Source organism: Dermacentor andersoni, chromosome 1 (genome assembly GCF_023375885.2).
Source record: "Dermacentor andersoni chromosome 1, qqDerAnde1_hic_scaffold, whole genome shotgun sequence".
NCBI lineage: Eukaryota > Metazoa > Arthropoda > Arachnida > Ixodida > Ixodidae > Dermacentor > Dermacentor andersoni.
In genome coordinates this window covers 298,923,025-298,995,113 of record NC_092814.1, presented here as the reverse complement: position 1 = coordinate 298,995,113, position 72,089 = coordinate 298,923,025, and the positions used below count along the sequence as shown (strand labels likewise).

General features: G+C 46.7%; 1 protein-coding gene across 1 annotated transcript; it reads left to right on the top strand.

Annotated features, from left to right (window-relative positions):
• Nucleotides 1-29,570: 29,570 nt before the first annotated feature.
• On the top strand, nucleotides 29,571-53,297 carry LOC129381044 (uncharacterized). Its single transcript, XM_055063509.1, has 3 exons — nucleotides 29,571-29,704; nucleotides 32,646-32,965; nucleotides 52,957-53,297. Exons 1-3 carry the CDS (start codon nucleotides 29,571-29,573, stop codon nucleotides 53,208-53,210), a joined length of 708 nt encoding a protein of 235 aa, XP_054919484.1. The 3' UTR covers nucleotides 53,211-53,297.
• Nucleotides 53,298-72,089: the final 18,792 nt, after the last annotated feature.

Here is a 72,089-nt window from a genome sequence, read left to right as displayed (position 1 = left end):
CGACACACAGGTGGCTCGCCATGTGAAGTGGCTTGGGTTGCCACTGTTTCAGACTGCATATGATAGCATAGGCTCTCGTTCGATGGTGGTAGCTCACTACCGGAGGGCTTCTATAAATCTTTTTCGGCGCCTAAATACACTATCCTAGATCGTCCTTGATCTTACCAGATCGACTCAGCTTCTGCGGTCATGTAGCTTGGTTCAGAAATCAGATATAGTCGTCATATTTTTGTTTCAACGTTGTCTTTTCCTTGTTAGAATCTCTCATTACTTGGTGCGCAAAATTTTTCATGTTGTGTACATTGTGGTAAATTGCACTTTGTACAAGGTTTATGGAAACAAACCTTATTTCTTTTCTGGACACTGCAGGACCCACTGTTGCTAACCGAAGACAGCAAGACACCATATACTTTGGCTTGTCAAAAGCGTTTGAAGTTTCTCATGGTTTTCTTATCCATAAAATCTTGAGTTACGGCGGTAGTTCTAGCCTATGCATGCTGAGTACTCATTGCCTTATGAATCAACTTTCGGTCTTCCGCAAGGGTCGATCTTAGGCCCATTATTTTTAAATATCTTTGTTAATAACCTTGAAGAATGCTTGCATTATTCGAGTGTCCTTTTATACGCTGACGATATTAAACTTCACTGTGAAATAGAATCACAGAAAGACTGTGAATGGACTGTGAATGGACTCTGAATGGACTGTGAACTGTGAAAAGGTCTGTGAACAGGAAGATGTGACTGCTGTTGCGGAGTGGTGTGTTTTCAACTTTTTTGTGCATTAATCCAACTAAGACACTTGTTTCATTTTATCGCAAAATGTACCCTTTACTATACGAATACTCTCTTGATAACGTTTCTTTGAAAAGAGCGAGTTGTACTCGCGACTTAGGAATATCGGTTGACTCCCGGTTAACTTTCGAAGAACATGTTTCAAGCATCCTTAATGCATCCTACAGGAAGTTAGGCCTCATATCAAGGATGACTAAAAAGTTTACAAATGTGAACGGCGTTAGTCTCTTGCTTGTATTTTACTTTTCTCCGCTCGAACTTCGAGTTTAGTTCTGTTGTATGGAACAGCATTAATTTGACCAATGTTGCAAACATTGAATCTGTTCAGCGACGTTTCATTCGTATCGATCCTGTACGATTGATTTCTTGGACACCGTGTATTTATGCCTATGAGCGTGTACTGCGCATGTTTAATATTAGCCCCCTACAAATAAGGCGGAAATACCATGATTACTTATACTTGTATGAACTAATTCATAACCACTTCTCCTGTTCGCGGTTACCGCTAAAATTAAATTATCGGGTTTTACGTGCCAATACCACCTTCTGATTATGAGACACGTCGTAGTGAAGCACTCCGGCAATTTCTACCACCTGGGGCTCTTTAACGTGCACCTAAATCTAAGTACTTGGGTGTTTTCGCATTTCGCCCCCATTGAAAGCGGCCGCCGTGGCCGGGATTCGATCCCGCGACCTCGTGCTTAGAAGCCCAACACCATATCCACTAAGCAAACACGGGGGCTGCGGTTACTAATAACTGTAGCGTTCTGCGTGCCTCGCCCTAACTTGCGTAATCCTAGCATTTTCTACGTGAATTCCTCTTGCATCTCTAACGCTATAACACGTCTTGTAACACGAAAAAAATGCCTTGCGTCGTAATCTTGATATATTCTGCTCTACTATTCACTCATTATCTGACTTCTGTCTTTGATTAATTCAATTTTTTGTTGCACTTTGTACACTGTTGTTTGATATATTGTGTATTTTTCGGTTTTATATTTTTTGTGTTACGCCAATATCAAGGCGCAAAGCTGGTCTTGGGTACTTTCAGGAAATAAATAAATAAATAAATAAATAAATAAATAAATAAATAAATAAAATGTTTGGGCATATTCTGGTTTTAATTTTATTTTATTATTGTTTGCAATCTGTTGATGTAAGCCGGCCTATCATATATATTGTTCACCTCAGCGAGGAAGAGTAGCTGGCTTCATTGATGATGCCAATATTTTCGAACACACGTTTAATAAAGAAAACGTTTCCTTCTTCTACTTCAATAAATGTGAACTACGAGAATTGTGACTACAGATAGGGCCTGGCATCGCAAGAAATAAGTGCAAGAACCAGTGAAAAAAAAGATAGGCAATAAAAAAACTAATGGCATTCCCCTATTACAGGCACGAAGGCAAAAATTTAGATGAGGATTTCTTTCCCAACTCTTGTAGAACAAGCTAGCGCTAGATGCACCAATATATTTGTCACCCTTAACTAGCAGGCCTCACCTGACACCACAATGAAAACGCCCTAACCCCATATTTTGCTCGCAATCACAAGGGCATGTGATAGCTTCCGAAGCAACCAACGGACGCGCGCGCGACGCCCGCATGTCTCCGGGATCGCGCGACCGGCGCGCGCGGCCAGGGCCAAGCCACACCAACGGAACCCAAAGCGGACTACCACTTCGCCGGTTCCGCTCTTAGCCAACGACGGGTTCACTTTGAAAATGATTGACAAATGCGTGACGGGATCATAATTTGCGGTGCCGCCCCACTGTCTCTGATGGCCTCTGACACAAGCAAATTTTTGACCAATCAGGTGAGGCCAAGTGAACGGTTCCCCTTCCGAACCGTTATAAGATTCGGCCCATAGTTTCTTCCTTTTCGTCTGATCTACGGACGCGACGTCACCATTATGCTTGACGTGGAGCTCGTACAAACTTCGTCTCAACTGACCACACCTGATACAGACGCTTTTGTTCATCGTGCCGAAGAATTACGGCAACGAATTCTATCTCGACAGAGTCAAGATGCTCGTCTATACAACATACGCCACCGAGACGTAACATACAACCCGGGAGATCTCGAATGCATTTAGACCCCTATACGTCAACGAGGACACATAAAAATTATTGCGCCGATACTTTGGACCCACATAGTTCTGCAGGGCCTAAGTCCTGTCACTACGGAGTTGTCCCAGTCAAAACATCGCACCACTCTCATAGACCACATTCCTCTGACATTGTTCACGTCACTAAACTCTTAGCCAAAGTACACCCTTTGGGGTGTATATCTGCCACACAATATTAATAATCATCTGCTTTGCTTGCGTTTGCTTTCTTGAAAACGCCGCGCCCGCTACCTCCCGTCGGCTATGCTACGTCGTGCTGATAACGCGCATGCCGTTCGTTACTGGGAAGTACCGGGCTCGTAGCGTTAAAGAAAGGAAATGCGCACAAGACAGATGACGTTTATCGTTGTGTGGCAAGATACGACCCAAAAGGTGTAATTTTGTTTTAGAGTGTAGGATGAAGACCTGTCACTCGAGCTGACTCCCATTCACAAACTTTGTGGTGCGGCCCCGGACCTCACGCCCGTTGTCTTTCTCATTTCCTTTATTTTTTCCTTGTGGTGTTTAACCCGTCCCCAATCTTTTTTATTTGGCCTAAATTTCTTGTAGTCGCAACGAGACGAAGTTTCTTCTTTTTTTTGGGGGGGGGGGGGGGGAGGGGTAATGCCACACGCTAGTAACGCTGGAAGCCGAGGATAAAGAAGTGTGTGTGGGTGCTGCTGCAGAAACGAACAGTAAACGACCGTTCGCTTGAAACTGACTGCTTGCCTTTTCCTCTTGCGACAATATGAAAATGAGAACATTAGAAAACAGCAGCGAACGCAGGAATGCGAAGTTAAAAAGCCACGACAAAACACGAGAAGCTTCGAGCATCTGATCCTCAGTGTAGTAGGCATATAAGTCATTTGCAGGAAAAATGATACAGTGGTTCCTTAGGTGGTACTTCTACAATAAAGTGAAGTTATAATACTCGTTTATGTTAACTAAAACAACGTGCGGGAGGCGGCGCGAAAAGGCAGCAGCCGTAGCCACGGTTTATTGCGTGTCGGGGGGTGGGTAGATCACCTTATCCGTTGGACATTAAAGTTTATTCTATCTATCTATCTATTTACGCCGGCCAGCCTTGGTGCCGCGGGATCTCGAGAGCCGCACACACCACGGCCGCTCAGGTCGAGCGCGCTAGCGAGTTGCTTCCTCGCGTTACCTTTACTTTGCTTCGCTTTACTCCGAGAGTGACTCACACCCACTATGAGCGAATGGCCAAGAAACTGGTGATTTAAGAAAAAGATTATCCGAGTCTGAATAGAATCACTGTTGCGAAATGTTGAATGGCTTAAGGTATGAATTCTGATAAATTTTAAGAATTTAATTCGTCCTGATTCAATTTAATACACAGCAGCAGTTGCCCGAGGATCCCCATGACAATGTCCCAGAGAAGAGGCTCCCAAAGATAGAATATCAGGAATCGTTAGATTCAATCCAGCACTGTGAAATTTTCCTTCTAAAGTGTGTTTTCTTAATGCGGAAGAACGGCAGCGCGACAGGAAGAAGTGTTCTATTGTTTCATCTTCAACAAAGCATGAGCACAAGGAGGTCGCCAGGCCAGATCGATGCAGATAATAGTTTATTGCAGTTATTCGACATCGGAATTTCGTCAACGGGGCTTCAACTTTTCTTTTTTTTATAGTAGAAGTTTCTGTTCCAAGAAAATAGCAGGTGTCGGTGATCACGTACGTATGTTAGTGATTGGTTCTAAGAATCGCGCATGAATGTCCATCTCCTGAATCTATCAGCAGTTAAGAAAGCAGGTACTGGAAAGATAATTCGACCACTAATGGCAACTCTCGCGAAGCTGTCTGCTAATTCATTGATAACTAATCCTTACTAGGCACCCATACCAGTCTAATTAGTGCGCGTCAATATGTGAGCCACCATTTGCAGTGAGAACTGAACATAAAGATAAAGAATCCGTTATTATTACAACTTCCGAGATTGATGAGTTCACTTTTCGTAGCGGATGTAACTGCCACAAACTCAGCTATAAATACTTGTACGTAGTCAGGATGTCTTAAAGAGAAGGACCAGTAAAAAGCGCAAGAGAAAAGTCCAATTCAAGATTTTTCGTCGAGATTCGATACAGCTGCCGCCACGACAGTGTTTACTTTTAGCTCCAATAAGTTATTTTGGAATAGCCCATTAATTATATTCTAAGAGAGGTGTTTTGCGCTGGTTTGCCTATATATCGTCAAAAATAATCTGGAGATTCTGTCTCTCACTGCCAATAGGAGAAATTTCACATAATCGTTCGTCTAAGGGACTAACAAGTGCCTGAACTAAGAGGACCTGAGGAGTGTGGAACCGAGACCAGGAAGATTGAAAAAAAAAAATATTGCAGGTTGAGACATAAAAATGAGTTGTAATTTTATGGGGAATTCATACATCTTTAGGAATGTTTGGCGCGTTAATAACCGAAATCTGCACAAAAGAGACGGTAAGTGAGTTAGTACATATAATACATTGTTCGCAACGAACTTTGGTAAACCAAGGTACAGGCTTAAAGCTTCCCGTGACAGAAGAACAAAGGAATGTAATTTATATGCGGGCTCGCCAGAATATAGAGCACATCCAATTTTCAAAATTGGCCGTACGTACACTTTATAAATCATCACAAGAGAGTCTCTCCGCATCGCCGATCGACTGTTGCAAAACCTTGTTAGCATTCGAACCGCTCGCACACCTTTTTTTATTTATTATACTTCTTTATCCGTTACGGCTGAGCGCTTTTCACCATCTAACGAATATTATCGCTCAGCGCGGGACGCGCCCGCATTCGTCGGAAGTTTCTCGAATGTTATCGATGGTTCTGTTGTCACCGAAACTTGCGTAATCTGATGCAGAACATCACAGGGATCAAGCCCAAGTCAGCAACCCTATTGGCTGCCCCAGTGTCCCCCCTTCCATGACCCACCCCTTCCACCAACCAACCACCACCAACCTTCCATGGATCATCGTCTGAAGACCCAGATACCTGGCTGGAGGCCTATGAAAGAATCGCGACTTTCAACAACTGGGATTCTGACGACAAGCTGCGGCATGTATATTTCATATTAGAAGACGCCGCCAGAACGTGGTTTGAGAACCGGGAGTCGACCCTGACCATATAGGACCTGTTCCGTAGCGGCTTTCAGCGGCCATTTACGAGAGTCGTGCGCAAGGAAGGGGACGAAGCTATGGTAGAAGCCCGAGTACAACTACCCAACGAGGCCATAGCGATCTTCACCGAGGAGATGACGCGCTTGTTCCGCCAAGCCGACCCGGATATGCCTGAGCAGAAGAAAACTCGGTTCTTGATGCGTGGGATAAAGCAAGAGCTCGTTGCCGGATTGATACGCAACCCGCCCAGGACTGTTGCTGAATAAATTTCCGAAGGAACAACCATTGAGAAGACGCTCGGTATGCGGGCAAGGCAATACAACCGCCGAAACTACAGCAGTGTTCAAGCACTCGGCAGTGACGACATGCGAGAGACCATCAGAGCAGTCGTTCGTGAGGAACTGCCGAAGCTCTTCCCAAGGTCGCAGCCTGAAGTGGCCTCAATCCCAGACATCTTCAAAGAAGAGGTTGAGCGATCACTTGTGGTAACTGAAGTGCAAACGCCATCGCCACAGCCTCAGCCGGAAGCGATGGCATACGCCGCCGCTGCCCGCAGCCAGATTTCCCCTCCGGACCCGTGCCAGGGCCCCATGACGCCGCGATTCCGTCGCCAGACACCACCACCACCGCCGCCGCCGACACCTCGCCGACCTGTCGGCAAGCGAAACGCCCCGAGAAAGACAGACATTTGGCGCGCCCCTGACCACTGTCTGCTCTGCTACCATTGTGGGGAAGCCGGCCATGTTTACCGCCGATGCCCCTGCCGCGATTTGGGACTGCGAGGCTTTGCCGTCTACTCCCAGCGTCTACATTCTGGGGAGAGCCCTCGTGACATCGCCGACTACCTCGCCGCCACTCAGTGTAGATCTCGACGACCGTACCGCTTGCCGTCACCAGGCCGCTCCTGTCGCCACAACAACGAACATACACTGGCCCAGCCCGGGGATGGTCTGCGAGCCCAAATCCGGAAGAATAAAAGCAGCAACCGATGGAAGTGCGGTTGCTGTTCGTCGAGCTGACGAAGATCCTTCGCCGCCTAAGAGGCCAAAAATACTATCTCCAAGATATATCAACGAGACGCCGCCATCCCGATGAAGTGTAGAAGCAAGGAATATGCCGACAAAAGACCTGACGACGCGGACGACAGCTGGAGCTGGAGAACAGCAGGGAGGACACCCAGCTGGAGGACACCGCGGAGAACAGCTGGAGGACACCTAATAGCGCCGACTGGAATCTGCACGGCAAGAATTACGGTTCAAGACCGGACCTAACCTGCCACCTTCGTTATCCTCTACCAGTCTTCACGACGTGTCATTCTCGGCATGAACTTCCTGAACCAACAGCGCGCAAACATCGACCTGAAGTCGAAGTCGATAACGCTGTTGGAAGATCAAGGGACACCGCCTGAGAGCTCCAGTAGTCATCCCGCCATGACTATGCTGGAACATAAGTTAGCATCCCGCCTTGCTTCAGCATTGCCATTTCCGTCGGTACCGAAATACCTGCAGAAGTAGAAGGCGTCACTGAGGATGATCAACGTCTAATTCTCGACCGCGAAAGCTGCGTCGCAAGAGGGATCGCTCGACTGCATGGAGGAAAAGCGAAAGTGATGCTGACCAACTTCAGCCAGGAGTTCAAGCACGTCAACAAGGGCACGATGATCGCATACATCGACGAAATTGAAGAAACCAGGAATGCGTTTGTTCTCTCCGATTCTTCAGTATATACCCCGACGGCAATAGTTCGAGAACCAGACTTCGATATAAATCCATGTCTCCCCGTGAGTAAGCAGCAACAGCTCAGAAATCCTCTCCAAGATAGAAAGACTGATTTTCGACGTCATCTAAGATTCGACGAACACCAGTTACAAAGCATCGCATAATAACCGAATAGTGTGCTCAACCATTCCGCCTGGGACCTTACCGAGTTTCGACGCGAGAACGTGAAGCTATAAAGCAACAGGTCGGCTGAACGCTGCGCGAAGACATCATACAGGCGTCGAAAAGCCTGAGGGCATCTGCTATAGTATTTGTGAGTAAAAACGACGGAACCCTGCGTTTCTGAGTCGATTATCGTCGACTGAATAAGATCACTGTTGTCACCGAAGCTTGTGCAATCTGATTGCATGTGCGATGCGAATTGTGTAGAACTTTCTGGAAAACACGCGGTTACCACCGATTATTCTGGAATCATCGATGACTCGTGTATAAAAGCCGACGTGCTTTACCGGCAGATCAGATTTTCGACGATCCCAGAGTGTATTCGCCGCTATCACCGTTCTTTGAGTGTAGTCCTTTTTTTTGAGGGCGCAGGTTCGCCCAAGAAAACGCGTTTCGTCATTCCCAGTTTTGCTGCTTTCTTCCCCGTCACTATTACGTGACAATACATTAAATGTGCGGGCGCCAACTGAACCGATTATCATATGTTATGCCCATGTATATTACCGAGTCCACCTGAGGTATATTCTGCAGGCGGTAGGTAAGGTTTATATGTATTAGATCCATTAAAGAAAAAACTATAATTGAGCCTTTTCTGACGTTAAGGGAGAGGCAAATATTTTGTAACCAGGCTTCTATGGCGTGCAGGTATGTTTGCCATTGACTATATGAAGAGTGGACGTCATTGTCTGATGCAAAGAACGCGATATCATCTACACATATACGTATGTGCGCACGTCATTATGCAATGTATAGAGCTTAGTAATATATTAAACAATAAAGGTGACGTGGCAGCTCATTGTGGAACCCCACGCGAGTCTCGACATCGATTTGACGAACATCCTTTCAGAGAACAATGAAATTCTCGGTCAGTTAGAAGTTCATTAAACCATTATATATTTTGGGAAATCAAGGTTTCTTAATCGATTCAATGAAACCCATTGTTCTACACTATCATTAGCTTTAGCTTTATCTAAAGTTACTAGAGCTGCAATTTGTCTTTGGCGTCGTGCTAATTTCATTCGGCTTTCTAGGTCCATATGAGCGTGCCAAATGGAACATTCAGTTCTAAAGCCAATTTGCAAAGGGCTGAGTGCATCTTCGTCCTCTACAGATTTACTGATTTCACAAGGCGAGCATTTAGAATCCTTTTTATTAATTTATTCAGTTTAGAAGTTAGAGCAATTGGTCGAACATTGTTAAGCGTGAACCCTTCACAATTATTTTTAAGAGTCGGAATCATTTTGGCAAGTTTCCAACTGGAACGTATCTACGAAAATTGAGTAGATAAGTTTACTACGTCTAAAATGACATTTTGGGAATCCTTGAATAAAATTTTAAAGATTTTTGCAGTTACTACGTCAGCACCTGGGGCGGAATGTGGCATACCGTCCACTGCCGTAGCCAGCTCCATCATAGTGATCTCAGTAAAATCATCTGACTGGATTCGTAGCTTGGGACATGGAGAGAACAGGGAAGTGAATCGATTTTCTAAACCCTTTGCGATTCCTTCTAACATATGCGTCATTTCTTCGCTAGTGAAAACCACCGAGTCATGGAGTCAACTTTCTGCTACTATGAAAATTGAAAAGTACATGCTAGTTTTTAAATTTGCATAGATAATCGAAAGATTTGCAATCGTAGTCATTTGCTTTAGAAATTGTAAGTTTAAATGCAGTTCTATAGAAGTTATAATCACTCAAAATTTTTTAACACTGGTTCTATAGCAGCTTTTTCAATGCTGCTTTCCTTATTTTATAATCGCGCGAGAAGTCGATATTCCACCAAGGGATGTAAGAGTAATCGAACTGCGAATTCCGACTGTTTGCTAGACTTCTCGAGAGGGCTGAACAAATAATCTTTGTTTTCTGTTTATTGGAAGCATCAGAAAGCGGTGTAACTACAGATCGCTTGGGCTTCTTAAAGGTACTGTAGTTTACAAAAGTTCGGATGTGCTCATCTGTGGTTGTAATATAGCGGGCTATTTTAAATAACAACAGAAGGTGATCCCTATTAGGAGGCACGATCAATAGTTGACCATGCAGACACGCATAAACTACGACTAGAGAATGTCAGATCGATTGCAGACTGATTTTGACTACGCACAAATGTAGTTGATGCAGAATTTACACATGAAAGCTTATTGTCTAATCACCAATTGCACAAGCGCCTCATAAATGTGTATCTGAACACCACGAAACATGATGTGAATTGAAATCCCCAGTAAGTAAAACATCGCGCCCACGGCAAGCTAAAATACTGTGAACAGAGCCAGTGTCCTGCACACCGGAAGGAAAGTAAGTATTTATGATATAAAATGGGAAACATACACGAAGAGTCATTTCTGCCGCCATAATTTCGCACTCAGTATCCATCAACTGAAATAAAATGTTAGCTTTATGACATATTTCAGCAGAAATAAATATTCCTCCACCCCCTCTTCTAGTCTAGTCGAAAAGATCTGTAATATCTTAAATGAAAATTTTTCTCCCTTGTCAAGCAAGCTTCCTGTTATATTATTATGCCTTGATTAAGTTGGTTAGTAAGAGAAAATGAATCTACAGAAGCTGATAATAGGGAGCGGCAGTCCCTATGAAGCACATTTATCAAAGCTACGGTGAAGGAGGTGCTGCCAACGAAAGGGGCTTCTTTGATACACTATCCTCCAAGGTAAAACTCGACTGGCATTTTTTTTTATTAATATGATATAATGAGATACTGACGCACAATTTAAGGCGCCCGCTACTCTTTATCTCTTGAATGGTTCAATCACACAACATACAGGGTTCAAGATTACATATCAAATAACCTTTTCCCACAACCACCAGGACTTATCACGCAACGTTTCCACAGGAAGACTATGACGTAAGAAACACATGGTACATACAATATACAAGCTTTGTAAATGTCTCCACAGTTATGTAGACTTCGAATGGGGTAATGAGGAAGAATCCTCACTGATAGTCGACATAGCTATTTTTTGAGCGTGAGCGTTGTGTTCTGCGTCTTTCCTTTCACAATATTGTTTAGTTTGGTTGTCAGAAGCAGAGTGAGTGGGAGGAGAACTATTAGATGCTGCGCCATCTCCGAGATAGTTGTCCCCCTCTTTTCATCGCCAGATTGTTGTCCCGAACCTAGAGCTGAGTTGCTACAGAGCATAGACCAGTAGCTTGAATTGGCGTGTTCATTTGCGAAGAAATAGCCTATGCGATGCTTTCATCAAGGTGCACCTTGATGTTCTGCCTTATGTTCGATCTTGTCTTTTACAATCGTACGATGGTATGGTATTCGGTCCTATCCAACACACTCTGATGTTTTGCACAAGAAGTGGTCACCATATTTCTTTAGCACTCCTATGGGAATGGTACACTCCTCCCAGCAACTCTATTCCAGACGGAAAGTATTCCAAACTCCGGACGTCAAAATGACGCGGCTATTTATGCGTATGGGGGCGGGAACCTGCGACGTTTTTCAATCTGCCCAATCAGCAGCCTCCATCTTTGCCGGAAGCATGTTTTACTTGTTTTTTACTTGTAAGGGGACCGCATAGCAACTAAAATTTAGATATAAACGCCTAATAAAAGAACAATTGTATGTCGCTGAGGGCAAAATTGTTTTATAATCTTCTGACGCAAAATAAGTTGAAGCGCGCTTGAAAATAAACACAAATATTTCCATTTTCGAGTAATAGCCACACATGCGTCGATTCCGCATCCAATCCATTTCGCTACGCACACGTAAGATGGCGGCTACGTGAAAACTGCTGATCGGTTCTGTGGGCCGCACTTGGTGTATTTTTTCCCGTAACGCTGCCCGATTAGTTGATATCTCGGCGTCCGAAATGTACATTCGCCCGAGAAGAATTTGTAAGCTGTGAACATCATGGAGACTGTGAAAGCGTAGTGCTCGGTGAGTGAACACATCATTCTTTCTTGTGCTTAATGGCTAAGCAGTAGCATCTGAATATCTGCGATGATCGCGTGGTGTTCACTTTCTTTTTTATTGACATAGGATACGCAAGAATCAATTAAGGTTGGAACGCAATACATCTCAACAGATAGCTGGAAAGTAAACGTTTTGTATCAACGATCGTACCTATTTCCGAATGTAGGTCCAGACTTAAATCGAAGGTGGTCTGTAACAGAGGCTCATTTTTTTTCTGCCACACACTGCTGCGCAGTGATAGATTCCCCCTGCGGGCTGTACAGAAACCTGCTGGATATAACTTGCACGAGAAAAGCTTTTTTGGTTACTAAATTCTGTTAACGTTAGCGTAACGTTTATGCCATGATAAAATAACACATTAATCAAATGTAACCGTTATGTTTTAACGGCATGGTGATATCTGCAACGGCACGATTTGCTGGTACTAATTCGCTTGCGGTCCGGCGAAAGTTGTGAGCAAGAAAAAAAAATGGCGGCTCGGGCGAAAAGCCCGCGAGTTTCGGCGGCACAGGCCCCCATGCTTATTGAGCAGCACCCGTATATGGCGAGAGGTGCCACAAGCCTCTCGCCGAGTATGAGCGCTGCTCAGAAAAAAAGCTCTCTGGGGAGAAGTAGCTGCGGCGCTGAACGCACTGGGGCAGGCAGTCAAGACAGCCAGGCGCGGGCGCCTGTATTGGGCGCGGCTCTGTTATGATTGCAACAGAACTGCTTGTTGGCCTAGTTTCTGCTTGCTAAAAGACATGTTTTTTGCCGCAATCGAACACTCACAAAAGGAAGACAGATGAAGACAACACGGGCGGCACTTCCAACTGATTTATTTTGGGCTGGAACGTGGAACGGAGTTTGTATTGTGAAATTCAATCCTTGGCGCCAGCCTGGTTTGTTAATCGCGGCGCGTGTGCTGTAAATTCGTAAAACGTGCTCTCTGAATATTTCGAAAGGCGTAAAATCCGACACCATAATTTTTTAAGGAGATGGAATCACTTGGGCACGTAGCATCATTCCATTCTAAAGACACAGGCATCGTCTACTTTCTCATCCTGCGTCTCGCGCTATGATTATAATTGCAGCGAATCTCTATCAACAAGCTTTAATGAATATGCTGCAGCACGTGTGCTGCGGCGTAGTCCCACGACAAGCGCAATACATACGTTGTTATGAGTGCATTCGTTTGTTTAATAACAAAACAGAGCGCTAGAATTTTGTATTCGTAGTGGCCAGCGTGAAGTCTAGAAGCGTACGGTGAGGGGCTAGTTGGTATGACATTATGCGAACAACGAAAAACTGCGCAAAAAAGAACAAGACAGAGAAAGAACCACACGACACAGGCGTAGACTAACAACTGGTTTAATGCTCCAACGCCACTTTCCTACCAACAACAGAATGCATGCGCACAAACCGCAAAGACCAATGCCGCTATCATGTAGTCAAGCCCAGAAACGCCAACTCCTTGCGGTACAAATGTATGGAAGCCTCACTAACACATTTATCCGGCCCTAATCTCGCGATTTCTAAAGCTTCGATTACTTCACGCTCTTTCTTATCACTTGCGCGTCCGACAATCTTAGTCCTGCCGAAAAGTGGAGTACAAACTTTGCTGTCATGCCTGCAGGCCTTGCAATGCTTAGGAAGATGCTGTCCTCTAGAATCATCTAGTGAATTGGCATGTTCTAATAATCTAATATTAATGCAGCGGCCTGTTTGTCCAACGTACACGTTGCCACAACTCAGCGGAATCTCATAAATGACATTCGCTCTACAAGGCACAAACTTGTTCCTGTGGTTAGTGCTGCACTCGATTTTCTTTTTCCTATCAGGTCTAGCTAAATTGCACAGACTGGACAGCTTACAAGGTGCCGAAAAGAGAACCTGTATGCCGAATTTACCCGCGACCCTCTTCAGGCCGTGCGAGACCCTGTGGACATAGGGCATAACTTCATACTTCCTCCTCTCCTGTGGATCCGCCCCACGAGGCTTTGAACTTGGTCGGAAGAACTTCAACAGGGACTCGGCTACTGCCCGAAGAAGGGCCAACGGAAAACCGGCCGACCGAAGGCGATCAGCTTGGGCATCAAAACTAGACTGAAGTAGGATGGTAGGTGAAGTAGGATGCTAGGTGAAGTAGGATGCTATCGGAACTATCCGCCAATCTCCTTTATATACGTGCGCTTCTGCTTTTTTCAGCACGTTAGCTTAAAGCCTGGCTCAAAACCCCAGAATAATAAAACCAACAAAACAGGAGCGAAAGTTATTGTTCCTTCACTGGAAATTAAAGCAATCATCCCAATCTGTTAAGCTAGTCATGTCCTGTAAGTCATACGGGACTGTCATACTGTTAAGCTAGTCATAACCTGTATTAGACCAATATAAGAACATGCTAAAAGGAGCCATTTCAAACCATATTAACTAACCAAATAAGAAAGTGCAAGAAGGTACAATCTAATATTGTATTCCCGAACGGATTCTATGAGCAAAATTTCATACCTCCTTGAATTACCTGCATGAAGTGAATGCTCCTAACAACGGAGGCTCATTCTTCTTTTTTTTATGCTGTTGAAAAGCTGTTTGAATATCAGTAGCATACTACATATTGTTCTGAGTGCACGTGTTAAGGTTTCTAAATATATTTAGGCTTTTATATGAACTTCATGAACGACAGTGGAATAAACCCCTGCTTACGCTTGCAATCTCAGAATTGAAAATTTTCGAGGACACTACACCAACGTTTTAAGATATAAGACAATAAAAGTATGCCTAAGTACAAGTACAGACTGAACACACTTGTCCACTTGTCTATACTCGTTGAGTCGCCGGCGGCGGACTGCGCCAGTGTCTGTAGCTGTTACCACGCAGTAACTGCTAGGTTCCACGTATATTTGGCCGATAGCATGAGCTTTTTTTGCAATCTATGGCAGTGAACTCGGCCGAAGTGTGATTCCATCTGTACGTGTATTGAGCCTTCGAGTGCATCTTATTATGCGCATGCATTTGTGTCATGTTCTGATGGTTGTACTTGCAGGGACGTAAGCATTTCTTGAAATATTGCACTGCAGTCTTTTATCCAACTTGGGTTGAAATGTACAAAATGTGGCCATCCAGTAATGGCCATGATAGCCACCAGTAGCCGCAAAAAAGTATGATGCAGATCGCATGCACTAGTTGAAACGTACACCCGGCCACAATATATTACGGACCATGACATTTGGGAAAAAGCTTTATATCTCCGCAACCTCACAACGCAACCAGATATTTGCATTTCGGCCCTCGAAAAGAGTATTCTAACAACATTGTCGTCTGCATTTTTACTGGGTACTGCTACAGGTTGCTCGGGAATTGAATATTTTCTGAGATTCCATGGTCCGTAAGCTTTTGTGGCCGGGTGTACATGAGGCGAAGCTTTCATGTAACGGTCGTATAGGCCCTGGACGGTTTTCGGTTTTGCTCATTGACGTAGCGCGCTAAATTTAGCGAGCAATAAAAGCATTGGCCGCGATATTGACTAGCAAGAGTGCGTTAAAATCTACGCCCGCAGATTTTCAGCACCTTTCTTCTGTACGTAAGAACAATTTTACAAGTGAATGTTGCCCTAAGTTAAACGAAAATGTTTATGTATTTCTCTTGAGGCGTAATGCGCATGTCTTTTATCTGAAAACTTAAATATAGACTTTCCGCCAGTGAGAGAAAGAGAAGCAACTTCATTTAGTTGCCTGCAGAACGACACCATGACGCGGGCCCTGAGGTCTTCTCAGCGGGTGGTCTCTACTAAACACCAGCGCGCGTTACTCCCGCGGTCGGTCGCCCTGAGGAGCAACGTTCCGTCGGTTTCGCTCGGCCTTTGTCTTTCAAGAGCCGCCGAGACCTGCTGGACGGCCCAGGTTTGGCTTTCATGGTCGTAGCATTCCGCCGCAGCCGCGAGTCACGGCGGAATCGTTGTACTTGTCGAAGCTTCGTCGGGGAACTTGGTGCAATCCCATAGGATGTGCGTCAGGGTGGCCCTCTCCCGCTGGCACACGCGGCACACATCACTCACATATAATTTGTGGTACAGATGTTTCATTAACACTGTGGTGGGTAAGGAACTAGTTTGCAATTGTCTGAACAGCACCGCCTCCGCTCGGTTTCCGCCAGTAACACAACTTAAAAACGCGTTTTGTGTTCCGGCGCAGCAGATTGATAAGACCCGTGACCGGAAGTTTCTTGTGGGCGCACTCTCGCTGCAGTTATCGAGCGAGTGAAACCGTCTACAAATCTAACTGCACTTTGTACAACTTTCCTTATTTTCACCAGATGCAACGCGCACTCCTGTGGAATGTTTGCTTATGCACCGCGAAGGTAGTAAGTTTAATGTCATGTAATGTAGTGTCATGAACTCGAGTCAGCTCACTAAGTCTTGGATCAAACTATGAGGCAGAGTTCGTGTGACCCTGGCTGAGTGGAATTTTGGTAAATATGAGTCGGAGCAAGTTCGGTTGAGTAAAATTTTGGGTGAGTCCGAGTTCGAATCCATGTGAGCAAGGCTGAGTAAAATTTTGGGGAGTCTGCAAAAATATGCCAGTAGATCACACCATGTAATAAATCAGTAAGCAGGTGCATCTTACAATCTAGTAAAAAGAATAAATGTATTGTGGCGCAATGTAGAATAACGCACGGAAGAAAAAGGAGGCGACAGAAAGAATGCCAGGTAGAATGCCTTGCGTTGTTTCTTCCGTCTCGTTTTTGTTCTGTATGTTATTTTACATTGCGCCACATTACCTATATTATCTATCACCTAGCAGCATACTAAAATAAAGATTCCGATACATAGATGTCATGCTGTCTTTGTATATCTCCAAAGTTGCATGATACCTTAATTATAGGGGCAGTAATGACCGGATATGGTTATTTGTATATTTATTTATTTATTTACAGAATACCTGCGTCGCCTCTAAGGCATTATCGCAGCGAAGGCAGTTGGAGAAAGATGTATTAAATCGTTCACAGGAATAAGTAAAGAATGTATAAAGAAAAGTAACATCAAGGTGGGAGCACAAAATAAGTGAACATTTTCAAGCGCAACAGAAAGTTATGCGAGTTTATATAGTAATAAGTGTATTGCGAACTTATCAGAAACCTTGCTTCTCACTTATTAGGCATGGCTTATGCCTTGTGGTACGTCTGCACAGTTGACTATCTGTGGACGTGCAATCACAGTACGCTCTTAAAATGATGCTATAATTCGCCGGAACGGATGCAACAGGCAAAGTTAACTACACGATTTTCGTTTGCTTTTGCTACTGGTTAGGAACGCAAGGTGCTTCACTCCTTTCTACATCGTTGATTGTATTGTACAGGAGTTGGAGAGAGAGAAGCAAGGAAAGGCAGGGAATGTTTACGGTGAGGTAGTGTCTTAGAGTACTTACAGTCATGTTACTAGCACCATAAACAAAAGAATTCAGTGCACTGAAGTAAGTGCCATATGTAATTACCTTTTAAAATGAGGGTTCATACAGGTGCAGTAAGGTTACCAAGTCTATAAGTTATAGAAAATTTATCGATTTCCGTGCAGGAAAAGAATTATACATTTATAGGGGCAGTAATGACCGGATATGGTTATTTGTATATTTATTTATTTATTTACAGAATACCTGCGTCGCCTCTAAGGCATTATCGCAGCGAAGGCAGTTGGAGAAAGATGTATTAAATCGTTCACAGGAATAAGTAAAGAATGTATAAAGAAAAGTAACATCAAGGTGGGAGCACAAAATAAGTGAACATTTTCAAGCGCAACAGAAAGTTATGCGAGTTTATATAGTAATAAGTGTATTGCGAACTTATCAGAAACCTTGCTTCTCACTTATTAGGCATGGCTTATGCCTTGTGGTACGTCTGAACAGTTGACTATCTGTGGACGTGCAATCACAGTACGCACTTAAAATGATGCTATAATTCGCCGGAACGGATGCAACAGGCAAAGTTAACTACACGATTTTCGTTTGCTTTTGCTACTGGTTAGGAACGCAAGGTGCTTCACTCCTTTCTACATCGTTGATTGTATTGTACAGGAGTTGGAGAGAGAGAAGCAAGGAAAGGCAGGGAATGTTTACGGTGAGGTAGTGTCTTAGAGTACTTACAGTCATGTTACTAGCACCATAAACAAAAGAATTCAGTGCACTGAAGTAAGTGCCATATGTAATTACCTTTTAAAATGAGGGTTCATACAGGTGCAGTAAGGTTACCAAGTCTATAAGATATAGAAAATTTATCGATTTCCGTGCAGGAAAAGAATTATACATAAAGAATGAGATAAAACTTTAAAGCATGGTCATCCTGCATTAACACTTCAAAAACTAATTGACGCTGTTTATTCATAGTCAAAGCATTAACTACGCTAGTGTAGAATACTCATTAGGATATATTGTTTGCACGATTGCTTTGCGAGCTTCGGATGCAATAGTGGCTTGCAGCGGAAGAAAACTTTAAAATGAGGCGTTTAATTTAACCGGAAAATACCCATGAAAGCCAACACGAACCGACTGCAACTGAATGGTGACGGGTATTGAGCAACGTTGAAACGTCGAATACTATGCTGTTATGTCGGCGCCATGGACACAGCATTTGATCGTAGCTGCAATCCGATGGCCATGTCTTGTCGTGTGTGACACCTCGTAGTATTTAAAACTAGCAGTGTGTGTAAATGAAGAAAAGGTAACCTGAAGCCCCCAAAGCCCAAAGACTCTAAAGCCAACGTGAAAGGCGCCCAAAGCCAACGTGAAAACAAAAAAAAAAAGTCGCTTGCTTAGCAACGTAGCGTGTTAGCAAACGAATAAAAATCACAGAACAGAATCTGACTTGAGAGTTTTAGAGCTCAGCGCTTGGGCGCGTATTCCTGCGGCGAGCGTCGGCGTAACCGAGCGAATGAGCACAGCGAAGGATGAAAGAACGAACGCGGAGCGCAACGTGAGATGAAAGAGGCCAAGAGGAAAGCGGAGGAGGAGAAGGCAGCGGAACCATGAGGAAAAAGGTAGAGGAGGAGGATATCGCGAAAGGGTGAGAGGGAAAGCGTAGAGCGGCAACGGTGGCTACGAGATGGCGCCAGAGTAGTGCGCGTCGCCTGGAAGGTCTGTCCGCGGCGGCTGCTGTGAATCGCGCCCACGCGTCATTACCCACGCGCACAACACACGCACAACACGCGCACAACACGCACCACACACGCACACACTTAAGTAATTATGAAGCAAAAATTGAGTTAAGCTCTCTCACGCTTTACTTGGGTTCCTTGTTTATTTGATACTATGGTTATGGAACTACAGAGCCATGGTTATCTTACTGTTAGCTAAAGCATCTGCCCATGTACGGGCTCGCATCAGTCACTAATCTGTGTACATGTACCATGGATGCCACCACTTCAAACCTGACCGGCTGATGCCACCTTTAGCTTCGACAACGCTGCATAGCTTTCAAGAGAGCAGATTTGCTCTTTCAGTGTGCGTGGACGTAAGTGGGAGCCAAGGGCCGCACTTCTGTGGGCGCTTGCTTGCGATGGTAAACCTGTATTCATTATGCAAACCCCGTTGAGCCAAGACGACTTCGTTTTGATGATGGTCGCCTGCCGCCACAGGGGTATACGATGAGCGGTATGTAAAAGAACGGACGATAATAAGTCGTCGCTCCCTGGAGGCCATGGCCCGGCTTTTAAAGCGAAGCTTTCTTTGCTTTTTCCTTAGACTTTCCCACTGCTGCTGCTGCTGCCGTCGAGCACGCTGCATTGGGCGGTGTATATACATGGAAGAAGCGTGGCAAAGAAAAGAGACGCGAGGAACTCGTTTGGACCACACCGCGTCGAATGTGCACAATGCCCTCCCGTGTCGTCGCTACTTTACCCTTTTGACAGCTGTAATTACCTGTGCCCCCGCGCAAGCGCTTACCTTTCTACCAACGTGCAAATCCAGAGGGATGCTTGAAAGAATGGAAGAGAGGACGGGGCAGGTAATGGGTAGAATAGACGTAGTGACGAAACAGCCTTGCCTCTTTTCGCTCCCAGTTCCCATACAAATAGAAGGGGCGGGGGGGGGATAGGGAAAAGGCAAGGAAAGGCTCGATAAACTTGAGTTCAAGGTACAGTAAGGTGCGTTTCTGCTATTTCTGAAAAAAAAAACCGCGCAAATATGTCTAGCGGATAACTTACGCAGGGCGTGCAGAAGACGCGCATTAATTAAAGCGCACTGCAGGGTCTAGGCGACACAACGGAAGCGGCCGCACGTGAAATGAACACTTCTGTGCCCGCCGGGATAGCTTTGCGGCTATGGCATTGCTCGAGGTCGTGGATTTGACCGAGGCAGCCGCATTTCGACGGGGGGGAAATAAAAAACGCTCATGCACTTTGATTTAGGTACACGTTAAAAAACACTACGGTGCCAAAATTAATCGGGAGTGTGCCACTAAGGCCTGCCTCCTAATCCGATTGTTGTTTTCGCACGTACAGCTCCATAAGCCAATTCAATTTTAATGCTTCTGCCACAATGCGATGTGCCATGTGGGGCAATGACAATGCTCAACTCTCTCCGAGGTTATGAAATATGGCGCACAACAACGCTTCAAGTAAACACCTCTCCCTTTGTGTTTTGTGTGCTACGCAGACTAACAGCAGTGGTGCACGCAAGGTAACGTTTGACATCAACTCACCACTCTTCTGTTGGACAAAACGTCGAAGAAATTGAACATTCTCTGTCACCATCACCGCTAATTCTCGTCAATCAAAGCACAGCACAGAAAGCTTCGCTTACATCGACTCCGACAGTGCGTGGGATCTGCATAATTTTTTATTTATTGATTCTTTTAATGTCACGAAGGCCAGGTGCATTTTCTTACAAGTGTTCCTTCCCGTTGTTATTGCTCGAGCGTCGCTGCACGTGAAGAGGGTATGAGTTACCACCATGGTGCACTGCTATGCTATGACCTGCTACACCAATAACCAAGGTCAGTTATGTTTTTTTATTCATTTTTTTACCGTTAGCCGAGGGTAGCAAGAAGCTTTCACGTTGTGTTTCAGAAAACACGCTCGTGTAAATTATTAATCGGTATGGAGCTTCGCCTAAATTGATCGCTGTAATTTGCGCGCGAAAGCATTGTCATTCTTTTCTATTTTTTTTAATAAGCCCCCCCCCCCCCCCCTCCCCCAACTACTGGATAGTCACGACGCGCTTGCAGAGTGTCTTGCATTGGTACGCTGCGCCCGTTCTCTATCACAATGAAATATTGTAGCGTCGTGCTTCTCTGGGAAAATGGCGCTGCAATGTTTTACTTCTAGTACGATATCGTCAAACCAATCCAACCCATCGTTCAAACAGTTGCAGCGGCCGCATCTCCAGTAGTGGGCCTTGCGCCCAATATACGGAGCTTTGGATTAGGGGTTCCGCACATTCCATCCCAGCTGCAGCTATGGGAAGATCACCAGTAGTGCGTGCTCCTGAGGAAGAAGCTGCCTACCGCGAGCGTCAGCGAGAGTTGGCTCGTGAACGGGCTCGTCATCGTATGGCCGACGCCGAGCTGCGCGCCAGAGATGCCGCGTTTGAACGGCAGCGCAAAGAAAAAAAAAACAGAGAACACTGGAAGAAGCGCAAAAAAATAAAAAGCGCTCCTAAACCATGCTCACCACACGAAGCACGCAAAAGCGAAACTGAGGTGAAATAAATGTGAAACTAAAGATTTACAATTATAGACTGCTTGTGAAGTTTGACTTGCATGGTCTAAAGTCGGTGTAACTAATCCAGCTTCGCTGTTCGACCATCTTCACGGACTGGAAGGGGCGGTGATTTTTTGTTTCTTTAGGTGAAACGTCTTTACAGAGCCTCAAAGGGGGTAGCTTGCTGAAGTCGATGTAACGAAAATATGTTATAGCGTTATCACTTACACCTTTGCAACCATAGTACCCACCTACCTTATTTGGGTATCGTCGTGTAGACGAAATAAGCCATTACTGGATCATGCATGCATTGCGTGCGCAGATGGTGCGGTTGTCGCGTCACGCGAGACGCCTTTGGAGCTAAATATTGTCTCACGCGCGACGTCCAGAGAGGCGTAGCGGGACAGTGCATTTGTCCATCGGAGCAGGAATAGTCGCGTTTGAAAGAGCTCACTATGCCATAGTAGGTATAAACAATCAAACTCAAAATTGATGCACATCAGCAGTTGTAAGGCCTACAAACTCGCAATGTGTTGCAAAATTTTCGCGCCTGCTCTGCTGTTCACGATATGTGACGTAAAGCTATGAAATTCATTCCTCGCCTGTCCTACTTGTGTTGTGCACAGGACATATACTCCTTTCTTGTGAATAGGTTTACAATAGGCATTGAAGGGGTTCTTTGAATAAACGTTTCCTTAGTGAAGCTTCTTGAACCGTATGTTTAATAGTAATACTTGTTGGGGGGCTAGTTGGTGCATGTTTCCAGAAGAGGGTTGTAGCGCCGAAAAAAGACAACACATAGTCCGGTCTCGCTTGCTATGTGTTGTCTTTTTTCGGCGCGACAACCCTCTTCTGGGAATGTTTAATAGTGTTTATTTTCTCTCACAGTGTCCTCTATCCTGTTCTTGCAGGTTTCGTTCTCCTTCACCATATTCGTTTGGAGCGGCCTAATCAGCTACTTCATGTTCACTTTCTGCGGAGCTACAATGGGCAGACTGGAAAAACTCATCTTTGAGGCTCAATGTGCAACAGAAGAAAAGGAACTGAAGGAAGAAGTTCGAAATGCCAACGGTGCTGAGGAGAAGATGTCGCAAGTGGTCCCGAAGTTACCAGATTCCAAAGGGGAGTTTGCACAATACAGCAGCGGCGAAGAGGCCTTCAGTGGCTTGCATAAAAATAAGGACAAGCCCACAAACTCTCGTCTAGAACATCAGTAAAAAAAGCCAATCATTTGTGACAAGCGTTTTAATTTCCCAAGTCACCGAAGTCTTTTTTATACTCGTTCTAGCAGCGAAAATTCTTTATTCTCCCATCGTCGGACCTAGAAAGGCCTTCAGATTATTGCCCTTGTTGATGTATTTTTAAGATCGGCATCCTGTAGTCTCTGTATGTGAAAGGTGGTGACGTCACTACACCAGTCAGGGCAGTTTTAACAATTTCATTGTTTATCGCAGGCAAAATAAACTATGACTATGAAGGTACACCTGTGATATACGTGTTCGATCGAGGTGTCGTGCTCCTTTTGTTGCATATCTTTCTCTAAGTCAGCCGATCGCATAAAGACGGCAGTGAAGTGGCACACAATGTTGATTTTCTTGGCTGCTACGATTTGTTGACTACATGTTTTCATTTGAACTCCTTCGCGAAAGTGTTCAACGAAGTGCAGTCAGCGCGCGGACACCGAGGTACGTGCGTGTCTTGTTCGTCATCTGTGTCCGCGTGCTGGTCGCGCTACATTGTACGCAACTTATTCTATGGCTCTGTGCGAAAGCTATTTCATCCGAGGAGCAGAAGACGGGGAGGCTCAACAGGGTCCTCTTAACGATATCAGCGAAAGTGATAGGTCGATGTGGCCGGCCCGGGCAGTATGGTGGGTGCTCCAGAAGGCATTGGCTATGCGCAGCGTCCGTGCCTCCGGCTTGTGGTGGTGTACGTTTACTCGCCGTCAACGCATGCTACTCTTGACTAGTGTGCCGTTTAGGCTACACCTCTCGGCTCTCCACTCGCTTGGTCACTGCTGCATGTACGCATACTGGCCAAACTAACAGACAATGCTTATTGTACCACTACTTGCTAATCACATCCTCTGCTTCACCAAAAGAAAGACCACTAACGAAAGTAATTAATGCAAGAACATTACTTGAGTCATCATGCGACCCCTCTGTCATCAGAAAGCCGTTTCAGGAAAGCCGTGGCAAAAAAATGCACACAAATGACGTAATTTTCCCCTAACGAAAAAAGAGCGGTCACGGTGAGGAATCCATCCTTTGCTACACATCCACTGGTACCACTCGGCAGCCCAGCGCGCTAACGAATGCGCCATCGTTGCATTGTGCACCATTGAACCATGCGACAGTGATGAATATCTTCGAGGCTGTGCACGTGGTTGGGCTCTGCCTGGCGGGCGATTCACTAGACGGCGCATGATAGGAGTAGGCGTCACTTTCGGCGCTGTCGAGTCTTCACCGTCCGAAGGTGAATTGGGTGAATCGCTCGCGTTTACGTCATCAGACGAGACAGGAAAGCGTGGCCGGAAGCGCCAGTTCACTGCCGATGAAGTACGAGACCATCGCAACGCAGCGGAACGTACGAAGCGTGGAGCGGCCGCAACGAAACAACGTTGACAACCCAAGACTTCGACAACGCGAAAGGCAGAGCGAGCACGGTGAGCTGCAGCGGCTGCAGTGAGGCAACGTGCACCCTCGAGGTCCACGACAAGCAGACAAACGGCGAGCACAGTGGTGCAGCGATCAAGGCAGCAGCGGCAACTTTGCGAATTCAGGAACGCCAAGTACGCTGCGGCAACGAAGCAGTTTGCCAAAACGTTTGTAGACAATCCGTCGGGAAGTATTTGCAACGTTTGCGATACACTGTGGTTCAGAATGGACGTCCCGGCCGCGTCGGCATGATGTCACGTTACGGTGCGGGCGCGACGTCCGTTCTAAATCATTATATTACGTAAACGAAAGCCGTTACACAAAAAGAAAAGATACATCCGCTAAACAGGGAATATTTTTCTTGCGTTCATGACTGGTGAGCTCGCAGCGCTTGTCATGAATGCCCGAACAACCTAACCAAAAAACCATGCTCGCATACCGTAGTAAAAGGCGACTCGAGAGCATACGCCCTCCCTTCCTGTTCGACGCGTCACGAGTGCCCTCATGAATGCGTCTGTTTGTTTTATTTTTGATTTTTTTAGTCTAGGATGCCGGACAACCGCTAGTGGGGGAAGCGGCGCTGGCGCGGAGCGTCGGCATGCGACCATAGGCAACTTCGGCGTCCTCGTGCAGGTATAGGGAGTTTGTGCCCATTCGCCGAATGTCCACACATCCCTGCCACTTTTTATAGGCGTGAATGTCTTTCCGAATGTAATCTTGACCTCATTCCATTCGCTAAACGGTTACCAAGACAGTGGCCACCGGGATTCGGTTCATATGCCTGAAGAGAAGAAAAAGCATTTTACTGACAAATACTGTCCCACGCATTTCACGGTTGTTAAACGTAAATGACTGTCTCGTGAGACACAGCCCCACAACAAGGAAGCAATTTAGTCTTAGTAAATTATTTCTTTTTGAATGGTCTAAGTAACACTTGGTTGTCCTTAGTGATGGGGCAACACAGACACCGACCTTCGACTGCGTGTTCTTACCTATACGTCAGGGTCATACCATTGTTGCGAGACCCGAACCCAGGCTGCGCTGCTGGCTGTTCCGTGGCTGATTTACAGCGAAGTTGTCTATGGCTAGGATCCGGGATTTTATGGCTTCCGCGCGGAAAAGCCTTCCCATAAAAAGTGAGAGTGAAAGAACCAACCAAAAAAGCTAACGCATATCGCCGCTCACGCTGGAGCTATGTCTCTGTGAATGTAAGACGTAGTGCGGGCCGTAGCGTGTGCCTGATAAGGCAACCAAGGGGAATTTTACAGCGAAGCTGTATATGGCTTAGATACGTAGTTTCGTGGCGTCTTCGAGCAGAAATTATCGTTACCAGCAATGGCTCGAGCGTCGTTGTCTTCATTGGCGCCCCTCGGCGCAACCGCTTGAACGCGCTCGTGCCGCTGCTCGCGCGTTCGTCGTCGTCGTCTTCTTCCACATCTGGCTCCGTTGTGCAAAAAACAATCATCATCACCAATGGCTCTTTCGAATGTGGCTGAAGTCAGTGATATATAGGTGAACGACGTAATTGCTCTGTATTATTGCGCGGGTGCAATGGCTGGGCCGCACCTTGCCAGGACTTGTCAGAAGATGGGCGGCACCGGCAGTAGCCAAGTACTATCATTATTTCAATAGCGTTGTTTCCCTCTCTCTCGCTCGCCGCTGCTGCCGCTCTTCATCAGGCCAGCGTTCTGACAGCGAATGTCCGTGGTCATCGAACCACATGTGTTCGTGTTTGCCAGTGCGCGCGTGAAAATGTGGTTGTTCATTTAGTTGGTAAATCAATCTTTAGAGCAGTTTATGCAGATGAAAAGACAAGCAGTTACTTTACTTCGTATAGCTGTCTCATCATTTACGATCGCAACCAATGTTTCGCCTATCGGGCGAAACTGGACTTTTTTCTAATCATAATAACTTGAAATTCAGTCAGGAAAGACCAGCAAACCATTTAGAGTACCACTGACAGCTTTACGCAATTAAGGAACTGTTAAGCAACTGACGCTAATGCTAGCCGTTTCCAGCAAACGATCACAGTCTTAGCGAGCCGACGAGTGCGTTGCTCAACCAGCCATCAAGCGAAACGGAAGGAGCTATAAGAGATCATGCAATAATCTTCTAAGCGCAATATCTGTGGCCATAAAGCGAAGTAAAGAACTCAGGCTACTTTTGGGGCCGCTCTTCGTGCGTCAGCACACGCTCGATTAGAGGTAATTTAAAGCGTCCGTCCGATGTTATGTCACGTAGTGACCCATTCGCATTCGTGGCGCGTATCCACGGTGTTTCCTTCTCCTACTCCTTTCTGCCGTTGTTTTCTTGTTATTTTGCTTTGTGTAACCCATCGCTAAGTCATGGTCCGGAAAGAACTTTAGCGCTGCTCCTGACCACAAGCATTGCATTCCAGTTCACCGGCAGCGGTGCTACGTGATCGGCTGCAACATCGTAACGCAATGAGCAACAAAAATAATGATGACGGATGTGGTGCAATTTTGTCGCCGTCCAGCGGGTGTTTCTTGCTATAAGAGGAAGCTTCATCTCCGCGCAACCAGCGCCGATTTTCACGCTCCGATACATCTGGCTGCAGCGGTTCTCCTCACTTGGCAACCGCTGAATAGATTTGCATGATGCGTTCGCTCCGTCTCACAGGATGACACAACTTCTACCGAAAAAAAAAAAAACAACGTGAATGAATTAATCCAATTCTTCGGTTTTTCATGCCACAACCACGATATTGTTATGAGACAAGCCGTAGGGTGCGGCTCCGGATTAAGATGGACGCACTGGCGTTTTTGAAGGCACGCCCAATGCGTGGTGCACGAGCGTCTTTGCATTCCAGCCCCATGAGAACGCGGCCTCCGCAGCCGGTATCGAACGCGCGACCTCGAGCTCAGCAACGCATCGCGTAGCAATTGGGCTGCCACGGTGGGTATTGGAATAATGGCGCCGTACTTAAATTAAGAGTCCTAGATTTTTTTCTAGTATTGTGGAAAAAAAATATGCATGAAAAAATTTACATATTCCATTTACAATCTTGTCGCTTAGAGATTCAGGAAAGTAATCACAATTCCGGAAACAACAATTAATGAAGGGTGTAAAGCCAAAGAAACTGCCCTTTATTTCTATCGGGTTCTAGAATATGCCACTAGTAGGCGAGGAACGCTTTTACAAACCTTCTATAAACGCAAAAGGACTTTATTTTTAAGCCATAAATTCATTACTAAATGTTCGCTGCGTAAGCGCTCTGTCGTGGCTGTTTACCGCGTTAAGGCTTTTATTTTTCTCCTCCAGGGACAGCCTTGAACGTGATGCTTCAATTCCTTCTCCCCATCTTCTCAATTAATTTTACAAACCTGAAATTCTTAACGAGAAGTGTTCTGCCATAGATTTCGACAAATCGAGCTTGTTTTTTAACAGAGTAAATTATATTCAAGTGTCGTCTGCGACAGATGTTCAGAAAAAAAAAACCTTATAAAAAGCAGATATAAAAAGCAGAATTATTACACGAGATTTAAAGTACCATTGTATGACTAATGATAAACTTGCCAACGAATCAGAGGGGCAATAGGGACGCTATAATGCAGGGTTAACGTTTCGGAATACCTGGGCCAACTTAATGCGCACCGACAGCTCGGAGCACGATCTTTCTTGCATTCTTCCCCCACTGGAATGAAGTGGCCTTTACCAGGGATTGAACCCGCGACGTCTCGTTCAGCGGCATCTATCCATGTTACTGCAACTTTCTTCCTCAACGTGAATTTACCCCGCCACCCTGCACCTCTGCGAGCTGCTTTCACCCAGTTCCTTAATTCTTCATGCGACTGGGTGATTTCCAAGTGGCTTGAGTTGCTCAGCTTGTATAGAAGTGAGATCTCTGGGCAATCCCTTAAGGTTAGAAACGCTGTAGAATTGGGAAGAAATTGGAGGAGTACTATATTCCCTGCTGAAGTTGACTTAGACTATCATGCTCAAGGCGTATCATAAGAAACCGACAAACACTTACACCAAGGACAACGTAGGGGAAATTACTTGTGCTTAATAATTGAAATAAAGAAACGATGAATTAATGCAAATAAAAGTGGACGAAAAAACAACTTGCCGCAGGTGGGCAACGATCCCAGAACCTTCGCATTTCTCGTGCGATGCTCTACCAATTGAGCTATCGCGGCGCCGTTTCCCCATCCGCTTTCTTGGGTATTTATGTTTCCTAGTAGAACCCTGGGAGTGTTAGCCAGCGCCATCGCTCACAGACCTTGGCGGCGGATGTGCAATATCCTGTCTGCTGCAGGCGTCACGAGCACGTGATCTTTTTAGGGGGAAGGCAACCGGTCAATAAACCCACACGTGCTGCCTGAAGGCATCAATATGGCCGGATTAGAGACCCTCGTTATGAAATAAACTAGAAGAAAGGGGGTTAACCGAGGGGCTTAATAGAATTACCAATTAAAAATCGGGCCCCTCGGTTTAGATTTAGGTAGATTTAGGTGCACGTTAAAGAACCCTAGTTGGTCCAAATTTCCGGAGTCCTCCACTACGGCGTACCTCATAATCAGAAAGTGGTTTTGGCACGTAAAGCCCCATAATTTAATAAACTTTTAAACAGAGCGTACCGGCAGGATGACGACGCCAACTTGAAACGAGAACTGATGACTGTCTGAGTCGTTCCGACGCGAGCTGCACATTCGGATGAAACTGACACTCTCTTCAGGACCCACTTAGATACCATCGTGGCGAACAAAAAACAGTACGAGAGCAATCTGTCCAGCGACGCACTCGAGGACATGTGCCGCGAGCTACTCAGCGAGGATCGCCAACAATGGAGCGAAAAAAAAATTCAAGGTCAAGCACAATCACATATTCAAGACCAAAATAGACCGGCGCTGACAGTACGCATTGAGCAGGCTGAAAACATAGACATCGTCAATGGAGCAAAGCACGGAAGTAGGACCACGTGCAGTGCAGTCAAAGTGCGTGACGACGTCATCAGTGCCAATGACTACTGCATTGCTGAGCGATTCACAAACCGAGAGCAACGCTCTATCATACTCGAAGTGATCCATCGTTCAATGATGGTCGACATCCAACCGCTCTAAGTGTCCCTCAATGATCGTGCTGGATGTGGCAAAACATTTACACTCACCTTGCTAAAGCATACAGCTGTCTCTACTCGACGCCCGCCAGCGAAATGAATGCGTAAGTCACCACCGCTACAACTGGAAAGGATTCGACTTCTATTGGAGGAGTCACTCTGCATTCGGTCTTGAAGACCATGAAATAGCACGTATAAGGCTACGGTGCAGTGACTTAAACACATACCGCTGCGCCTTCACTAATATCAAATCCTTCATTGTGAATGAGATAAGCATGATGGGATCTGAGCTGCTCGTTAAGGTGGAAGCAGACTGCGACAGCCTACGCAATGCTTTGACACTCCCTTTGGAGGACTCGACGCCTACATGGTTGGCGACTTGCGTCAACTCCTCCCCGTACAAGCAACTGAGGTATACCGAAAGAGCAAACGGCAAGTGAGGCTCCGCACGGACAACCCGTGGACAACCCTACAGTATCATCCTTTGGTTCACGTGGTGCGTCGAAAAGACAAAACCTTTTCATCGTTTCTAACGCGCTTCGGAGACGGCGAAAAGCTAACGGAGGGAGACGCCGGATTCATCGAAAGTCATTTCGTTACGCGAGAACAGGCGGCGCGACAGTGTCTGGACGGCGTCCGCCTCTTCTACAGCAATGAGGACGTTGACCGCTACAATAACTACTGTCTGGCAAACGAGAGTGATGTGACGGCGTGTTTGGCCTTTGAAGGTACACTGGAGCTAAAAACGAGACAATGAGACGTGACGCCGACGCAAAGGTTGCAAAAATAAAGGTTGTTGATTTCGGCGGAGTGCCCAGAGAACTCAAATTGAGCATTGGAAAATAGTACATGATTACAGCTAATAGAGACGTGTCTGACGGCTTAGTCAACGGCAATGTTGGCTTACTGAGGCACATAGAAACGAACGAGAACGACGATCCACAACGTCAGAGGCTCGAGCTTCCCAATGCGTCAGTGGGTATGGTCGCAAAAGCCAAAGCAAAACATGCCAGGGTGCACCACCCTGCAATACGACCCCAGTGGGTGCCCATAGACAAGCGCAATGTAGCCGTAACGTTGTACAAGCGCGATAACGTTACTTGCAAGAGGGTGAACATGTACACGTATGCACATACTGTGTACGACTACAATAAGAGGCACCCTTTGCGGCTTCTGTACGTCGCACTATGACGTGCGACCGCTGTTGAGGGCTTCTACCTAACACATAGAAACGATGACTTCACATTTAAGCATCCCAGTGGTACCACAGATCGAAGTCTGCGCGATGAGATGGTTCTGCTAAGCAGGCGGAAATTAAGCACTTGTCTAATCGGACAATTGATAGTCTGCAACAAGCCGCAATAAACGGAGACGTCTCATTCATGTTCTTCAATGTTCAAAGTCTACATGCCGACGTCCCGAACATTGAAGCGCATTGCATAATGCCGAAATCAGGTATGCTGATCCGGAATCGATTGCCGGGTTCCAACGAGTGTGCTACTGGAAGCGGCATTCTGTCAGGTGCGGTGGAGTGGCCATTTACAAGAACAAAATGGCCGCCCATTACAAGAACTAAATGGTCGCCCATTACAAGAACTAAATGGCCGCCCATGCTGCCCTTACCACCTGATCACGAAGGCAGGTGCGCACTGGTTGACGGCACTGCTGACGCACGCGTTATGCAATTCAAGTACAGAGGCGTCGACGCTGCACTGGCCGCTGTGTACATTAGCCCCTCGGCGGCGCAAGAAAAAATGAAACATTTCCTTGCGCTTAGGTTTGCTCAATATGCACCCGGGGCATTAGTCCATGGTTGTGACAGCACCCGTGCAAATAAACTGCCGTTGGTGTTCACCGGGGACTTCAACGTCGATTTGAGGAAACCCAAAAATTGCTGGCTGACAACGTTTATGCAACAGGTCTGCGGTGTGCGCCTCTTGAGCTGCGACTCCAGCACACCATTACCAACTTGCAGAACTGGTGGTGCAATCGATCGGGTTTTTGCAAGGGGAATTCAGACGGACACCGTCCAGCATTATTTTTCGTGCTTCTCCATTCACGCGCCCGTGCTTACCATTGTGCCGGCGTCGCAGCGTCAGGACTACTCTACGCAAGCGGTCGTTTAGCATATCAACGCTTCTGCCACGATGTGATGCGCCGTGTGAGCCAATAATAGTGCTAAGCTTTCCGCTGGTTACGAACAACGAATCACAACAACGCCTCAAGCAGACACGTCCCTGTGTGCTCTGTGAACTACATGGACGAACACAAGCGGTGCACGCAAGGTAACATTTCACATCATATCAGTACTGTCGTATACCGTCAACAACACCGCCAAATACTGTCAATGAATGCAAAAAGCCCAGAAAGCTTCGCTTACATCGATTCCCATAGTGCGTGAGGTCTGCATATGTTTTTATAGTCGGCGTGAAACTAACGAGTTCTATAACCACGCCAGTTCTGCGCAATCATTTGGCTTAACTATTGTACCACAGAATAAACTTACCTGAGAGAATTTGAATAACAGTTCTTACTAAAGCACGAATATCCTGCCTGGATATGCTATTGGCTTCTTATGATATGATTAATAAAAATCGGGCCCGTCGCTTAACGCCGTTTGCTGCCGAAGGAGGGTTATACAGTATAGCAACGGTGAGCGTCGACTTTCTTCTCGTATACTCCGAGTTGTCCTCTAAAACCTCTGCGTGCTCGTTTATGAAAACCTTTGCTCGGAAGCGCCATATATATAGTATAATCATGGGGTACCCTACCTACGGAAACGAGAGGCAATATAAGAAGATATGGGTGGTAATGAGAAAGTCAATGTAATGTTTAAGTGGCGTAGAGCGACCACATTGCATCAGCAAGCCACAGAAAAGCTATAAAACTAGGCGTGCGCTAACAGTTAGGCGCCTCAGGAGCCACGCTCTCTCTCCGGAAGGTCAACCAGGCATTGCAGTAAGTGAGAACGCAATCGCCCCCCTCCCCCGCGCATGCTATAATGCTCCCGGAAGAATGGAGGGGGAAGGAGGCATCGTTCCCCGCGACGGAATTACCATATGCATACGTCAAAGCAACCGGATTCATACGTGCGCCGATGGCTCAATTCCAGTGGGCTCCGCAAGCTTGAGCCCGCGCACCGCTACCACCGTTCGCCCTAGCAGTCACGGGACTATGTTCTCTCAGGCCTGGCACAAAGTAAGCAGCCAGTCCGGAACATAATTTACAGTAAAACATAGTTGGACACTTGAAGTACGTAACGACGCCGCCAAGTGGCCCACGTTATGTCATACACTGACTAGCGTTCTTCGTAATTATCAACATTTTCCGAGATTGCGCTCTTCTGTTTGTAGAGCAGTCGCAGAGATGTTTTCGGCGAAGAGTGTGCAGTCGTCGCCAGCCACATCGCTCTTTCTACTGGCGATCCTTCTGTGCGCCTGGGCGACAACGCCTTGCCTGGGAGGCGCCGAAGCCAGTGCGAGTTCTTCGGAGACAGGGTGGTCCGAGGCGAGCTACGTCCAGAGGCTGAAGGATTGGATCGCCAACGCCATGGACCGGGTGCCACCTACGCTCATGCGCAAGTTCCTGGAAGCTGACGTGTCGACTGAATGCAGCCTAGGCCTTCTCAAGATGATGCGAGGATTCCGCAACCTGGAACCGTGGGCGCTGCGATGTGAGTCTGCCTGCGGCGAACGCGACACCTACAGTAACACAGACGCGACAACCGCTTGTTTACAACTTGCTTGCAGTTACGGGACCAAAAGCTAATTATCAAGGAGGGGGTTGGACTGAGAACGGGTTTTCGGAACGGATATCCGCCAATATTGATAGCTATCTACATAATGTTCAAGGTGTCACCCTATAACAAACAGTTCTTGCGAGCAAATGCCTTCGTTAATCCGGCAGTACTCACAGGAGTATACAGTCGTTCGCACATGGGGACTGTTCCTTGTTAACGATAGAGAAGCATGGACAGCCGACTTCACGATAGCTGACACTGCGAGCATATGCACAAGCGTTTCTAGATTGCGAATGGCTTTATGAATTCGACCTTTATTGCGGGCTACTAGTGAAATTGTGGTGTTTAGCGACCTGATACTGCACAGTTGCTTAAGAGCGTCATAATAGGGGGTCCAGGTTAATTTTGACCACCTGGAACTCTTTAATGTGCTCACGTACACAAGTGTTTTTGTATTCAGCCCCTATTATATAGAGTCTGCCGCGGCCGGGATCAGACTCGCAGCCTCGTGCTTAGCATCCCAACAGCATAAAGCTATTGAATTAGTGCGGCGGGTTGGTGTTGCTATGAGTAGCTATCGCGAGTATTTATAAGGCGATACCATATACACTCCAGGCGCATTTCTGCCGTCGTCATCGTCGTCGACGTGATGTTCCGTATACCAAGGGCGCTATAACGTAAAACTATTCCAAACTTTTCTATTCCAATTTTGCTATCACCCCTCCACGATTGGTCAAAAACTTTTTTCGACCACCCCCACTTCACCTGTCTGTCACGCGACGTCACGAAAACCGCGATACCTCCCCATCTGATATGATGTGTACGCACTGATTCTGCATGATTTGACAGAAAAAAGAAAAACAGTTATTTCTGATTCGACCCTTTTTCGCCATTAGCCCTCGGCTATTGGTAAAAAGTTTTCGGGCTGCACCCACTTCCTCTGCCCGTCGCGCGATGTAACAAAACCGCAAAAACTCACCGCGTCAAGGTGACGTGTACGCGATAAAGATGCATTAATATGCCGAACAAAACTGAATTTTCTTCGGAATAGCCGCAGGCTGCCCCGTTCCGAAAGGAATAAAAGATGGCTACCGCCGATCGCTCAGACGCTGGCTACTCGCACCTGCCGGAGAGCATGGGTGTATTTGCGTATAATAAAACTTCTTGCGTGGCCGTGTAACGTTTTCGAGCACTTTCAGCACGTTTACCCCCTCATTTTGCCAACTCTTCTTTGCCGAGGGTCCGTTTTAGCGTCATTCTTGAGCTTCCGTTGCATGCCGCCGCGATTTTCGACCAGCCACCGCAAGCTAAGTAAAGGAAAGCCGACCAATCGTATACGCCGGCACCACCCTCTTCATCCGGTTATCGACTTTCAGTGCAGTGGCCCGGCCCCATCAAATCCCTCTCCACTTGAGCGTTCTCCTCGCCTCTTGTCAGCCAATTAGATACGACAAGCCGCTCAGTGTAGGCAATGTTATTCGTTTTTCAAGCAAGCAAAAGTGACCTCCTATGAACGAGGAGAGCGTTTGATTGGTCTGTTCAGACAACCCTGCGGGTGACCGCCCGGTGCTTGCGTTGGTGGGTACGCAAATTTGACGTCAGGAGATTGGAATAGAAACATACTGGAATAGTTTTACGTTATAGGGCCCCAAGGACGATAACATCATCCTTGCGCGCCGTATGCTGCATATGCGAGTGAAAGCGTGCGAGGATAAGGCGATGATTGCGGCTCAATCTTTCGCGCCAAGGGAGCAAAGCCGGGAGGAAACGCGCCATCTTCCGTCACGCGCAAGGCGCCTATAGGAGTGAGGGAGGGACGAGGGAGGGACGAGGGAGGGGGGCGTTCTACTCCGGCAGCTACTGCGTGCTGCGCGGCCGCGCATACCCTATTTTGAAAGTGATCTGCGATAGGGACAGAGTCTAGGCGCCTAGGCGCACCGAGGGCCGATAGCTTCGTGTGCGCTGTCTTCTCGCCTTTTGAAGCGAGAAGCAGCACGAAGTCCAATTCCCTCGCTCCTGCTGCCGCGCTTCCTCACTCTAGCCTTCTGCCAGCGAGTTTCACCGGTCCTCGATTGATATGTGCTCATGTTTGCTTGCGCGCGCGAGACACCACGCTTGTTAATGTAGTTAGTAAGCGAATGTAGGCAAGTTTATACGGCCGATAAAACTACTATCCCTACTTTGTATATCTGTCTATTACTTTGCTATCGCAATCAACGGTGCGCCTTCAGGGCGAAACTGCGACTTTTTTGTTTGCTTTTTGTTTTCGCACAAGTGAAATAGAGTATCAGAAAGCATGTCAGGTACGATATGGCATACGATGTACGTAAGCGAGCATCCTCGACAGGTTGATAGATGTGGAATTTACGCGATGAAATAGTGAGCATCGTATCCAATGCGCCGGCTCAACAAATTCTGAGTTGCGCGAAGCCTGCCTGAGAGAGTGGGGCAAATGCTCATGCATGACCCAAATATGCCTGGAAACGAGGGGCATTGACCACTTCTAATACGAAATCATTATATGTACCGTGAGGCAGAAAAGCCGGAGTTGTAGACGAGTAGTATCAGAAATGATTACCATTAGTGACGTCATCAGCCTCCTGTCAGTAGTAATACAGAATTAGTGAGAAGTTAGACTAAGGCGTCTCAAGGTAAATTGAATTATGGTGAATTAAAGTAAAATAAAGTGGATTAAGGTAGATTATGGTTGGTACAAGTTAGAGCAAGATGGATTAATGTTGGTGCAAATTAGAGCAAGGTGGAATAAAGTGCAATAAGGTGGAATAAGGTTTGTACAATTTAGAGCAAGGTGAAATAAAGTGAATTTCGGTGAATTAAAGATGGTACAAATTAGAGCAGGGTAGAGTTGTGAAGGACATGTGTCAATTTATGACGTCACAGTGTTAGTGCAGGATGATTTCCCAGTCGTCACGATAGCGCCGATAGGGTACCGAGCCGTCGCTTGACGATCGCCGTTGTCTTCAAACGCGACAGCGTTAAGGGCCCCGTGTCGCAGAAAATCCGGCGTCGGCGTTGAAGAGAAGTTTATTTCAACAAACTTAATCAGAAAAGTGCATGTGCACTTGATTTGATGTGCAGAAAGAAAAACAACAATCTTACATAACATCAACAGCTAGGGCACATTATGATGAAACAGCAAACATTGAGATTACATACAAGTCTGGCAAGTGTTATTACCTGCCCGGGAATTAAAGTGTCAGTAAGGTAACAGCTACGCCGTAATGCGCCCATTGCTGAGCTTTATGAAGCGTGTCGACCATTTCCGCAGGAACTGGTCTTCATTTAGGTTGATCAGGCCCACGCAAGCCTGTTCATACATCTGTTTGTGTAAGCGGCCTAGAAACGGGTACATCTCTCTTTGGCCGACCCTGTAGTGCCACAGCACCTCTTTGTCACCGCAACACGAATGCTCCCCCGCACCACAAGACAATTTCGAAAAGGCTTCGCGGTTGCGTTCTGGGATCCAAGATTACATCGGCCATGCTCCACAGTAAGAAGCAAAATGTTTTTGCAACGGTACAATAAAAGAGGACATGCCGTAGCATTTCTTTGTCTGCACTGAGGGCAGCGGTTATTGGAATATATTCCCCACGCTGCAGTGCGGTTCCGCATAGGCAACGCGGGCCAACCTCGTCTCCACCCGAAGTCGCGCGCCTCGGCCGGCACGGCCGACGTGTTCAGCCTGCGCCAGCTGATGCTCCAGCAGCGATGCAACTCTTGCTGTGTCAAGTGTCCTATTGCTATAGTAATTCGCACACCTCTGTTGCCGGTGTGTCAACTATATCTACGTTTGGTAAAGTTGATCTATTGGAGTTAAGGCTGCTGCATACATATTTATAAGATGGCTGTGGCTGTTCAGCCGCAGGTCTTATTCTTATTCCTGATAAAGAAAGCTTTCTGGACGGGCCTAGAAAAGAGTCGACAAGTTTCCTGCCGGGATATTCAGGATTGTTCACGAGGTCGTAAAAAAACCGCGCAATGCGAGGACGGAGCTCATTGTTCTGTTACACGAAATGCTAAGTCCACCGAGGCTCGTTGGAAGCCGAAGGAGCGGACGTGCCACTGATTCTGTTTTATCTTCCCAGACAAAAGAACCACAGAGTGAAGCTAGCCTCTGTGAAGCCTTGTGTGGGAGGTGCGCTACGCGTGCAACGTAGTAAAAAGCCGTGCAAATGCTCGATTTCCTTATGTAGCGGCGCTCGGCTAACGTCAACGAGAACTTCGATGCCACTGGCAGCTTCCTTTCTGCCTTCCTAAGCATGTAGGGCCACGTCTCCTGCGCCACTTTGCCAGATGAGAGGAAAGCCTTGAAGCAACGCCAAGAAGACGAAGACGCGCTGCTTCAAGTTTTACTCAAGATGAACCAACTCGCCCAAATGAAGTTGTTGCTACTCCCAGGGCTTTCATCCCTGCTACCCACTTAACTTCTTCGTCAAGCGCAGTTGTGAAGTTGCCAAAGGCCATCGCCTTATTTTTGTCTTTATTGAGAAGGGCTTCGGATAATTCAGAGTAATCGTTGAATAAACGTAGGAAGGCACAGTAGCAGTCTTCGTTGCTTAAAAGGAGGGACACTTCATCTGGATATGCAGACACCTTTATTTTGCATTGGACTGGCAAGGCAAATCCACGTATCGCTGGGGAAAGTGAAACGCGGCTCAGCAAGGAGTCAAGACAAAGAACGAACAGGTGATGGCTAGTGAACACCCTTGCCTGAGGCCGCGTGCGACCGGGAAAGAATCGCTTAGGCAACCGTTGACCAGCACTTTGGCCGATAAACCCGAGTACAAGAGGACGATCTTGCGTACGAATTCGGCAGGAAAACCGAATACTTCCAGCACACCGAATACATAGCGATACTCAACTCGATCGGAAGCTTTCGCTTGGTCCAGCGAAAGGAAGTAGCCTGGAATTTGTGTCCTAGAGGCGAACGTAAAAAAGATTCCCTGTCATTGCTAGAGATGAAAAAAATTGATCGGCCTGGTACGCTACACATTTGGGTCTGGTTGTTTATGTCTGTAACAGCACCACTTATTCGCTAGAATTGAAGAGACTATCTTGTAGTCCGCGTTTAACAGCGTAATCGGCCGCCAAGACCGTGGGTCGGAGACCTGGCCTCCTGACTTAAGCAGAAGGACGGTACGGCTATCGCGGGAAGAATCTGGCCAAATGCCGTCTGATATGAACTTATTAACCATGAACAAACGCGCTTTGACGGCATCGAAATATCGCACATAAAACTGGATTGCGATACCGTCTGGACCGGGCACAGAGGAGGCATTTATGTCTTTTACTACACTCTTAAACAAAATTACATACTTTGGGTCATATGTTGCCACACAACGATAACCGTCATCTGTCTTGCCCGCATTTCTTTCTTTAACGCTGCGAGCCCGGTACGTCCAAGTGACGAACGGCATGCGCGTTATCAGCATGACGGAACATTATCGACAGGAAAGTAGTGAGCGCAGCGTTTTCAAGAAAGGAAACGCAAGCAAGACAGATGACGATTATTGTTGTATGACAAGATACGACCCAAAGGGTGCACATTCCCTCAATTCCCTCAATCTTTCACCGTAATCATTCCTGCACCAACTGGCTTCTTCGGCAGTAAACACCTCGCTGACATCATCATCATCATCATCATCATCAGCCTGGTTACGCCCACTGCAGGGCAAAGGCCTCTCCCATACTTCTCCAACAACCCCGGTCATGTACTAATTGCGGCCATGCCGTCCCTGCAAACTTCTTAATCTCATCCGCCCACCTAACTTTCTGCCGCCCCCTGCTACGCTTCCCTTCCCTTGGGATCCAGTCCTCGCTGACATGTATGTTGTTTAATATGTGACGAGCGGTCACTGCGAGTGCCATCCGGAAGCATGACGTGAGGGATTCCGGTAGAGAATTTTTCCCCTGTTGAGCCCGCTCATATGCACCGGAGCACGGCTGGTTTGGACAGAGAATTACCCTGGGTGGCAGCCTGACTGGCAGGCAGCTCTAGACGACAGTCTAAGTAAAGTTTCGTATCTGGTTTTCAGCAAGTCTCTTGTTGACTATTCGCATCCGCCCAAGCACTTGATTTATTTCGCGAGTGATTCGCGTTTTTCGATCGCGCTCTGCTGGACTGAGTAGCGGGCTCCACACCGCCTTTGAATCGTCTAAGTGCGGTACTCCCCGTCGCACTCGCACAAGGCTACCAATGCAGCGCCTATCGCAGCGATGCTCTCGGGATCTCTAAGCAGATTGACTTCAATTCGCCATCAATCCCATTTCATGGTGGTCTCGACGAGATCCAGACGCACGGACAAAGGGCGATGATCGGAAATGCGGGGTGTACCCGTGGGAAAGACGACTTTCGTAGCTTTCGATATAACAGCTAAGTTCAGGGGAAAAACAAATTCATCTAGCCTACTTGCTGAGTGGCCTCTTTCCAAAGTTGGCCCGAATACGTCAGTGTGCAACTGCACCCGCGTATCGGAGAGACGAAACTGTTGGACAAGCGGACGTAACGCTCGTATTACTCGATAGTGACGGGACCGTCCGGGTCCACGAGAGTCGCGGCTCTCTTTTAGGCAACAGTTGAAACCCCCGACTATTAATGTCGGGTAAGGCTCTAATATGTATGTGTCAAGCGATTCGAAAAATTCAATTGAATTAAACTGGCGTGCGGGTGCATATATCACGAGTGTCCTAAACCGTCTTGTGTTCAGAAGAAAATCGACTGCTAACGTGCGTCCGTCTAAACCGTACGTACCGTTCGCTCCCTTTCTAAAACGAGGACTTAAAAACACTACTCCCATGCCCCAAGGCACAGCGTTTATCAGTGGGAAAAAGGCATCAATAGCAAAACGGGTCTTAAAATTTGACACATTAAAGCATGTCCGGGAATTGCATTCGTGGAAGAAAAGCATGTCAACGCGTCGCACTCGCGCGTAGTGCAGCACCTTTCTCTGTCGACAGACCGGAACCATTGAACATTCAAGAGAGGAAATGCACCATCGCCATGATGCTAACGAAAAACGTCGCCATGTTTAAAGGCCTAGTTAAAGGGTTCCGCCCATGACGGAACCGGGTACGCGCAACTTTTTCGGGACTTTCACTTTGCTCTCTTTATGCGAACTGCTCGAGTCCGTTTCTGCTTCGCATACTCTATTTATCTCTCGCAGTGTCCATTGCTTCTGCCATAAGGAGAAGGTAGGCAGCTTGAATTACTGGATTCTATAATGACTAGTCCGTTTTTTGTACTTACGGAATCCGCTGGTCTGTGCATGTACCGTCTGCCGCATGGTGCCAGGTGTCGGCGTCTGCCAGGCGTGGGGGTGGTGGCCACGGCCTACCGGATGACGCGGCCAGTCGATAAACTAACCGGCTGGCATGTTGTCTTCGTGCGCTGTGAAGTCCATGCGGATAGCTATAGGGGCTTGTTGGGACGGCATATCTTATTTTGTTGTAGCGCAGGCTGAACGACAAGGACAACAGAAAGGCACTTTTGACACAAACAGGGCTAAATTTCAACAATAGATTTATTTCCAATTCTCGTCGGTAGATATACCCTCTAAACGTCATACAACACATGGAAAAGCTCGGTAAACATGAACAGAAAAAAAAACAGAATCACGCGCAGGCGCTTTTTTACCACACAGACTGACAGACATGCACACGTTCAATGCGAACGAAGATAGTCGAGCTCTTTTGTGGATAATGAAATGGAAGGCTTACTGACGCATGTGCCACCAAATTTTGATATGTCTCTAGCTTCTATTATCAAGCGCGTCATCTCACACCTGCTTATACTAATGATGACTGTTTCTTTAAATCTGGGTTTCTATTTGCATCGTTGGCAATGGATGGCAAGAAAGCCGTCAGCAGCCACGTTGTTTACTTTATTATTGTGTTCTCGTAGCCTATCATTTATGGATCTACCTGCCTGACCAATGTAGGATCGTCTACACCCGAGAGGAATGCGATATACCACACCCGTGATGCAATAAATAAATTTCTTTTTGTGTTGCTTTTCGAATGCGGTACCTGATATTCTTTCTGGCCTTGTGTTTCTGCACAGGCTCACTAATTTATTAGGCGCCGAAATAACGACGTTGATGCCACTCTTTCCAGCGATATTTTTTTTTAAATCTGTGCGAGAAGCTATGTATGTAGTGGATGACAGCATCCTTTCTATTGTTTATGTCATTGCTTGTACCATCCACCTGCTCCCAACTGCTTTCCTGTGCCTTCTTAAGCAATCCTTCTGCGACTGACACAAGCACGTGGCTCGGGTAACCAGCGCCGCTTAAACGTCAGGCTTGCTGTCCGAAGATATCGTGCATTAGGTGCTGGCATGGGGGGGGGGGACTTCTTGAGTGCTTCACTAAAACACATCTTCGCGATTCACCTCTTCACAAGCTTCGTATGCACCGAATGAGTCTTCTGACTCGTCGATTATGAGTTCTGGAGGAGAGGCCGTGTAGCTTGACTTTGCTTTGGTTGCGCTGACTTCAGTACTGCTCTTCTCAAAATAGGGGAGTGGTGGGAACTTCGTGTTGCGAGCTGTCTGAAGCCTCCGATGAAGACAGTGATTCAGAAAGTTCGTTGCCCTTCAGGAGAGGCCTGAACATCGTGGCCCCGGTCATCTTTGGATTGTTCTCTGGGGAGCTCATCGTGCACTGGTTGGTCGTCGTCATCCTCATTGCTGACAGGAATGTTAGTGTTAGCGGCTGCAGTGGCATAGGACCTGGGCAGGAAGCAGTCTGCTGTGACGTGGTTCCCGGTACAGCGGTGACAAGGCGACATGCACTTGGTGATCTCGTGACCGAAGACTTCGCACCTTTCGCAAAGCGGTGTCTCGCATGCCTTTCCTAGGAGTCCTTCCATCCCACACCGTGAGCCCATCTTCCAAATTCCTCGGTAGTCGAACATGATGCGATCGTGTTGTATTGACATAAAATTTGGCACGGGCTTCGCCATTTCCATGCGAATGACCCTTAAGCCGAGACCAAATTTGGGTCGTCCTTTGAACGGTGATTCTTGATTTCTGGAACATACGGAGACAGGAATGCTACAAGTGCGGCGTCTCCCACTTACGGGGGGACACGGAAGGCGAAAATGTAGAGGACTCGTGGTCCGACTTGAGACTGGGACCGAGGCACCATTCAGAACGAAGGAGCCCTGGGAGGGCAGCACAAAGAAAGACATTCAACAAGAGCGGATAGTCCCATAGAGCCCAGCGGCCGAATTGACTGTAGCGCACCAAGCGAATGGGATTAACATCTTCCAATGTGGGTTTTGGGCACGCGCGTTTTAAACGCTACCTAACACGCGTTGTGCCGGCTGCGCTAATCGACAAGGCTATATTTTTTTTCTTTTTTGCTTCTGCTGCTCAACCGCGCGCGTTCTTAGTAGGGAATAGGTTTATTTATTACAAATGATTACGAAGGATTTTTAGAAGCCTCCATCGAATCTGTGCCACGTGCCATATCATAATGTAGACACAAGACGCCTTGTAAATGAGGAAATGTTTAGTTTGATCAACATAAATGCTCGTTCCGGGTTAGTGGTGCGTTCCATATCCAGCTTTTCTGGACACGTACCTATTAGCGCCCCAAGAGGCCCCGGCACGAAGGTAGCGCGTTTTAAATGGAACGAGTGGTTTTTTCGCGATTAACTAAAGCTGCAGGTCGATTATTGAAAAAGACAGGCGACAGATATGTTCTAAAAGGAAATCCACATGAGCCAAATGCAGGGATCACGCTGTGGCAAGCAATAATTTTGTTCCCAGAGCGGTTAAAGATTCAACAATGGAAGCCTATGGAAACGATGAAATTTTGTACTCGATTTTCGAGAGAAAAACGGTAGTTGTCATAAAACTACGGCTGCTATCAAAAATAGCCGTTGCAGCGTACGTAGTCCGGAGATTCAGCTTTCGATTAATACCTATATTGAATTATGGGGTTTTACGTGCCAAAACCACATTCTCATTATGAGGCACGCCGTAGTGGAGGACTCCGGAAATTTCGACCACCTGGGGTTCTTCAACGTGCACCTAAATCTAAGCACACGGGTGTTTTCGCCCCCATCGGAATGCGGCCGCCGTGGCCGGGATTCCATCCCGTGATCTCTTGCTCAGCAGCCCAACACCATAGCCACTGAGCAACCACGGCGGGTACGATTAGTACCTATCTCGACTCTACACATGGCGTAACACTGTTCCCTAAGGCGATTTTTAAAAGCACAGTTGTGCAAGTTCACGTGGTATCTATAAAAACCTAAGCGTATTTCTTGCGGCAGCTTTGAAAGCCGTGGCCGAGTCGTTTAATCGCTCGCATCTCTCGTTCCGCGTCAGGCTGACAACGACTCGATACTGTGCTGCGTGATACTTTTTTTAAAGCTACGTAGGACTGAGTTCGACAGTCTCCAACCAGATGCCTGAAACACAAAACTCAAGATTTGGTTTCAGTTTTGGTTTTTTCAGAAGTGCTCTTTATATAACATATTTTCTAGTTTTACTTCCTAAGACATTGTAGTGGGTTGCTTTTTTGTTAAGTCATCGCTTTTATTATCAGATTTTATTCTTTGGACAACAACAAGCGTGCGCATGTCTTTCTCTTACGTAAAAAAAAATACTATCCTGCCTTGTAGCATGGACATACGGAGGAATTCTGGACATTGCACCTTCACCATCCTGTGGAACTTCATGGCAATGCACATGCGTAACGGAATGGGCAAAATTTGAGACAATTTCATTTCTATGTAATAGCTGAGTATCAATAAGTTTGAACTGTCTGCGCCAAGAAGGTATAGCCTTTTGTAACAATATATGCATTTATGGCACTTAGTCGGAACATTGGTGGTGTGTTAAAGCAATGTTTTGGACGGGTATGGGCAGTTATGTCACACGAAAGGAGCAAATGGTCTTGCAGCCTCTCAGCAGAGGGTCCATTGACTTGAAGAAGCGCGAAATTTAAACCGTAAAGGGATTTATCACAGATGGAGTTTTGAGCGGTGATTGCAGAGCGAGTGTCATTCAGTCTGTTGGCACGCACATGTTTTTGTGAGGCAACAGGGAAGGAGACGGAGTGTATATGGGTGTGGCCCACCTTGAGCGTGCATGCGTGTTTACTTGTATTTGCGCGTGCGCGCGCGTTTGTGTCTCAGTATTTGAATATGCGTGCGCACAAGTGCGTGCATGCGTGTGCGAGTAAACGTGTGTTTGTGTGTGCGTGCAGTTCCGTGTCCGTGCGTGCGTGTGTGCGTGGGCGCGTGTAAATGTGAATGCGGGCGAGCATGTGTCGTATCTGTGTGTGTGTGCGTTTTGTTAATAGACAGTTTTAGTACTGCGCCATGATGATACGTACGCAGCATCCAAGCGCTTTACGGAACGTAGGAGCGCGTGTCACGTTAGGGCTTGTAGTACTGCGAAATGCCTACGTACTACGTACGTAAATGCCTAGCGGGCGAGCGTTAGGCGATGGGCGCATCGAAGCGCGTTGGCCGCGTCCGCCAGTACGTCGAACCATCTGTCGAACTATGGACACTGTTGATCTTGCCAAGGTGATGTAACGTGTGGGCACGTTCAAGCTACGTCGAACTATATATAGCCCTTTAAGAGGCTCTACTTTTAATACGTACGCAATACACGAATCATATCAAGAAAAATACAGACCGAGCACTCGCTTTCTGAGGCCGACACGGCCATTTAAGACGAACTGCGCCAACAGGAGGTCGAGCCTTTCGCGCGAACAGCGCATACTGAACACATTCTCAAAAATTACAGGTTCTCTTAAGACATCTTTTAAGAGGTGAACGGTGAAAGCTTACTCTTCCTCCGCTTATCATTCGCCTTTTTCTCTTTGCCTCTTCTCTCTCTCTTCTTTTTTTCAGTCATTACTGCTCACTACGAAGCATTTTTGTCATTTTACATCAATTATGCTCATTACAAGCCGTCGTTAGACATGTTGGTCATATCATAGTCATTAGTAGTAATTAATTACGAGGCATATCAGTCATTAGTCATTAGTGGCCATTACTAAGCATTTTGAGTCATTTCCAATCAATTGTAGTCGTTACAATTGGTCGTTAGACATATTGGTCATTTCGTAGTCATTACTAGCCATCACAAGTCATTTTAGTCGTTATTAGTCATTACTGCTCACTAGTAAGCATGTTTAGTCATTTCTAATCACTTGTGGTCATTACAAGCCATCGTTAGACATATTGGTCATTTCGGAGTCATTAGTAGTCATTACAAGTCATTATTAGTCATTACTATTAATTATCAACCTCTATTAACCTCTATTATAACGTTATCATTCGCTAACTGTCACTATCGATCGTTTTTCATCCTTTAATCTGTCTTCATATGGCGTGATGACGCTTCGGCGGACACTCCGGCGGAGGTCTGCTGACACAAACTTCACCATGAGCCTAGAAAGCCTTTCGCCTTAAAAACGAATTTTCTATTTTTGCTATGCATTCCCATGGCTTCTGCGGGTCCACTTCACGCAGCAAAGCCAAACTGCAGGCCATCAAAAAGTACAGCCTTCCGCTGGTCGCTTTTGACGCTGCCATTTTGCGAGAAACTTTGTCTCGTGCTCTCCCGAACAAACGAGAACCACGAGAGCAGCAGGCAAGGCTCCCTCAGTGGGGGGAAACTACCCGGTTTCGGAGGCAGAGGTAATTGGCGTCATCTCTGTATTGGGCGAACCCGAAAATCCGTTTCCCTTGCATGGCCTCGTACATCGTCGCGCGCACGCGCGCCGATCCAGGTGGTCGAGCCCTTCCCCCCCAACTCCTCTCCAAACGCCCTCCCTCGTTACTCCGTCGCAACTCACTCACCTTCGACTGTATCCGCGCGCACGCCGTGCGGCCCCGCCGGCCCGACGCCAGCTCATCCCGCTGCATGACGTTTCATAATTCGTTATCTGCTCTTATCGCGAAGCGTGCGCTGCTGTGCGTTGACCGGCGTGGGTAGTTGCGTCAGTTTCGTGGTCCTCGGTAGCTGTGTGCTAGTGCTCCGCGATGTTTCACCCGTTTCACGACTCGTACCGCTCGTGCATCGTGCAGTGGTACGCAAATACCTCAAAAACAAACCTTGCAAGGTTGTTCCGGGTGCCTAAAGACAACAGGTGAGCGCTCAGACCCAATGACATCAGAAGGCGCATGTACTACACGAACACAGCCCTGTCCATGTGTGTGCTCCATGAGGCTCCGGATGTCGTTGCGCCTTGAATTTGCTACACTTGCCTCTTCCCGGTAGAGAAAGCTGACAAATAGATGTTCCTCCTCACTGTCACCTGGTCTATGACTTGTGTTTTTCTGTGCCAAGTCTCATTCTGGAACTTCAGTAACTTGCCCAGCTTTCCATAGCGCCCTTAGTGCTTTTTCTGTGTGTCACGTTCTACAAACGTACTAACACCTGAAAAATTACTGTTCGTGTTTGTGTACTATCTCAGTAACCGCCGATGGGAAAACCATGCGAACTACCTTCATGTGTAGGCATGATACGCTTTTTTTTTCTTCTGGAAAGCATGAGCATTGCAAGTGTCCTACATGCAGATTTTTGCAGTTCGTGTTTATTATACAAAGGAGAGCCCAGTACGTACGACTTAGTGCCTTAAGTGACGTAATTTTATAGCTAAGCATTGCATTCGGGTCGAAAGAAAAGTCGTGTTGTTGGCTTATTTTACCTGGTCTTTGATTGAGGAATAAGCCTTTTTGCGAATGTTTTCTATGTGCTGCTGCAAAAGCCGACTACCTTCTGTTCCCCTTGCCACCGTTACAGAAGTTGTGGCCAAGTGCGGAACAATGCGATAATGTGTATTTCAGTTTTTAGTACAATGTTATTTTTGTTCTGCCATGTCTTTTTCAATTTGTTCAGCAGTAATGAACATGTCACGCATTTCATATACTTTCGTGCAGATTTATGTCAGCTCTTTTTTTTGTGTGGCTCTCAATCAAACAATGTTTGCATTTTATTCTATTTTTTAGGTATTTTGCGTGTCATTGTTTTTGCTATTACCAGTGAGTGTTCCCTTTTTATAGTTGCCATGACTATGTCATACATGTCGTCCAATTTCCTGCAATATCTTAGTGCATACATCAGAAGCTCGTCTACATTTCTGTGTTGAGGGCGTTATATAAAAATCCTGTTTTTATGTGTGTGTACATCAAACTGCCTTCGCGTTTTCTAGTGCTTTCTTTTGTTATTTCACCGTCTGTGAACTTTTGTGTTTAGTACTCTTGTATATGTCATGCACCTTTCACTTTTGCTCATTTTTTGAGCTTGTATCACACTACGTTATAAGAAAAATCTGTTTTCGGAAACGAAGTCATTAAAGCGAGACTAAACATCTGTTGTGTTAAAAGTGCATTTTTTTTTGTCCCGGCACATGCTGGTATAATATAAGGGCAAGACTGCGTGCGTGCCAACGCATAGCCCACGGGGCACCACGCGCCAGCTCGCAAGCAAAGAAAAACGTTTGGGACAGGAGGCGCCGCGTGGCTGCAATTCCTGTTTCCATGACAACGTGAACAATCGCGTGCGCCGCCATTTTGCTTGTGCGTCGCCCATTGGTTAGGGCCGTAACCGAAGGGTACCTTGGCGATAGCGTCGAAAGAGCGTCTGCTCGAAAACAGCCAATGGCAGCCATGCGGAGATTCACCCCCTTGGCTCCCTACGTACGCACGCAAGAATCGGATGCGTGCGCACGCAGCGGCCGCGTACGCATCACGCACCGTTCGTGTTGCGTTCCGCACATGCGCACTTTGCCGAAAGTAGCGATCTTACGTATATACGTAACGTACGCAGTACTAAAACTGTTTAATGTGTGCGAACATGAGTGCGTGCATGCATTTTGGGTGTGTATGCATGCGTGGGCGCGTGTAAATGTGAATGCGGGCGAGCATGTGTCGTATCTCTGTGTGTGTGGGCTTGTGGTAGAGTGTGCGAACATGCGTGCGTGCGTGCATTTTTGAGCGTGTATGCATGCGCGGGCGCGTGTAAATGTGAATGCGGGCGAGCATGTGTCATATCTCTGTGTGTGTGCGTTTGTGGTAGAGTGTGCGAAAGTGCGTGCGTCCGTGGGTGCATTTTTGGGTGCGTATGCATGCTTGAGCGCGTGTAAATGTGAATGCGGGCGATCATGTGTTGTACCTCTGTGTGTGCGCTTGCGTGAGTGTGTTCGAACGTGTGTGCGTCCGTGCATTTTTGGGTGTGTATGAATACGTGTCTTACCAGTACTCACGTACGGGGCGGAAACCTGGAGGCTTACGAAAAGGGTTCTACTTAAATTGAGGACGACGCAACGGGCTATGGAAAGAAGAATTATGGGTGTAACGTTAAGGGATAAGAAAAGAGCAGATTGGGTGAGGGAACAAACGCGAGTTAATGACATCATAGTTGAAATCAAGAAAAAGAAATGGGCATGGGCAGGACATGTAATGAGGAGGGAAGATAACCGATGGACATTAACGGTTACGGACTGGATTCCAAGGGAATGGAAGCGTAGCGGGGGGCGGCAGAAGGTTAGGTGGCCGGATGAGATTAAGAAGTTTGCAGGGACAACATGGCCACACTTAGTACATGGCCGGGGTAGTTGGAGAAGTATGGGAGAGGCCTATGCCCTGCAGTGGGCGTAACCAGGCTGATGATGATGATGATGATGAATACGTGGGCGCGTGTAAATGTGAATGCGGGCGAGCATGTGATATATCTCTGTGTGTGTGGGTTGTGTTAGAGTGTGCGAACGTTCGTGCGTGCGTGCATTTTTGGGCGTGTGTGCATGCGTGGGCACGTGTAAATGTGAATGCGGGCGAGCATGTGTCGTATCTCTCTGCGTTTGTGTGAGTGTGTGCGAAGGTGCGTGCGTCCATACGTGCACTTCTGGGTGTGTATGCATGCGTTGGCGCGTGTAATTGTGAATGCGGGCGAGCATGTGTCGTATCTCTGTGTTTGTGCGTTTGTGTTAGAGTGTGCGAACGTGCGTGTGTGCATGCGTGGGCGCGTGTAAATGTGAACGCAGGTGATTGTGTCGTGTCTCCAGAAAGTGCAGCCCAGGCTTCACTGCGCTGTCGATCGCGTTTTACCGAAGGAAATGGAACATCCGCATTGCCCTGCTGGGATGGTCACGGGAGGTGCATCCGTACACAAGACACGACATAGGCATCGCGCCAAATTTCGATGGCAATAATTTTCGAAAGGCGTTCGTGCGCGGGGTAGCGAGAATGGCAAGGCTGAGAAATGAGTGAAAGAACTTTACTGGAGTTCCGTTGAGGACGCGGGAGTCGTCACGCACCCGGCTAGCCCCGCGCGGGACTTCCAGGTCTAGCCCACCGGCCTGGTCACGGGCACGCCGGACAGCCAGCATTTGCTTGTCTAGAGCGGGACCACGCAAACGCGAGTCCCACTCTTCCTTGCTGAACTTGGGGTATCTCGACCCGCACTGCCGGAGCATGTGTGCTATAGAGTGGAGGTGTGCCCGCTGGACGGTCAGGCATCGTCGCGATATACGTCGAGGCAAACCGTGTAGAACGGCAAGACACGGATATGCGCCGGTCTGTAAGAGTCTAAGAGAAACGCCTGTCACCCTATTGCACTGACCAGCGTAGCGCCTGCCGCGACCGTACTCCACTCACTCGGAGGAGAGAGTCGAGTCCGGCCGTGCACCACAGGGGCGCCTGCCAAATTGCTTCGGTCCTCAGCCGCTAGGGCGCTGCGCATGCGCATTTCGGCGTCGCAAAAGGCGGATTGTTGGCAATCACACTGGTGGGCTACTTTGCCGGCGTAGTCGATTCCGCGTTGCGCGCCTAGGCCTTTATTTGCAAGTAGTATCGGCTCCTTCATGGGGGCGACTCTGCACGGCTTTCTGGGTGAGTGCTTTTGATTCTGGCAGTCCGAGCAAGAGAGAACGTACTTGCTAACGTCGGAAAACATCTTTGTGGGAAAATATCCCCCTTGTGTGTATGACGGCGAGATGGCCTGCCGTACTATCGAGATGACAGTCCTTTAAAACCACCGACCTGAAATACCCTGGGGCAACGAGTGCCGTGCGATCTTGATGAAATCATTTCGCTGTTCTGTGTAAAACACCATGGAGAAACCGAAAGCTCCGTGCCGTTCCTATTACTTTCCTGACAAGGGGTATGTTCGGTTACTGTGTAACTACAGGCTTGTGTAACTTCTCTCATCTACGCGTCTTCCCTCTGCTTTTCTCCAACATCCACATTACACCGCACGAGCAACGGTAAGGGGTTTCCCTCGCTTGCTGGTGCGGAATCATGCGAAAGGCAGGAAAGCGTTTTGGAGTTTCTATGCTCGAAGCTACTGCGCTGCCGTAATTTTTTGTGGGTCCCCTTTGCTCGGACAGGCAACCCGAGGGCCTTACCTTTCGGTAGAGTATAAAATGGTCGGCCTAACGGGCCCTCTACTACCGGCAGTCTTCGTTTCCCGAGGGGTAAGGCTGCTCACCCCAAGTATCGCGTTGCTCCATCGGTTGGGGTCAGTCTTTTCGGAACCGTTACTAGCACTGGGGCGCGAGGTAGCCGATGCGCTCGCAAAGCTGGCATCGGCGTTGCCTCTCGTCGTCGCCATATCTCCTAGGTGGCCAGTGCGCTGGAGAACCCATCGTGCACCTTTTTCTATAGAATTTAAGCGGTTTGATAACGAAGCTATAGAGTCCGCGATCGCCATGAGGTCCCTGTCGTGCTCGGTAGCTTCTCGTGGGCAAAGGCCCTCTACCACAGCTCATGTACCTAAGCATGTCGGAGGCGGCTGCATAGCTGCTGCAGCGGATGTCATTCTAATGGGAGGTGTCGAGACGTTTGGGAACCACGGCTGCAGGCCGGCAGAGAAACAGGTGCCAATCAGTTCTGAATGGAATGTACGGGTTGTGAAAGCATCTTGATTAATACTCTACAAAATCTGAAGCAACACCCAGCAATAATCTGGATTTGTAATAATGATTTTCTCTTGCACGTCCAGACGCAGGCCGCGCATGAGGTGACACAACCAATCCTTTTCCTTCGTCGACAGATTAACTCTGGCGCACTTTTTGTACAATCTTATAATAATACTGCAAGGGGGACACTGATGCCATGCTCCATCCGGTTTTGCAGCCGAAAATGGATCTGAGAGCAGCATTTTGGGCAAGTGGTAATCCATTGCTTAAATGATATTGCGCGACAAAAGAGCGACACGGACATGAGAGAAGACGACACACCAAGCGCAATCACCAAGCGCGCTTGGTGTGTCGTCTTCTCTCACGTCCGTGTCATTTTTGTCGCGCAATATCATTTAAGAAAATGGGTGATTTCGACTGAGGAGCGACTTGCAAAAGATGTCTTTCGAAGTGTCGCCCACTCTTCCCACGAATTAGGGACACCCGTTTATACTTAAGTGGCGACAACGAAATGACGGCAGCGTGATGACAATGGCAGGACAGCGATCGTGGATATATAGCTGTGCTTTCGCTTCCGCTCGCTTACTATACAGTGGCCAGGTAGTCTTCCGAACATTCACTTTAGGATCATGTAGACTCCACGCATTCTGGGAAGTTGGTCTGAGCGAAGCTGTCGAGCAGCCGGTAAGACAAAACGTCGCATCATGACGCGAGATTTGCAGTGGACTTCGACGACGAACACGACCCGCAACCGACAGCACAGGTGCCGGAGAAACGCGACACAGGGCCACCACCCAGCACAGCATCTACACCTTCAGATGTCGCAAACCCTCTCTCGCGCGCGCGACAGCACGCGCCTCTTAAATAGATGATGCTCGGCGACGAAAACGCCGCGGAATTCGGTACTAACTCAGTTGCCCGAGAGAACGCGCTCTCGCCCGGTAAAATCCCGCCGCCGGCCACCACAAGAACGGGCGAAAGATCCCGATGAAGCTATTCGATTTAATATTTGCGGCACTGACTGCATGCCTCTGCGTATCAAGACATGGCCACGGGTAAATAAATAACTTTGCTCACTACTAAAGGCAAGGGGTCAAGGATGTTGAAATGGTCACTCAAGCGAACGTGGTGTTGCTGAGGGCAATCTTTATTATGTTCCACTGAAGAGTAGAGCAAAAGCGTTATGTTTTGGGCGAATTGGTTGTACATGGTTCTTCGCACGTTGTGTTCCATGTACAACATGAACCATGTACAACATACTAACCATGGTTCGCATGTTGTGTGTCTCTTCTTCGTTCGACGTCCTGTCTTTGTGCGCGCATAAGTCTAATAAGAACAGTAGGGATTATCACAAAAACGGCTCTTTAGACGTTTTTCTTTTGATGCGAAGCATAAAGGGCTGCGTGCCCAAATAAGCGTGTAGACAACGAAGGGGAGTGTCGAACGAGCGTTACTTTTTTTTTTTTTTTTTTTTTTGGTATGGCGAGAAACGCAGGAGTGGATCAGCTCTATACAAGAGCGATGACTTTGTTCATTAAACTAAATGTCCTTGCTAAGTTTGTACCGCAGGTTACGAAGCATGTCCATGGCGTCTCATGTGCAAAATGTAAACCGAGTTAGGGTACTGAGCTCTAGCACAGCAGTAGCTAATCTGTCTGCCATTTCATTTGCTGCGATACTCATGGGACTCGGTAGCCATTTAAAACTGACCTCATAAAAAGCCAGAGAAGCAACAGTTAATATTTTCATAATTTCGTGGAACACAGGATTATCTACATGATACAAGAAATTATTGCTTCTAAGGACCGTTTGAAATCGGAATATAGTGTCCAGTGCCGACACAACTCATTCTCGGCAATTGATCTGGAGGTTTAAAATCCAAACAGGCAGACAGTAGCTATCAAAATAATTGTTGTTGTTCTTGTTGTGCGGCCTTTATTCTGGCTATTCCTAGCAGTCTGTAACCACAGATCCTTCATTTACATGCCAGTATCGCGAAAACTGTATTACTCGCAGTGATTGATGCATCCGGCAAGTACCCGACGGGAGCCTTCCAGTTGTCGCGAGCTGATATGGGCGCCTTCGACCAATGCGTAGAGACCGCGCTCTTCAACGACTACGGTGAGGAGACGGTGCGTGGTCAATACTGCAACCTGTTAGTTTACCATGGCAACAAAACGGACCTGGACGACCTCATCTCCTTGGCCATGCAGTTTGCGCATCCTCGGGTGAGGCAGCGATTTGATCAATGCATCTGTCTGATAAGTTAGAATGATGTATAAGCCTTGAAAACTAGCGTTCGGATAATATTTTGTTGGTGCACGGGTAATAATGTTGCTGTGCAAGCCATTTAATGATCAGGGCAAATAACCCGGTAGACTATAAAGCCCAGACTACACGTGCGTGCAGCAGCAGCAGCAGCAGCAGCAGCAGCAGCAGCAGCAGCAGCAGCAGCAGCAGCAGCAGCAAAGGGCTCAGCTCATTAAATCTGTCTGAGCCCTTTGTATCCGGCGGGCAAAGCTCTAGTACACTAGCCAGAAAGTTGAAAAAGGAGATCCACATAAGCACACAAGCACACTACAGTATCAGTTTGCAGGGAGTACGCACGTCCACATTAATCGCTCTGCTTCGACAAGTGCCCGCTGCATGCTGCGTGTCCTACCACTGCGTCGCGGGCCGCCACTGCCCTAGCCTTGCTTTGGTGTTGCCAGGCCGCCGTATAACTCGCTGCACGAGATGTTGCAGTGCCTGCACGCTTTCTCGCAGAGTCACTTGGATCAGCAAACCACAGTGACAGCAGCAGTGTGGTGGTCTCTCCTTGGCGTAGACACAAATATGTACAGTAGAGCGCAAGGTGGTCAACCGCCACTTCGTTCCCGCACACCCGGCACAGAGCACTTGTGACGCTCCCGCAGTCATCGAAGCGACGCCAGCACGCAAGTGTCCGCAACGCCTTCGCCCGCGCCTTCAACAGCCAAAGCCACCTAGAAAAAAATGTAAGGCCTCCGCATCACCTCCTCTCCCCTGTCAATACGTCACGAGAGTCGGATGGTAGCGGTGGATGGGGGAGCGCTGCGTTTCTAGAACGCGGCACGCGTTCTGAAAACAAATTTTCTCCGTGGCTGCAACGCTAGAGCGGCAACGCGTGGAGCATTTGCTTGGTGGCTTTGGTGGGGCATGCTGCACCGTAAACGCGATTCCTTTTCTTCGATTGTGCGTGGTTCGTCGTACACGGAAGCGCAACGATGCCTGGCTGTTGTTGCGCACCAAACTGCAAGTCCAATTATGACGGAGGACAAAGTGTCCGAGTGCACAAGTTCCCATCTGACCGAGCCACTCGGGAAGCATGGACGAGAGCAGTTCCTCGGAAGGACTTCTCGCCAACGAAGTACACAGTGGTAAGTATTTCTTCTCTCTATTGTTATTCTGGGTTTCCAGACGAATAGGTTTTGTCAGCATAGTGCGCAATGCATTCGTGCACGCGTGCACAATAGATGGGTCTCTGCACCTGTGAACGCGTTTGTAAATTCAACGTTTTCGTCGAGCTTCATACCTGTAACGGCTTGTTTTTTTTTATTTCAGCTCTGTGAAAAGCATTTCTTGCCATCGGATTACTTGAAAACCACATCTTACACGGACGTCAAGACAGGAAAAGTGGTCGAAGTTGCCATGAAAAACATCCGTCTGAAGAAAACTGCACTTCCGAGCTTGTTTCCCAATTGCCCTGCCTATTTATCGCGTCCGCAAGTGTGCGTTCGAGAAGCGCCGGCTGCCAAAAGAGCGCGCTTGGAAGCCACATATATTCAAAAAGCAATAATGCTTTCTCAGCTAACCCAAGCAGAAGAGGACGCCAAAAATCTGGTTGGTAGCTTTGTGGACTTGCTGAAGGCCTTGCCAAGCTTTCAGTGTTCGGACTTCTGGACAGTTTTGAACAAGGGCTCCAAGGTTTTCTTTTTGGACTTGTCACTTCAATCTGCTCCTGCAGTCCGTACTTCGGTGATCGTGTCCACAGACCTGCGCCTCGAAGTATTTTTTGGTGAAACGGGTGTGAGGAAGTGTGGTGATGTTTTAGTTCCTGAAAAGCTGTGCGACTTGAGAGATTTGAAAAGTGTGTTACACATGATCGAACAGACACGTAAGGATATCAGCACTGAGCGTTCTGAAAAGGCCCGTCATCTACTGACATTGGTTTCGACATTGCTAGAGGAAGTAAGTGGAAAACATTTCGCATGCAAGTTGCAAGAATGGCATTTGGAAGTGCTTAAATTCTTGAAGAGTCAAGTTGATCTTGTTTTGAATGATGCTGGCCGATATCCCCCCGATTTATTGGTTTTTGCTAGCCTTTTGTTCCCAATTTCACCTCATGCATATAGATTCCTGAGAAGTTCGATGAAGCTTAAGATGCCGCATCCTGATACGATCAGAAGACTGTGTTCATCGTACGATGTACGCCCTGAAACGGAGCAGCATGAATGTAGCTTTCTTTCCTATGCAAAGCGTATGGTAAGCACATATAAAGAGCATGAAAAGACTGTAACGTTAATGATTGATGAGATTCACCTTCAATCATTTTTTGATTACAAGGCTGGGTTGGTTACTGGTGCTGCGGTAAATTCATCGACTGCAGCAAAAACTGCCCACGTATTTATGATACAGAGCCTGCTTTCTTCAAACAAGGATGTTGTACACATCCTTCCTGTGGCACAAATCGATGCTAAGGCGCTGCACGACTTCCTTCGGAAGATTGTTCTTGATCTAGAGGCATCTGGTTTTAGAATAATCGCAGTGATCTCGGACAATAACTCCATAAACAGAAAAGCCATGTCCTACTTCGCTAAGCCGGCAAGTGTCACCATCGTTTACCAGCATCCTGCTGACCCATCACGACCCCTGTTTTTTTGTGGTGGACCCAGTTCACATACTAAAGTGTATAAGAAATAACTGGCTGAATCAAAGAAACATTGGCAAATGCATGTACTTTCCTGAACCGAAGAGTGATGAGGCTGAACCAAAGATACTTACAGCATCTTTCAAGGTATTATGCCAGCTGCACGAAGCTGAAAAGCATGAGCTCTTTAAGCTAGCACCAACGCTCACGTTGAAGGCACTGAACCCCTCAAACATGGAACGGCAGAACGTTAAACTGGCCTTAAAGATTTTTAACTCATCTACTGTTGCTGCTCTCAGTGTTGCAACGTTCCAGCATGCAAAGGAAACCTCTCAATATGTCGACACCATTTTGACTTGGTGGAACATTGTTAACGTCAAGACGCCAAGAAAAGGACAGCGGTGGCGAGATCAATTGCAAGGTCCAATAGTTTCATCGTCATGTCCTCAACTACAATTCTTAGAGGGAATAGTTCAATGGCTTGATCACTGGAGAAGCCTCGAACATGACAATGGCCGCTTGACACGTGAAACGCACATAGCTCTCAGCCACACTACCCATGCCTTGCAAGAACTTGCCATATACTGTCTCAAAGAGCTTCATTTCGAGTGTGTTCTTTTGGGCTAATTTCAAACTGATAGCTTAGAGGATCGCTTTGGAAAGTACCGGCAATTGTGTGGTGCCACTTACCACGTGTCTATAAGGCAGATATATGAATCTGAAAACAAATTGCGTTTGCAGAAGGTTCTGGACCTGCCATATTTGGACATTCTACTACCACCGAGCGCGAACACGTTGGAGACAAGTGTACATTCAGGAAACGGCCAGTTTCAAGTCACTGTGACCGACTCCGACATTGAGAAAAAAACGTCAAGGCTACCGGCACTAACCTATGTTGCCGACTATTGTGCCCATGCAGCTCTAAAAAAGCTGACATGCGCATCTTGCAGTGAAAGCCTTGTGATGCAAGACGTCGATCTAGATGACCCTGAGAATGCATTAATCACGAAGATGACAAGGGGTGGCCTGAAGTTTCCACGAGCAGTTGTAGTTAATGCTGTACTCTTTACTGAAATTATATTGGATAAGCTCAGGACACCAGAATATGCCGTACGATTTTTCAGCCTTCCAAGGCAGAAAGATACTCTTGTCGGCCTTGTGTTCGCTACCCTTCATGACTTTGAGGATGTCGATGTGTGTGATTTCGGTCATCCTGCACAGGAGGTAATGGGGCATGTTGTAAGTGCTGCAGCGAATACACTGCTGAACAACTTGTGCCGCACAGAAAACGACAAACTACGCAACGCCAAGAACGACCGAAAATTGCAGACCTTGAAGGCCTGAGATGTTTCTTATTATTTATTTTTTATTCATGAAGCTCTGTTTTGTTGAACATCTACGCATGTTTGTGTTGACAGAACCCTTGTAAAAAGAAACCTGTGGCGTAGCTAGGACTTATTTGCCTACATTATCAAAATTTAAATCCTGCATTTTGGCCAATTCAAATGTTATTTGAGTGCATTGTGCTACCTGTTTATGATTCGAACTCTCCATGCTACCGCAATCCATTAATTGCATGTTTTCCTTTAGGACTGCGAGTAGGCCTCTCGTTTTTTACTTACTTTTCACCATTATCCCAGTATTTTATGAAGACCAATAAGGCCTGCAAACAAGGCGGGTGGAAATAAAATAACCACAAGAAATGGTACAACAAAGACGGAAGCTTATTCTATTTGAGAATTAGTTGTGCGTGACCCTATAATAATAAAATTTTAACAATAAAATGAACCTCGATATTCGTGTGTCCAGCGAGGACTGTTTTACGCAATGCAAGAGTGAGAATGATAATTGTATATGGAAGATTTAAAATGTTTGTTTCTGAATGCAGTTCTTATCATTTGTGAATAAAGTATATTCTGTGTCTTCAATATGCAGTTTTCCTCTTTCTTTCTTTCCGTCTAAGGTTAAAGTGACTAAGCTGCATGCAGTTTGCTTGTCTTAGTCCCGACCAAACATCATAAGCACAATAAGGCAGGTCGTGTTGCGATACACGCAAAAAAGAAATGTCGCCAGGCAAGTAATCTAAGGAAGGTATGAAATAATGTTGCTTTCTATGGTGGTGTTGACTGCGGTGAAACAGCGGCTCCCCCTTATTTTTTGCGTCAGCTATACGTGTCTTGCTTTCGAACCGAAGCATATGCATTTATAAGGTGCTGGCACTTTAAAGGACAGCACTAATTTTCCCATGCCATAGTATCCGCGACACGCAAAGAGACACCCTGCAAGCGCCACGAACCTAGGCGCGGAGACGCCGACGGCGTCGACTGTCCGGCTCATCCGACTAGCGTGACGTCACACCGGCGTGCGGAGGCCTTCCTTTTTTTTCTAGGTGGCTTTGCAACAGCCGGCCATTACCGTCGCTTTTGTCGCACAGCCACTCCTTGTCAATAACGTCCTTGCGAGTGCGATAATTACCAGCAGCGTTCACGTGTTGCTCACCGCCCTCGGCCCCTGCGGGTTCTCCTCTTCGCACACTTGGGTGGGGAGAGGGGGTATTCTGTTAGTGTCCACATAGTGGACGTGTCCACTTTGTCTGCTGCTGAAGTTATGAATTACTAGGCGGCTGTGCGCTTCAGGAGGCAGGCAACCCTGGCTAATAAAAACCTCAGCAACAGACGAACTGGAGACGCCCGCTAGGTGGACATTTACAGAATACCCCCCCCCCTCCCCGCCCCAGTAGCTTAACCGCTATGGTGTTGGGCGGTTAAGTGCGGGGTCCCGAGATAAAATCCCAGCCGAGGGGGCCCTATTTCAATGGGGGCGAAGGGCAAAAACGCCCGTGTTCCTTGCACTGGCGGCACGTTAAAGATCCCTTGGTGGTTAAAATTAATCTGGAGACCCCACTACAGCATGTACCTCATTGGCACGTAAAACCCCCCGAATTCGATTACACAATAGCCCCTCCCCCCCACGCGCCATGTGCTTGAACGATGCAGACCCACTCTCAATCCTTGCATGCGTTGACGGGTTTGAAGAAAAACTCAAACTTCCGGCGAAGGGTGGGTACCCGCCATGTCCACTGAGTCCTTATTCAAGTTACTCTGATGTATATTACACGCACTCAGGCCTCGTAATCAAGCATGCTTCTGCCTTATCAAGCCTCGTACGTGCAGTAGCCTACGGCTCCTTGAATGGCCTCTATGGCCACGTGGCCGTGGCAGCCCAGTATCAGTGGCCCACCTTTCGTATGCCCCGTTCCAACCAATGTCTGCTGTTTGATTGGAAAATGAGTGGAAAAAGCACTGCTGAATAAGAGGCCTGGGACATCCAAACAGTTGCATATCTCCCGATCCAGTAGGAAGTGGTTGCCGCCCCAGAGACCTCATCGACGTAGCACTCTAGTCGAGGTGTGCTATGTTTACCGAATGTTCTCCATGTAGGTGTCTAACACGTAGGTGGAGGTGCTCAACAACGCACCAAGGTACTTATGCTCCGTTTTCCAATGTATCTGTACGCTGTCTGGCAGTTTATCAGCCGCAGAGATGTCTGGACTCGAGAAAAAAGCACCGCGAACTTCTTGGCATTGAAGTTGAGACCAAGTTTACAAAGGTGTTTCGCGACAGCGTGACGAGATGCTGGAGGCAACTCAGATTATCATGATCTACCAGCGTCTCTAGTGGCCATCATCATGACAAAGGGAGTTAAACGCCGTTTTGCACGAATGTATAATCGCATAGCCAACGAAGTGAAGTTCATGCGAGCAAATAGTGTTTTTCTCGCAGAGCCGTACATCACGTATGCATGAACTGTGCATGTTGACTGCCGCATTTTTTGTTCCAAACTTGTCAAAGTTTGAAGAATGAAAGCTCGCAGAAGTCGAAATATGTTTTTGCAGCGCATGAAATGTACGTGAAAGTGGGGAGAAGGGAAATGTGGAAAGGTTCAGTCCAGAACAGAAGTCAAACTTGTGTAATGGGTGACAATCCTATATTTACTTGACCGTGTTTTCAGTGCTAGTACCTGTAGATAAGACAATATTTGTGCGCTTGCGTTCGTGTATGTTCTGGTAAATTAGACACCTTGATACCCGCTAGTGAACGTCTGACAAACGAAAACCTGTCATAATGTATCTTGGAATAAAAAAGAAAATAGATACAATAAATAGCGTAGAGAGGTACCTGGGGAGCAGTAATAATCCGTTATTAGCGATACAAATCCTAAATCGAACCCGGATGCGCTTGTTCCAACTGCGCGCGCCTAAAACCAGAACTGGAGTGTGACTCTACTCAATGAAGAATGTGGCCCGATCTCCGAGATTGTGTAGTATAAACATGTTACTCGATTCTCAATATATTGCGGTCAAAAAAGAAAGAAAGTAAAAAAAATGTAAAGGGTAAGTAAAGGAATCCATGTAAAGGGTGAGCTGACATAGGAGGAGCTGCTGTAATCAAAGAAAGAAGAAGCTTACTGACGGAACTTTTCTGCCCTCCCGAATAATAAAGCTATAAAAACATGGAACAATAAAACACATGGTACACTAATGCGCCCAAAAAGACCGTGTCTTGCTTCTATGTCAACCACTGTTGATTCGCTTGGTTTTTTCCCGTAGTAAGCGTTACCGAAGAATAATGACAACATCTAGTGGATGTGGAGATAAGAACCTGTCCGACCCACGAAACACCCACCAGCGTAACAGCCAACCATTTTTTCTTTATTTCTTTTCTTGCAGGTCGTATACAGTGAAGTCGCTTATTCGGCTCAAGCCGGAATTTTTTCTTTTCATTATCCATGACTAAATTAAGTTTCGATTGCACGCATTGGCACACGAAGTGATTTTGTCATTGCGAAAATTTTTAATTTTACTTTAACGTAAGTAACAGTGTTCCTCTGCGTGCGGCCCTGTCATTGTCGACTACAATTATATAGTAAATGTCGCACCGGCCCAATTCAAATACTGAACCGTAATACTTTGAATTTTTACTGTATGCGGCCATCCCCATCATAATTTTAGGTATCTAATAACATTTTTGTTTGTTTCTGACTTGAACATATGCATCCAGTGGTCCTTCCCCTTGCACCGTTGCACATTTGCGAAGGAAGTAAATTCGTGTTTTATAATGCATAGTGCTCACCAGTTACGTTTATAAGCGTATTAACACCATAAAAAGACACAATTTTCACCATATCGTCACAGAACAGAAGGCGGCAACATGCCCTGTCATTATTTGTCGATGCGGACACTGCTTTCTAAAGTTGCAAGCTTTACTAACTACATATTCAATCGATTATTGGCTTCCCGTCTTTTTAAGGTACTTACGAGGTGTGCCATTCTAAAGTAATACATAGGCTATAAGAGAAATTCTTCTAGAGAGCTACGGGTTAACTGTTAATGCCTGTGGTTCGTAATTGGCACCGAACGCTGGTACATTAGCGTTTTTTCTTCATTCTGTTTCTATCTAAATGCGGTCATCGGGACGTAATAGAATAATATAATAATATGGGTGCATTAACCGATCTATCACTTCTACTACCTGTCCCAGTTCTTCGTATTCTGTTCTACGTTTTAAGATTTACCCGGAACAATGATTTGGATTATACCGTTTTATTCATTACCCCAGACATATGTACATATAGAAGTCTCATTCATCGAAAAAAAATTATGCATTAAAAAAAAACTAGAGGTACGTATTCAGATTCATATGCCGCTCAAGATAAAGGGTTGCCAAACGCAATCAAATTCAGTGCATCCTGGGAAGCTCTAAAAACCATCCGGATATAAGACCGAAGCACATCACCAAGACACCCTTGTTTTCCTCCTACGATATTCATGGTGGTGATCACTTCTTGTGCAGCTCGGAAATATGGCGAAGAGCTTTAACGAAGTGAGAGTTCCACTGCTCCACCTGGGCGTATGCACGATCAACAACTGCAACGAGAAGGAGCTACAGGAGCTGATCGCAGCAGGTACGTATCTGCACCTGTGAGGATGGCGATTGCGAACATACAGCAGATATAGTTGAACGACGCAATGGCGAGAAATGTTCGTGAATCATTGTTTTTTCCCTCTCATTGCCGGAAAGCGTTCCGCAGTAGCATCTAAAGAAATCAGGGCTACTTGCTTCACCAGTTCACGATCATTAGGGCGCCATTTTTAGGGCGTGCGCTCGATGCGTGTCTGGCTTCCTTTCACTAATGTGTCCAGTGAGCAGACACAATTTTCACGTGCTTGTCCTGCGCCATAGTCTGCAATTTTTGACGCAGCCGTGCCATCAAGTAGTAGTTCGAAAATTTTCTCAGTACTAATAAAATGAAAGGCAGCTAAGAGTGTGCGTAATGACAAAATGAATCCGCTCCGAGACGATCAAGTGTGGTCTTGGAATGCGCATTTTGTAACCTTGTTTCGTGGACCTTTATCTTCACTTTATTGGTGTTGTTGTTTTCTTAGTCCTCCCCATTGACGAGGATGATGACGGGCTGGAGAAGGATGATGGTGGGAATGCACGTAAAATCACATTTCAGTTATTCTTTTTCTCGCAGAGGAAGGTAAAATGGCGCGCCATCACGTAAAGTTCTTCCAGTTTCTTTCAATCCAATTTGCCACTATTCCCGAGATTTGTCAAAATTTTCAGGCCACCGCCACTTCGTCTGTCAGTCGGGCGACATCACGAAAAGCACTAAAATTCCACCTCTGAAATGACGTGTGCATACTGATCATTTGTCACGGGGCCGAAGAAAAGAAAAATAAATATTTCGATTCTACGTTTTTGTCGACATTAGCCCTAAGCTTTTCGTCATAAATGTTTGGCGTATGCCCACTTCGCGAGTCTGTCACGAGACGCCACCAATTCACGTAAACTCAGTCAGTCAAAATGACTCTTATGCACTAAAGACGTATTAAAAGCCAACAAAACTTATTTAACAGCTTGAAACTGCCTCGTTCAGAAAATAATGAAACATAGCAGCCTACCGATCACTCTCGATCGGCTACTCGGAGCTACCCGGAAGAATGGATTTCTCTTCGAATAATGAAATTTTGGTGTGGCAGCAGACCGTTTCCCGGACTATTCGGTCGGCCAACTTTTCTCCCTTAAGGGCCTGGTTTAACGGCATTTTTAACCTTCTGTTGCCCGCCGCCGCGATTTTCCACCAACCAAGCACCTCCAGTTAAGCAAAGCAAAGCAAATCGCAGTTACCAGCATCACCCTATTCATCCGGTTATCTACTTCCACTGCACTAGCTCAGACGGACCGAAACACTCTCCCATTCTTTGTTCTGCTCGCCTCCTTCTATTCAATTAGAAAAAAAAAAGCCTGTCAATGAAGGTAATGCTATTTCCTTTCAAAACAGACAAACGTGACCTTCTATTAAGGAGGAGAGCGTTTGATTGGACTGTGAAAACAAACCTGCCGATCACCGCCCGATGCTTGGCGTAAGCCTGACGTCAAGAGATTGGAACAAAATTAGTATGGAATGGCTTTACGTTATATTGCCCAGGGACACTGACCACAAAGAGTTTTCTAAACGGCTTTATCGTAAAAGATCCAACCATAAGCTATCCAGTACGCAACTTTATGTCCACATGTATTAATTCTTCAAGCACTTTTAGGTAATACCTCCAGGATATCATTAAAACCTGCTTCTTTCTATCAAGCACTTTTAATCGCGAGTGAAACTGCAGTTTTCGAAGCCATGCAACCGCTGCGTTTCTCCAAAAAAAGCTGTCTCTTACTTGAAGCATCATTCAGGCGAAAATGGAGTAGTCCATACGACACAGCAAGCAATCAGATTAGTATCGCCTTACATTAGCTTGGTGAAGGCAAAAGCTGCTACGGCTAAATGAAACATCATAACTTCGTGGCGCCTATCTTGTAATGAAACGATTTTCGCTAATGACTTCGAATTCTCCTAACATCATACTACGCATTGACGCATAAAGTGACTCAAACTTGTCTGAGTTGTGAAGTGGCCGATTTGGTCGCCAGTGTTCGCGAGAAAAAGTGCAAGCTGAAGGCGCGATGGGGCCATGGGCGCATGGCAATACCTCGTGCGCGCTCAATGCGCTCGTAACCAACAACCTCGAACCCAGTCTCGCAACCACTCGAGGGAAGTATGATTCACATTGTATGCAGACAGTGTGAATATAAGAATATTATAGGCCTGTTTTCATACCTCCATTCCGAGAAAGCTCTGCAAATACATTTATTTCATTTATTCCTGTAAATACCCGGTGTGGTTGCTCATTAGCTGTGGTGTTGGTCTGCTAAGCACGAGGTCGCGAGATCGAATCTCTGATATGGGCCTCATGTCAATGGGGGTGAAATGTGAACACTCCCGTGTACTTAGATTTAGGTGCAGGTTAGAGACCCCCGGTGGTCCAAACTTCCGAATCACCCGCGACAGCGCGTCTCATAATCACATCGTAGTTTTTGCACGTAAAACCCCATAATAATTTTTTTATTCCTAAATGCGCCCACGAACAACTCTACGATTTAGTATTGGTGCACTTGTCTTACACGAAGAACAGAAAACAGAAAACCAAAACAGAAAACCTGGAATAATAGTGGTACAAAATGCAACAAGAAATTGAATAAATCAATGGCAGAAGTCAGATAAAGGACAAATACAAAGCCTATAAATATCATGATCATAACCCAAGGTACTTTGCTCGGTTACAAGACGTGTTATAGCGTTAGACGAGGAAGATGAATTCGCATAGAAAAGGCCTGGATTACGCAAGTTTGGGAGAGACACGCAGAACCTCACTGCAGACAGTAACCGCGGACAGAAGTGCCTGTGAATGATTTTTTCAAAAAGTAAGTAATTACGATATTTTCACCTAATTTCTAGGGGTCGAATAATAAACGTGCACAGTACACTCTGATAGGCATAAAATAATACCCGGTGTCCCAGAAATAGATCGTACAGGATGCGAGTGAAACATCGGATTAAATTAAACTCCCGCCACGCCATTCCAATGCATGTGAAACTCAATAACTATCTAATAAGAGAAGCGCTGATCTTATAAGAAGTTTCTTTCGAAGTAAATTTGCCAATTAACTCTGCTCTTCTTTCAGTGCTTCCTCCTTCCATAGAAGTCACCATATCGAATTGCGTAACATCTTTGCCTCCCGCCTTGACAAAAGGGCAGGTTGCTATTTTGTAAGTATGTCCTGCTGGTAGTGTCAACTTTGCGAAATAACGAGTCTATATAAAACAAATCATATTAACTCTTTGACTTCCTTTTGTCATTATTGTACCTTTCTTTTTTGACAGGTCGTTTCTTGGCATTTTGATGCTGTTGCTTGTGGTTGGAACACTCCTGGATATATGCAGCCCTGCAGGGCAGGATATTAAAAGAAAGAACCACAGTAAGTTCACGCACTGCATTTACAAAGGACTTGTCGTTGGCCACTCATATTCGGCTTCGTACGCAACCATAATCCCATGCACTTACCAAAGGCCAGCTGGAAAACAAGGACGTGTAACAATAAGTACTACATTTCAGCAGTGCAACAATGAAATATTTGCTTTTTTCTTTCTACAATCACCGGTTAGCAAATAAATGCGTCTGTTATTCAATATTTCTACATAAGACATGACATGAACTGGGACTGATTCCTTCACGAGGGCTCAAAAAATGAATTCACGCTGAATTAGTTGTGACGGTCTTGAAGGAACTGTCGCGAAATAACTCGAAGACGTTCGAAGGTGCCCTTGGGAGACGAAGGGCTGTGATAGTGAAGCATTGCAGCGAAATCATTTTTGCTCATAAATTCTTTCGAGCGCATGTCAATCTCCAGTTTGAGCGGTTTGAGTTCACGTTTTCAAGGCACAGAACTGTTTGCTTTTGAGCCAGTCAGTAGTCGTTGGCACGGTAAACTCCGCATTAACCGCGAACAGGGCAGCAGACGTTGCTGTCTTCGTTCTTTCTGCACTCCTGTGCATGTTACCCGCTGGATTCATCGAGCTACGACATAACTGGCACATCTGCAAAGTCATCATGACTGACACGTAGCGCAGCCAGACCCGGTCCTTTCTTGGAGTACGCTTGGGGAGCCACGACGTTTACGTTCTCCGGTATCTTAGTCACGTGCGTCCTGCGCGTCTTAAAAAGCGGCGACAGTCGTGTTCATGCTTTAGTACGCTATATTTAGGCTGCATCCCAGGTGAATGCACAGCCGCAGTGAGTAAGTTCGGCGAGTGAAAACGTCGTTCAGCATACAGAGGGCGTTAAAATGCTTCGTTGTTACACTGCTTGAAACAGAAGGGTCCGGTATAAGGGGCTTCTGCTCGCCTTTTAAAGAAGTGTTGCTTCAGGTGTGCCTCACTAGCAAATGTTTACGTCGATAGCTCCACATAATTTCTGTGCCAGTGCCGGCTAATAAGGATTTCCTTTAGCGAAGGTGCTCTTGGAAAAATTTCCTTCTCTGCGGCAATATCGAGGTAAAAAATTACAGGTGCCATCGAGGCTGGTTCGAGACCTTTCGAAAACACGTCTAGGTTAGTTCTTAATATTCTTGTGCAGCAAGTTCAGCAATACGTGGCACACAAAAAAATAGCATTTGCCCTTTTCGGGCAAAATTTAGTGCCAATATTCTTATGTGTTTCGGTTATTTCTCAGTGCTCCATTGGCGTAATACTTTGCTCACACACGCCCTTTCACTTCGCCATCAATTGGACACACTGAGCTTGACAATTTCCGGCGAAGCCAGGTTTCAGTTTGTTTTTAGAGTTGTAGCTGCATAAAACACTTGCAATGAGCTAAGATCTCCCCAATAATCGCTTTTTTTAAAAAAAAAGAGGAATTTCTTTCGTTTTGTGGAATGCATGATGTTGTGAAGGAGAGCAGATCGAGAGGCGTAAAATAAACCTAACTGTACCTGCAGACACGGTCTCAACACTGCAGCACAAAGCAGTGCTCCTAAGTATGAGGACTGCCGCTCGCAAAGGCTAATATTCGCGAGCAATCGGATGGGTTTTACAGCCCTCGCAAAAAAAGTGATGACGCTAATTTAATCAAAAACTCTCAAAGGCTACTTTTCTTAAAGCTACATCCCAACCTGCTTATTACTTCTAAACAGCTGTATGCATTTCGAGAACAATATAATTCCCAAGTTTTTTTCAGAGATTTTTAAAAAAGCTCAAAAATGCTCATTGGCGTGAACGTTAGTGCAAGTCATGCGACCTGATTGCATAGATAATATGTTGTTCAATGTTTAAAAAACGTGCTTTTTTCATAACCTAATTACATGTATCATGGCAGTAATAATTATTTGAATAAATAGGACATTACATCATGTATCTAACTTATTTCTTTTATTTTTGTTCAAGTGTTTGCTGCCATCGTGCTTTCAATCATGGATCAATATTTGTTTCTTCGCTCCCTTTTTCAGATTTTTTTCTGTCTGTTGTGAAGTCATTCTCTATAGCGTCAAATACGAACATGATGCTTCATGTAGTTCGAGACAAGGCATCCGAGGCCTACAGGCTGCGCTTCCTACACGGCATCCGCTTCCTAAGCATCGTATGGGTTGTTGCTGGACACAGCTACGGTGCGTCTTCGTATGTGTGGTGTGAGTAAGTTTGGGCTTTCTTCCCCTTCCGAAAATTCATCACATGCTCTGATGAATAGAAGAAGCACCGTAACACGTTATTCGGCTTCTTTGGTTGTACAGTCGAGCACATACCTATAAATGGTGGACGCAGGCACATGCAACCATGATGTAAGTAGCGTACAATGTAAAGACTACAGAGAAATGTGATGGCACCAAGGATCAGTACTGTTATTTGCCGTTATTTGAGGAGCACAGCCACTTGCCAACCATGCATGAGCGGCTCATTTGTTGGAAAAATATGTAGGAAAGCATAGTCATTTGGCGCAGGAACCATGAACGAGCCCCACTACCAGAAAAGCAAGGCGAGGACAATGACGAAATGACTCAAACAATGAGTAATGTGCTTAGTAAAAGGTCCCTCCCCTTCTTCTTATGTCCACCCTTCCAACAATTTGGGCGCAGCCGCAATTTAATCCTTTTTGACATACCACGCTAGGTCGTGCTCCAGCCGTTCCAGGTGCGTGCGACTATGCTTACATGCGCTTTCCTTTCTTTGACACGAGCATAGAAAACGCGCTTCATCGGGCATTGCAAATGCTCCCAATGAGTGAAATGTGAAACAGGCATTATCGCCTTCTTTATTACATGTGTAACATCAGAAATTTGGTGACAGAAAAGTTAGGCTATCACATGATGAAAGCTAGGATAAACAACAAAAGAAAAAAGAAGAACCTACGAAGAATGCAAAATACTTCAGTACGAAAGAGTTGCCAGTACGGCAGTTGTTATTCTAAAGTAGGTGGCAGTTCTTGTGGGGCGACAAAGCGAACTAAATGTCTTGTTTTTATCTGTGTCATAGTCGAGGATGAATGACATTCGGCTTTCAGTGTGCCAGTATTTCGAACGCATCAACGTATGCCCTAGGTTCCAAACAATAGCACTTGTGTGCTAGAGACATGAGATTCTTGACGGTAAAATTAAACATGCACACTCGTGAACGACTGCTTCATGTTCTAAAATATCGAGATTGCTGATTCCCCGATAAGACACCTGCTGAAATTTTGAGCAATATTTATCGGAGTGCCTTTTAAGCTATTTATCGTTCGAGCAAGCCAGACTATGCGTATTTTAGGACAGTCGATCGCTAGACGCTTCACGCACTGCTGATATTATATCTGTATACGCCACTAATATTTTTATTATAAGTCGATCAAGTTCAACTTCGGCATTAGATAATTCATTTCACATCTATAGTTGTGAGATTGATAATATAATGGCATATGCTAAACTAGATTGCTTTATGCCCACCATAAATGTTGTTTCCACGGCAAGCTTTTGTCTGTGTGTGTGCGTTCGGCCGAGTAACAGGCGTGCTCATGTTCTACATCTGTAATGCGTTAATGCTGCACAGAACAACACACATAGTGCCACAAACCATCGAAAAAGATCGCCAAATCCTTGAATACGAAACTATCCTTGAAGGCTATCCTTGAATTACGAAAGTTTATGGGCATATCAGGAGACACGAGAAATGGAAATCTTGCGGCAAAATGCAACGCCAAATGATACCACGATACAACATATCTTCTAACGACAGATTCCCAACTGAAACCATTTAGCAACTCACACTATTGTGGTTATCCTGGCTGCAACTTCCGATCAAGCAGTAGCGCACGATGGTGGTACTCAACCACAAATAAATGAACATTCGAAATGGTTAGTTCAAACTCCTCGTATCTCGGTGGAACATAGATTCTGGAGCTTTAACCCAGCCTAGGCACGTACCCAGTGGCACATTCTCAGTGACAGAAGTTGCCTATTGGGGCAGCCAGCAGTCAGCAGCAAGATGTCTATTACAGCACATACGCAGTGGCCGAAGTTGTTTTCTTACGCGAACGAAGGATTAAGAACTGGACACTATTTACAAAGTATATTTACAAAAGATAACTGCAGCTCTGGCCAGTTCAGCCAACAGCTCGAAAGCCAGAGAGCGTTCGTAGTCTTCGTCGGGGCACCCCGTGCATCGTTCACAAGAAACACGCAATATGCATGTATCATTATCCCCGGCGGCAGAAGCACCATCCCGGGGCGTCTAAATATCGGTGATAACAGGACAGTAATATGGTTTGAGGCGTGCCACAAGCACAACGTCAGTGGAATTACGGGCAGATGAGGCACTGGTACTGACTGGAGCAATTTTGTACGTAAGTGGAGTCACGGCACGTAGCACTCCATATGTGCCTGTGCACTGAGAGGAGTTTTTCTGACAGGCGAACGTGACGAGTCGGGGACCACAGGAGTACCAGAGATCCAGGCGAAAAGTGGACGTCTCTGCGTTGGCGATCGTAGAAACGCCGTTGCTTCTCTTGGGAGGTCAGGAGGCGAGCGCGGGCAATTTCGCCTGCTTGGGCTGCCGCGGTGATGACGTCAAGTGCATACTCACTGGTCCATGCTGCGGCGGATGGAAGAGATGCGTCCAGTTGCAATGTGGGTTCTCGGCCGAATAACAGAAAGAACAGAGAAAAACCGGCAGTGTCGTGGCGCGAAGAATTATATGCTAAAGTGACATAACGTAGGGCAAGGTCCCAATCAATATGGTCGGACGAGACGTACTTTACAAGCATGTCTATTTGGATGCGATTCAGACGCTCCGTGAGACCATTAGTCTGTGGAGGGTAAGACGTAGTCAGCTTGAGCTTGGTGGAGCAGGACTGCAGGATGTCGGCGATGACTTTAGAAAGGAATGCTCGACCACGGTCAGTGAGCACTTGGTGTGGAGCACCGTGCTGCAGAATCACGTTGCGTAAAAGAAAATCGGCGACATCTCTGGCACAGCTTGTTGGAAGCACTCTGGTGATGGTATAGCGCGTGGCGTAATCTGTCGCCACAGCGACCCACTTGTGGCCAGACGTGGATAGAGGGAAAGGGCAAAGTAAGTCCAAGCCAAAGCGAAGGAACGGCTCCGAAGGAATGTCGAGCGGTTTAAAGCACCCGGCAGGGATCGTCCATGGTGTTTTTCGGCGCTGGCATTTCTCACACGCCACAACGTATTTCCAAACGGAGCGGGCAAGGCCTGGCCAAAATAAGCGTCGGCGAGTCCGGTCGTAGGTGTGGGAGAGGCCAAGGTGACCTGCCGTTGGTAAATTGTGAAGTTCTTGGAGAACAGCTGACGGGAGGCGCTTCGGAATGAAGAGGAGTAGGGCAGGACCGTCGCGGCGTACATTGTGCCGGTATAATGTACCATCCGAGACAACAAACAGGTGAAGGGACGAATGAGAAGCCACCAATGATGGCACGCAAGGTGGCATCACGGCATTGCTCGTCGGCAACGTGTAGCAGCTGAGAAACGCAGAAAACGCAAGCTTCGGTATCGGGGACAAGGTCGGCTGTTGGTTCGTACACTGGATAGCGTCATAAACAGTCTACGTCAGGATGTAATCGGCACGACTTGTACACTACTGCATAGGAATATTCCTGCAGCCGCAGAGCACAGTGACCAAGCAGGCCGGCAGGATCCTTGAGTGAGGAAAGCCAATAGAGTGCGTGGTGGTCCGTGATTACAGCGAAGTGCGTGCCATACAAGTACGGGCGAAATTTGGAAACCGGCCAGGCAAGAGTCAGGCAGTCACCATCTGTAATCGAATAGTTGCGCTTCGCCGCTGTGAGGAGGCGGCTAGTGTAGGCGATAACACGATCTTGATCCTGTTGGCGCTGGGCTAAGACGGCTCCGATACCGTGACCTCTGGCATCGGTACGCACCTCTGTATGGAAGGACGGGTCAAAGTAGGCCAGTATAGGTGGCGTGGTGAGAATGTTCGTGAAGTGGGCAAACGCCACAGTTTGAGCGGGGCCCCACGTAAACGGCACGTCCTTCTTCAGAAGATCAGTAAGTGGTAGGGCAATCGCTGCGGTCTTTAAAGAAGCGTCAGAAGTAGGAGCAAAGTCCTACAAAACTTCGGACGTCTTTGACAGACTGAAGTACAGAAAAAGACTTGACATCACGTATTTTGTCCGGGTTTGGTTGAATACCCGAAGCGTCGACGAGGTGGCCGAGCACTATAATCTGCCTACGACCGAAGTGACACTTGGATGAATGTAGTTGGAGCCCAGCCTCACGGATGACTTGAAGCATAGCTGATAAGCGCTCAAGGTGTGTCTCAAATGTAGGCGAAAATACGAGAACGTCGTCTAGGTAGCAGAGGCATGTTGAAGATTTGAACCCTTGCAGGAAAGAGTCCATCATACTGTTAAGGGGCGAAACTATATGTATTTACAATATATACAGTTACAAGTTTGTAGCTCAGTTACCAGGGTAACACCATCAACCGATCTTCGAGACACTTCAATCTCCTCTTCACCTGTCAACGTCATTTTCTCCACAGCGGCGAAAACTCGTACGTCACCTTGCCCTCCGGCGGCAGAAGCACCGTCTCGATGCTTTTTAGTGAGTCTAATCAGCGTGCAAGTTATAGGGCTTGAGTCGTGAAGCGCGCACGATATCAGTTCTCGGTGGGGTGGAAGACGTCGAAGTCACAGGTGATATCACATATGTGAGGCTGGTGACTTGGCGAAGTACTCGGTGTGGCCCGACGTATGGCGGCAGCAGTTTTTCGCAGAGGCCGACGTGACGGGAGGGTAACAAAACCAGGACAAGAACCTAGGGCTGAAATGAGCGTTCCGACGACGACTCTCGTAACGATGCTTTT

Excerpts from the sequence above, each read along its gene's own strand:
- LOC129381044 (XM_055063509.1), top strand. The coding sequence starts at position 29,571 with ATGGGATCTGAGCTGCTCGTTAAGGTGGAAGCAGACTGCGACAGCCTA. Across the intron at positions 29,705-32,645 it reads TCCCCGTACAAGCAACTGAG|AGCAGTCGCAGAGATGTTTT; the intron begins GTATACCGAAAG and ends TTCTGTTTGTAG. Across the intron at positions 32,966-52,956 it reads GGAACCGTGGGCGCTGCGAT|TGATTGATGCATCCGGCAAG; the intron begins GTGAGTCTGCCT and ends TATTACTCGCAG.